The sequence below is a fragment of the Orbicella franksi genome, chromosome 4, assembly GCF_964199315.1.
Source record: "Orbicella franksi chromosome 4, jaOrbFran1.1, whole genome shotgun sequence".
NCBI classification, from domain to species: domain Eukaryota; kingdom Metazoa; phylum Cnidaria; class Anthozoa; order Scleractinia; family Merulinidae; genus Orbicella; species Orbicella franksi.
In genome coordinates, this window is record NC_138148.1 from 14,903,581 (window position 1) to 14,975,092 (window position 71,512).

General features: G+C 39.3%; 4 protein-coding genes and 3 pseudogenes across 6 annotated transcripts; 4 read left to right on the forward strand and 3 right to left on the reverse strand.

Moving 5' to 3' along the window:
• Window positions 1-2,092: 2,092 nt before the first annotated feature.
• LOC145485390 (uncharacterized) lies at window positions 2,093-3,653 on the reverse strand (annotated as a pseudogene).
• Window positions 3,654-4,684: 1,031 nt separating this feature from the next.
• LOC145485391 (uncharacterized) lies at window positions 4,685-6,795 on the reverse strand. Its single transcript, XM_081464059.1, has 2 exons — window positions 6,313-6,795; window positions 4,685-5,977 (listed from the first exon to the last, which is right to left on the reverse strand). Exons 1-2 carry the CDS (start codon window positions 6,367-6,369, stop codon window positions 5,279-5,281), a joined length of 756 nt encoding a protein of 251 aa, XP_081320185.1. The 5' UTR covers window positions 6,370-6,795; the 3' UTR covers window positions 4,685-5,278.
• A 4,690-nt stretch (window positions 6,796-11,485) lies between these two features.
• LOC145485325 (histidine N-acetyltransferase-like) lies at window positions 11,486-14,194 on the forward strand. The gene has a single exon (XM_081464007.1). The coding sequence runs from the start codon at window positions 11,496-11,498 to the stop codon at window positions 12,411-12,413; it is 918 nt and encodes a 305-aa protein (XP_081320133.1). The 5' UTR covers window positions 11,486-11,495; the 3' UTR covers window positions 12,414-14,194.
• Window positions 14,195-16,593: 2,399 nt separating this feature from the next.
• On the forward strand, window positions 16,594-19,872 carry LOC145483507 (uncharacterized). 2 transcript variants are annotated; one of them, XM_081462029.1, is made up of 4 exons: window positions 16,594-17,470; window positions 18,339-18,497; window positions 18,664-18,730; window positions 19,168-19,872. In XM_081462029.1, exons 2-4 carry the CDS (start codon window positions 18,415-18,417, stop codon window positions 19,861-19,863), a joined length of 846 nt encoding a protein of 281 aa, XP_081318155.1. In that variant the 5' UTR covers window positions 16,594-17,470; window positions 18,339-18,414; the 3' UTR covers window positions 19,864-19,872. The 2 variants fall into 2 exon arrangements, with proteins under 2 accessions (XP_081318155.1, XP_081318154.1); XM_081462028.1 differs by lacking the exon at window positions 16,594-17,470 and having other exon boundaries at window positions 17,540-18,497.
• Window positions 19,873-22,409: 2,537 nt separating this feature from the next.
• Window positions 22,410-23,156, forward strand: LOC145483508 (uncharacterized; annotated as a pseudogene).
• A 133-nt stretch (window positions 23,157-23,289) lies between these two features.
• On the forward strand, window positions 23,290-24,774 carry LOC145485546 (uncharacterized; annotated as a pseudogene).
• Window positions 24,775-25,783: 1,009 nt separating this feature from the next.
• Window positions 25,784-58,031, reverse strand: LOC145483505 (WD repeat-containing protein 64-like). Of its 2 annotated transcripts, XM_081462027.1 has the most exons (35): window positions 57,770-58,031; window positions 57,453-57,574; window positions 55,041-55,149; window positions 53,837-53,943; window positions 50,008-50,037; window positions 48,847-48,900; window positions 47,145-47,201; window positions 46,566-46,674; window positions 45,773-45,884; window positions 45,402-45,444; window positions 44,545-44,642; window positions 44,366-44,445; window positions 43,417-43,470; window positions 42,142-42,227; window positions 41,604-41,645; window positions 41,315-41,399; window positions 40,757-40,845; window positions 40,592-40,651; window positions 39,765-39,888; window positions 38,655-38,824; window positions 38,233-38,317; window positions 37,837-37,913; window positions 37,437-37,558; window positions 36,649-36,777; window positions 35,239-35,617; window positions 34,534-34,639; window positions 34,038-34,162; window positions 33,233-33,345; window positions 32,470-32,587; window positions 31,965-32,059; window positions 28,034-28,121; window positions 27,578-27,658; window positions 27,179-27,259; window positions 26,767-26,817; window positions 25,784-25,923 (listed from the first exon to the last, which is right to left on the reverse strand). In XM_081462027.1, the coding sequence occupies exons 1-35, from the start codon at window positions 57,921-57,923 to the stop codon at window positions 25,873-25,875; spliced, it is 3,486 nt and encodes a 1,161-aa protein (XP_081318153.1). In that variant the 5' UTR covers window positions 57,924-58,031; the 3' UTR covers window positions 25,784-25,872. The 2 variants fall into 2 exon arrangements, with proteins under 2 accessions (XP_081318153.1, XP_081318152.1); XM_081462026.1 differs by lacking the exon at window positions 25,784-25,923 and having other exon boundaries at window positions 26,403-26,817.
• Between the last annotated feature and the right edge of the window lie 13,481 nt (window positions 58,032-71,512).

Below are 71,512 nucleotides of genomic sequence, written 5' to 3' on the forward strand. Positions count from 1 at the left end.
TCTATATTATGCCAGATCTGCGTCTGTAACGAACCCAATCTACTATTATTGTAGTAAATGTGGAACTTCAATAGCAATCACGAAAGATGATCTGTCGCAATCATCATGATAATTCGTTTCACCTACCTGCCTTGAAGATTCAGTAGTTTGGTGTTAGTTAAGAACCTTATATTTACCAAAACTATATACGAAGCAGTATTTTAATCTCGAAGCACAACTACAGGCTTCCTATTATAAACATTTCACACAGCAAGACCTCACAATCTGATCAGTTTTGTCCTCTGGTTAAACAAGCTATTCAGCTAAGAGCGCCAGTCTGCAAATATTCAAGACAAAAAGTTATTAAAAATATTACGACACAGACAAATATCTCGTCTCGTGGAGCTTCTGCAAGCTTACACAGGCTTTGCCAAAATGACACAGGCTGTCAGTAAATGAAGTGGGTTAGGGAAGCCTTTCGATTGAAAGTCACTTTGATGAAAGTCGTCTACCTTTCGTTAAATGAGATCATATTATTACATAGTAAGCCTTACTTACTTTCCGGGAAAGTTAAAGATGCAAAGATGTTAGCCGGCATAGAGGCCCCAAATGGGTACGAGTCATTTGTACATGTCAATGACAGCCACGCTCTTTTCGGCTGGCTGTTGCTCATTTTATGCTCTTAGATTCCAGAGTTTCATGGGCAAGAAAGATCTGTAAGCCTGGTTTTGACAAGGTTTTCACTCATAAGAACAACTTTAAGCTTTATATTGGCACTAAGAAACGCTAGGGTAAATACAAAAGGCTAGGATCAAAATTTGAATCCTTACACTTTTATGTGCATTACTTACTGTTTTCTTATGGTTTATATTGATGGTTATCTTTGGGGTTATGTTCACTTATGCTAGTGGAAGGCAGGCTTTACTCTTTTCCCCGAATTTTAGACTAAATTTTGTAGCGTTTACGGTTTTCTGGTTAGTTCGATTAGCAAAACGCTTCATAGAGGGACATCTCTTAGCGGCTGTTACTACAAACAGAGAAACCAAATAACATTGAGACCGGCATCTTTACAAATAACTATATTCTCGATACATTTCAATTTTCCCTCGTCCTACGATAAATGGGCCTGGCATATTAGTGTAACTAAAAAAACCAAAGAACATAATTAATGATAACCCCGTCGTAGATATTGCATCTAGAGGCTGCGTGAGGTCAGTTGAACGCCACTATCAAACCGCACCTGATTTGAAACATTGGCTTTTCTGTTTCATGAGTCAAATCCGATAAAATAGAAACACAGAATTAGCACTCTTCTGGCGGCTGTTTACGACCTTTCTTTAAGTATGTTTTAGTTCCAGATTTAAACACATGCCTGAGAGGATATTGAAACCATGAGGCTTTCACGTGATCATTAAGTGATAAACGTAACTTGTTTTCCTCTATCCTTATATCGTTTATAGTTTTTTTGCGTCATTTTTGCCGCGCGACTAAAATGAAGCCAGGTAAATGGTTTTAGCACTATTGCGTTTAAGAGCCATCGAGTCTAGCCAAAACTGTATTAAGCCACCTGAAAAAAGTTTGCAATTCATGTTCATATTAAAACTGTGGTCACGTTTAGAGCTTGGTTTCGTATACCAGATTTATTATATCAGTCTAACTTGTCGTACTAGCTACCTCTAACAAATTGTTTACAGGATGGTCCAGTCTGATTATAGTCCTATAGACCCATTCAAGAATTGTCGTCGTTAATTGTGTCTTCAAAGAGCAAAAATTCACATCAGAATTAAATTAGTTTAACGTAAAGACCAAGTCGGTTTGATCCACTCTTGTCACTCTATGGAGTATTTAGACGGTATTTCTATTTATTGAGAAACTACAGGAATATAACAACGGAGCAGAAGTGGCCACATGTGGGATTTTCCAATTTAAACACATGACGAACTTGCCGCCTTTATATCAAAATCATCAGAAATTCTCAAAATACCATATTTGTTTATATATTTCCAAGTACCATCCATTGTATTCTATAAAGCTCTAGTAGCTAAAACAATTGTAGCTCTTTTTGAATGGGTCTATGGTGATATAATTTAGCTTGGCTTCATATCACTGCTTACAGAGTCTATATACAGACGACTTCATAGTTCATCCAAGTATCCACCGAACCACCATTGGGTTGTCGAATCATCTGCCATGGTGCAGCGGAAATTCTTGTTGATGACTTCGTAGAAACCAAAGTTATCTTCACTTTTAACAGCACCAGTGTTAGGTTTGAAGGCACAGTCACCGGTGTGAAAACTGTCGGTGTGAAGGATGTAAGTGTTGAGAACCTGCCAGAACCTTGCTGTAGTACCACTCCCTGCCACATGTCCACGGATATTGCGAAATCTACCGGGAAACATTTACCCTCACCAACATACGTCATGATGTCAAAGTCGCTGAACTTGCCTCTGAGGTAATCTCTGTAATCAATCTTTTGTTGCATTTGGTCAAAGCTGCAGGTTGCTCGCCAGTATGTTGATTGGCTGCGGAGAGTTTTCATTCGAGCCAGAGTCTGGCGATAAGAGTTCCAGTTTGGGGTCTTGTGGTTGATTGGCGCGTCTTGCAGAAATGTCTTGCTTTGAAAATGAGGAAGATCTTTCGATGCTCGGCTCCAAGACATGACAAGTGTCTAAGCTGCGCCCTGCTCAGACGAGAAATCGCAGTAAGCCACGTAACGCTTATCATGGCTATCAAAAAGCCAGTAGAAGTCACTTTCAAAGACGCCATGTTGCAGGTAATCCAAACAGGATCGCGCGATAAAACCTTTCATTTCCAGGTGGATAGCTTTAGGGAACTGAAATAAAGCAAAACAACAATCAGAGTTCCACTGTTTTAGCGAGACATCATGAGCTGGGAAGTATTTATGATGGTAAAGGGCCCTTAACAGGTATACGCGTTTGATAGCATGACTACACATAAAAACCAAATTTGGTTGGAAAATAATCCCCAAAACATATAGCTTATCAACGGGAGAGGAGGAGCGGACTGATTAAAAATAAATTTCAAGAAAGGGAAAGAATCGTTTCATCTTGGAAATTAACTAAACTAAAAAGCTTTCTACGTTACTAAATGTATCTTAAATGTTAACTGAAATACTTTACCAATTTTTCTTGACTCACTATGCCCAAAAATAGCAGAGCAAACAGGCTCAGTTTCATTTCCGTCAGAATTGAGCAGCACAGCCTTTGGAGACGAAAACTGATTGGTAACTATAAAGGAACATGTCTTGACCTGAAAGTTTGAGCAAACTACTGAAGAGGAAAAAGTCAAAGGCTGTAGGACAAATGAGAAACACTCGGTATATGTCGGTAGAGATTCGATGCTACTACTCAAATGCGGGAGTGATATTTGCATTCATCTATATTATGCGAGATCTGCTTGTGTAAGGAACCCAATCTACTACTATTTTACTAAATGTAGAGGTTCAATAGCGATCACGAAAGATGATCTGTCGCAACCATCATGATAATTCGTTTCACCTACCTACCTTGAAGATTCAGTAGTTTGATGTTAGTTAAGAACCTTATATTTACCATAACTATATACGAAGCAATATTGTAATCTCGTAGTACAATTACGGGCTTCCTATTATAAACATTTCACACAGCAAGACCTCACAATCTGATCAGTTTTGTCCTCTGGTTAAGCAAGCTATTCAGCTAAGAGTGCCAGTCTGCAAATATTCAAGGCAAAAAGTTATTAAAAATATTACGACACAGACAAATATCTCGTCTCGTGGAGCTTCTGCAAGCTTACACAGGCTTTGCCAAAATGACACAGGCTGTCAGTAAATGAAGTGGGTTAGGGAAGCCTTTCGATTGAAAGTCACTTTGATGAAAGTCGTCTACCTTTCGTTAAATGAGAACATATTATTACATAGTAAGGAAAGTAAGCCTTACTTACTTTCCGGGAAAGTTAAAGATGCAAAGATGTTAGCCGGCATAGAGGCCCCAAATGAGTACGAGCCATTTGTACATGTCAATGACAGCCACGCACTTTTCGGCTGGCTGTTGCTCATTTTATGCTCTTAGATTCCAGAGTTCCATTTGCAAGAAAGAACTGTAAGACTGGTTTTCACAAGGTTTTCCCTCATAAGAACAACGTTCAGCTTTATTTTGGCACTAAGAAATGCCAGGGTAAATACGAGGATCAAAATTTGAATCCTTATACTTTTGTGTGCAGTACTTAGTTTTTTCTTGTGGTTTATATTGATGATTATCTTTGGGGTTATGCTCACTTATGCTAGTGGAAGGCAGGCTTTACTCTTTTCCCCGAATTTTAGGCTAAATTTTGTAGCGTTTACGGTTTTCTGGTTAGTTCGATTAGCAAAACGCTTTATAGAAGGAAATCTCCTAGCGGTTGTTACTACAAACACAGAAACCAAATAAAATTGAGATCGGCAAATATAGAAAGACAGACTTAGTACTCTTCTGGCCGCTGTTTATGACCTTTCTTTAAGTATGTTTTAGTTCCAGATTTAAACACATGCCTGAGAGGATATTGAAACCATGAGGCTTTCACGTGATCACTAAGTGATAAACGTAACTTGCTTTCCTCTATCCTTATATCGTTTATAGTTTTTTTGCGTCATTTTTGCCGCGCGACTAAAATGAAGCCAGGTAAAAGGTTTTAGCACTATTGCGTTTAAGAGCCTTTGAGTCTAGCCAAAACTGTATTAAGCCACCAGAAAAAAGTTTGCAATTCACGTTCATATTAAAACTGTGGTCACTTTTAGAGAGCCTGGTTTCGTATACCAGATTTATTATATCAGTCTAACTTGTCCTCCATGCACTAACTACCTCTAACAAATTGTTTACAGGATGGTCCAGTCTGATTATAGTCCTATAGATCCATTCAAGAATTGTCGTCGTTAATTGTGTCTTCAAAGAGCAAAAATTCACAACAGAATTAAATTAGTTTAACGTAAAGATCAAGTCGGATTGATCCGCTCTTGTCACTCTATGGGATATTTAGACGGTATTCCTATTTAATGAGAAACAGCAGGAACATAACAACAGAGCAGAAGTGGCCACGTGTGGGATTTTCCGATTTAAATAGATAACAAACTTGCCGCACTTATGGCAAAATCATCAGAAATTCTCAAAATACCATAATTGTTTATATATTTCCAAGTGCCATCCATTGTATTCTATAAAGCTCTAGTAGCTAAAACAATTGTAGCTCTTTTTGAATGGGTCTATGGTGATATAATTTAGCTTGGCTTCATATCACTGCTTACAGAGTCTATATACAGACGACTTCATAGTTCATCCAAGTATCCACCGAACCACCATTGGGTTGTCGAATCATCTGCCATGGTGCAGCGGAAATTCTTGTTGATGACTTCGTAGAAACCAAAGTTATCTTCACTTTTAACAGCACCAGTGTTAGGTTTGAAGGCACAGTCACCGGTGTGAAAACTGTCGGTGTGAAGGGTGTAAGTGTTGAGAACCTGCCAGAATCTCGCTGTGGTACCACTCCCTGCCGCATATCCACGGATATTCACATAGTCCACTGGGAAACACTGGGCGTGACCATTATATGTCATAATGTCAAAGTCGCTGAACTTGCCTCTGAGGTAGTCTCTGTAATCAATCTTTTGTTGGATTTGGTCAAAGCTGCAGGTTGCTCGCCAGTACTTTGATTGGCTGCGGAGAGTCTTCATTCGAGCCAGAGTCTGGCGGTAAGAGTTCCAGTTCGGAGTCTTGTGGTTGATTGGTGCGTCCTGCAGAAATGTCTTGCTTCGAAAATGAGGAAGATCTTTCGATGCTCGGTTCCAGGACATGACAAGCGTCCAGGCTGCGCCCTGCTCAGACGAGAAATCGCGGTAAGTCACGTATCGCTTATCGTGGCTGTCAAAGAGCCAGTAGAAGTCGCTTCCAAAGATGCCATGTCGTAGGTAATCCAAACAAGATCGCGGGATGAAGCCTTTCATTTCCAAGTGGATAGCTTTAGAGGACTGAAATAAAGCAAAACAACAATCAGGATCAGTGCCACTGAATTAGAGAGACTTTTCCATGAGCCGGGACGTATTCATGTTGGTAAATCAGCTGTAAAAGACCATTTGATATTTATTTGTATTCACATGTCTCCAAAAATAGGAAGAATAAAAGCTAATTTAGTGGGAAAGTAACTCCAAAGATATATAGCTTATTATGAACTTGAGAAGAGGCGCGGACTGATGAAAAATTAATTTCAAGAAAGGAGAAGGATCATTCCAACTAGGAAATTAATTTTTCAAAATAGCATTCTACATTACTTAATGTTTAATAAATGTCGAATGAAATACTTTACCAATTTTTCTTGACTCACGGCGGTCAAAAACAGCACATAAAACAGGATCAGTTTCATTTCGGTCACAATTGAGCAGCGCAGCTTTTGGAGAGAAAAACGGCGAGTAGTTATGAAGGTGCACGTCTCAATCTGAGGGCTTAAGTACAAATGCTAAAGTGAGGTGAAAGGCTGTGGGGTGAATGAGAAACACTTAGTGTATAGAGATATTCAATTCTGTTCAAATGATGCTCGCATTCATCTTTTTCTGTGAAATGTAATACGCGAGATCCACTTTTGCGATGAACCGAATCTACCATTGTTAGAAATGTTGCAGTTCATTAGAAGGAAACCTCTCTTTGAAAGTTGAAACTACGAACATCTACCTACCTTGAAGACTCAGTGGTTTGGTGTGGGTGAAGAAAAGTATATTTACTGAAAATGTCTGCGAGGCAATCTTTTAATCGTGTCGCACAGTAACAGGCTTTCTATTATAAACATTTCAAATATCAATATACCTCACAAACTGATTGTTTTTTCCCTCTGGTCAAATAAGTTATTCAGTATAGAACGCCCGTCTGTATATAAAAAAAAGACTAAACAAAAAGTGTTTCAAAGAGAAGACACGTACATAGCTACTCAAAGCAGCAAACAATAACAAGGTTTTCCAGTTTTAAGTTACGTTACGTGTAGAGGTAAAATAAGCTAACAATTCAAACATCAGTAATTCTAATAATCCTTAAACTTGGTATTTAGTCAATATATCACTAGTCAGACTAAGTCTTAGTGTAAAGCAGCTGAGAGCTGCTTTTCAGTATAAACATTTGCCATGTCAAAATGACATAGGCTGTATGGTAATAGATGAGGTAGGTTAGAAATATAGAATTAGACACTACAGAATAAAAACCAATTTTTGGGAGGTCATCTTCTTTTCGTTAGAGTGGGTAAAAGTGTACTACATGAGAGAGATGAGTTATCAGTACGAAGCCTAAAACCTGGACGTCCCTAATGTTTGTAAGGCGTTTTGTAGTTGGCAATGACAGCCAAGCACTGCTCAGCTGCTGACTCTTTCATACCTTATACACTAAGATTCCAGAGTACCACAAACGAGAAAGTAATTGAGTTAAGCCCTGTTTTTACCAGCTGCATATTCATAGGACTCATGGGAACAACTGCAGGGTTGATACAAGAAGTCCGAAACATTAGGGCAAACACGAGCATCGCATTTTTTTTTATCGTTATGCTCTTACATGGGTTACTCCGTGTTCTGATGGTTCTTGTTTGTGCTTATGCTCGCCTTTTCAGTAAAAGCCAGGCTTTACTCTTATTTCGACACCTGACGATAATTTTTGTGCTTACCTTACTTTGGGGATTAACTCAATTCAGGCAACGCCACGCTGAGGAAGTTCTCCTGGCAGCTGTTACTACAAAAAAGGGCACTTGACAAACTTTTAACTGGCAGAGCTGTTCCACAAAAAAATTCATTCTCAATGAATTTCAGTTCTCTCTGCGTGAAACGAGTAGACATGATAATCCAAATTAAAATTAATCGTCATGGGGAGAAGCAGTAAGCGGAACATCATTTTAATCATCGGCAAACAAATTACATTTTCCAAATAATATATGGATTTAAACAAGCCTAAATGCGGAGCTTTTTTACAAAAACTTGACGATCCAATCGAAAACCAGTACATGGTCAGCAGTCACCTTCAAAAACAAACACGTGACCTCGATGATTTCTAAACCTGAGCCTGCTATATGGTCACGTGATACTGGTCAGTGGATACCTTGTTTTGACGGGTGTCAATTGACCATGACTTGGATGTCCAATATCAAAGATGGACGCTGTAAACTAAGGTTGCATGCCTCGGTCAACCTATTAGCTAGAGTATATGGCCGCCATGTTGCACGACGTCGTCGCTTTTCGTCGTAAGGCGTAAGCGCGCGCGATCCACTCCGCTAACCATGTTGACCATCAAGAAAGGGAAGCATGGTTTCCTATTTCTATGCATGCATGTGGTTTTGTTCGTATAGTTATGGGGCTCCACTATAAATGTGTTGAAACTCGGCAGCTTGTTAGTCACTGAGGCTCACTTTAAGGTACACACGTTATGGAAAGAAATAGGACATCAGCCGGTCTCAGTAATGCTCATCTAAGAGATTACAATGCATCGCTTAGTGTTTGATATGACGAGTAAATATTCTTACGATCATGTCTTCATTTCAAGGATCTTCTGGAATTCGTAAATCCCAGGGGCAAAGACGGGAAGGAGATGTGGATGAACTTTACCAAACCGCTGACAGAATAAAGATATGTCCAAATAATAGTTACGTAGCTCACTGCACGTTTCAGTTTTAAATCAGAAATCTTTGCAGGGAGAATTTTCAGCTTATTTGTAATGACACGAATCAGCGAAGGGTCGTGAAATGCCATTGAAATCAACTAAGTTCAATTTTTCTTTGTGTCCCTTTTCATGATTTCATTGGGCAACTTCGCCGATTTTAGTTTTATAGGGTCTGTGTTTAAGTCCACTATTTTACTTATTACGGGACGAATACAATGATGTTCAATGTATACTGAAGTTTAAAATCTGGAACAATTATTTCAGAGCCACATTACGGCTAGCTGTAGGAGAAGTTTCCACTCACGAAAGCTGTTCAGAATTAAGATAAACTAAATGCATTTTTTACGCCGGTTCAGGCGTACATGACCATACATAAAGAACGGGTCATCAGCCCTTATGTTTATTTTGCTTATTGTTGTTGAGTTAAAATTTCAACTAAAGTTTCAGTTTCTGTACCGACTGCTTCCTAATCTCACTTTCATTTTCTATAACCTCTCTGGGAAAATCTTCTGGGAATATATTTTAAATCTTGAAATGTCACTTTGATCGCTCTGGTTCCCGCCACCATATTTACCATTTTTTAATTTCGTGGGAAATTTAATGGCCTGTAGTCTGCTGGCAGCCGGTTTTTTTCTCTAAGGGTCATTTAGACGAGTCTTTAGTCATCGCGAACGCGAAGGGAAGGTATGGCGGTGGCCGAGTAGGGAAGAAGGCGGGACAAGGGTGGTATGGCCGAGCAGGGAAGAAGGCGAGACGAGAGAAAACGTCTGCAGAATCTTCTCTTCTCATGTTTTTGAGGACACTCACATTTGTCAAATATAATCGAATTAACCAATTAACTAATTAAAATCAAGTAGTTTTTTTGTTTTTCTTCTCTTGCGTATCGCGCCCATGTCTCGTCCCATTTCCCTTTAGCCAGAACATCTCCCCTCATAACCCCTACTGAATTTCGAGAGACAAACAAACTACCAGCAGTCTAATGGCCTGTAGCGTAGCTCACAACGGTTTCCAACATTTTTTCCGCACTTCTTTTTGACGAATCAATATAACCACTCTTTTTCAGTTGATGCTTATAATAATGAAAGAAATGAAACAAATTTGCAACCATACGTCAACAAAATATACAAATAATTTTCGCGGCGCTAAAAGGTTAGCATTACAACCGGGCATTACAACAACTAACCGGTTAAAAGCATGTTGCTACTTGTGTATATGTAGCTTATAGAGTGTGTGCGTTGTCACGCAATAAAAAATAAAATCAAAAACCATTCAGTTGATAAAGTCAAGAAATTGTGATATTATAGACGATAAATAAGGTGTGTGCGTTGTCCCAAAGTTGAGAAATTCGTAAGCTCGATTTCCGCCGCTTTCTCGAGTCCGGTCTACGTTCCTCCCCGAGAAGAGTTCGGGGGAAGAGCGCGGGCTCCTTTCCCGAACAGCGGCTGACAATCGAGCCTAAGAAATTCGTCGAAATGTCTTATAGAGCCTAGTATGGAGCCGCCATACGCCATGTGGCGGCCGGAAAATAGTGCAAACATCTGAAACTTACGTTGGGTATCTAGACAACTGATTATCTGCACCGAACCAAGAAACATTTACACAAGCACTTTTCCAAATACTTTAACTCCTAAAAGGCCTAAAGATCACGAGATAAGTGTATGTTATTCGACAAACGCGATCTTAGTTTCATGTCACGCACTGCCATAACCCCGAAATTCAAAATGTGCTGGTTTCAAACGAAGGATCCTACTGAGCTGGAAAGTTGTAAACGGAAATAAATTTAGTACCTCTTATGCCTGATGAGGATAAAACCTTAAGTTTTGGATTTGAGAATTTGATGACGTCACGTGAACACACTCTATTCTCAGGCGCTGGCGAAAACCTAGTCTCCTCCGCAGCCGTTTTTTGGGATGTCACGCAACGCTCCCCCCAAAGAAACGGCTGCTCACATCCGAACCACATTCTTTTCCTTTTGTGTTTGTGGTTTGTTTGTGGTTTGTTTGCGCTCCGTTGAACAGACCAATCACATAATAGCAAAGTGTGAATGACGTAAGCTTTCGCGCGGAAAGGTCTGCGGTGCGAACACGCGAGGGATTTCTGGCTTTTGTTTCACGCCGCACGTCGCCAAAAATAGGCGGTGTTCGCAGGTTACGATCATGACGGACGAAAAAAATTGTAAATGAAAGTCCTAAGTACGAGTGCTTCATGTGCTCATCGCTATGTTTAGCTATATATGAGACAATATATATTTTCTCGAAATGTCAAATTGTAAGCGTCAATCAAGGGCCAAACGTTTGCTACAGATTGTAATCAAGCCGGAAAGAGCGGCATTCAGAACTCGATGTCAACAAATCGAGCGAAGCTACTTGATTTCCTGGTTCCTTTATTAAGTTAAAATAGATATCTTCCTTCTCGACAGTAATTTTTTGAGTTGAAAGCTTCTAATAATTAACTTGAACTTTGAAGAGTCTTCAGCTACATAGAAAGCTCGTTCAAGCGTCGCCGGTATTTTTCGGCGTCCCTAAACAAAAGCCGGAAATCTGTATGTTTATTTGTGACATCTCCCACGACGGGATACAAAGATAAAAAACATTCCCTGATTGGACAAGTTTCAAAGGGCGAATTTGGCGCGAATACGTTCTTGAAAATGGAACGGAAGCGGTGATTGGCTAATTTCGTGAAAGGAATGTTGTTCGGATGTGAGCAGCCGTTTCTTTGGGGGGAGCGTTGCGTGACATCCCAAAAAACGGCTGCGGAGGAGACTAGCGAAAACCAGGCTTTGTAGTTTCGCTTTCATGTTCCTTGTAAGTGTATAGTGTACTGTGTCGATGAGTATTTGATGAGTTCGGATGGGAGTCGACGATGAATCAAGAACTGACTTTTCGTATCGCCAGGTCGAGTGACTTCGGCGAAATTCTGAAATTGTCAGAGGGAATCTATGATGGACACGACTATCTGCCATTAAGATACCAAGCATGGATGAATATGGACAAGCTGGACATTATGCTCGCTTATATTGGTGAGAAGCTTGCAGGTTTGGTTGCGTGTTCCGTCGTTGATGAAGGAAGAACAGCGATTCGTCGAGCAGGCCGTACTTTCGCGGAATTTCGCGGACAGGGTGTTTATACCCAGCTATCAAAAGCAATGAATGAGTTCATACAAAGACGCTATCCGAGCGTTTATCGAGAACGATTCACAACTGGGAAAAGCTATTCCTCGCAAACAAAACTTCTTCAGTTGGATATTTTGAGCTCGTATTGTAACAAGAACGCTTTGCACTTACATCCCTTTTCCACAACCATCCAGATTGAGGCTTGTACTAAAGAGTACCTTTGCGATGTTATCTTTTCCGGCCCTGTAGCACATAAATTGTTTCCAAACAATTTACTAGTAATCGAGCATTTCCCTATAGAGCCTCTAAGATCAAATATCGATTACCTGCAGCAAGAGATCGATTTGTATTTCGCCGTCGAGAAATGCAGCGATAATGATTTTCCAAGATCAGTCAGCTTCGGAGTATTGTCGCCAAGAGTAAAATTTGTGCACTGGTCGGTGAATGTTTACACCAGTGATCCAGTTCTGTACGAAGCACATCTTCTGCATCAATTTCAGCGAGCCCAGGAAGTCATAAAAGGAGATTTCAGTTTCGACACGTTTCAAGACAGAAGTTTGACAAACCGGGGAAAAAGAGTGTTACAAGAACAATTACAACAACAGTTAGATGAAGAGACGTCGAAAACGTCAGCGAAGCTATATGAAAAGAAGTTTTCACGGCCTTAGCTTTACTATACAAACTGCGCCCAGGATGGAGAACCCACCTGAGTTTCGTTGGATTGCTGGCAGTCTGTTTTTCTCTCGAAATTCAGTAGGGATTAGAGGAGAGATGTTCTGGCTAAAAGGAAATGGGACGAGACATGAGCGCGGCACGCACGAGAAGAAAAGCAGACCACAGACCCTTCTCATGTTTTTGAGGACACTCACGAATAATCTCAAAAATAATCTCATTTACCAATTAACTAATTAAATGTGTTTTCACTAGGACAATTTTGGCTAGATAAAGTCGGAAAAGTCCGGAAATTCAGTGAAAACAGTTCGTCATGAGTTTAGCGAGTTAAAAATGCACGCTGTTTTCACCAGAAAAAAGAAGCGATTATCTCGCCAATATGACCGGAAATTCACGCCAAGTTATATTACATCGCGAGATGGTATAACTTGTCCCGATAAATGCCGCAGCCAATCACATTGTGCGTAGTGACAGACGCCTGCAAAGAATTTAACAATAGTATTTACCAGACGCTCGTATCGCGGTTCATTTGCGAAACAGAACTTTAAGCGGCAGACGAGTTCAATAGTCCTTCTCAATTATTTCGGTTTACCATTCCTACGGTCCCGCTAGATTCTCCAGTTCCCTGGCCAGGACACGGCGTCGCTCGACGTGCAGAACAAGTTCCTGCATTACAGCATTTCGTCGCATCTTCCTCATTTCTGGGGACATTACCCGTATCCTCTGGAAAAAAAATGCCTTCTCGATCTCCTAAATCAATACAAGAGAAGTCATTAAAAGCGCTTCCTCTCTCAGCTATCTTTGAAAGTTGCGCGGTTTTGTAATTTGAATCTTCTGAGTCAGCGGGTTAAATTCTTGGTTTTAATTTCCAGTGAAAACAGATGACACGTTTAACTAGCAAATGATGGTCTGTAAACAAACACCTAGAAAGAATGTTCAGCTAGTTAATCGGCCTAGTGAAAACGCAAACTAGTTTGAGTACAGCAGTAACATGAACCGATTGCTCAAACTCTTATGTTATGTTTACGAAATACCAAATTCTTTTGTCGGGCGAATTTCGCAAGCAAAGCTAAGGTCATTCTTCGATGTTGTCGTCAAGAGAAACACCTGACAAGCTTGCTTCCGTACTTAAACCGAAAAACGCGTCGTGCTCTGGGGATTGCTGTCGACTTTGTGGGTGTAAAGTACAAAAAACCAAATTCTGCCAGGATTTTTGCCTGAACTCAGCCGAACAATGGCATATACAACACGCAATACAGTCAACAGACTTGCGCGTAAACAACTACATTTTGAATCGTGTGGTACCAGAACGACCAAAAGGAGGAATAAACCTATACATCGAAACATAATCTCGATCAGATAGCTGCAAGAAACACAAGAATGTCCCTAGAGAAACGTGATAGCTTTCTCTAAATAAAGCTACGGCGTCTCCGAAAATAAAAAGCACGAGGACAAACATTCTTGATAAGAAATTACCTACTCACCCTGACCTACTGCACCGTGCAAACAGCTCTAATCACAGCCGGGCCCGGCGTCACAATATAGAATGCAAGTAAGCAGTATTTTCACGATAAATCTCTATTTTGTCCCTCCAGAGCAAATACTTGGAGACTTAAAAACTATCTTGCAAAAGAAACGAGCCTAAAAAATGCATAAACACATAGCAAATTACAGAGGTGTCAAACTCGACGAAGCGACATGCAGATAACAGCGGAAATCATGCAGACCTTGACCTTTTGCTATAGCACGATCTTTATACGGCTCAACTCTGCTTAAAATTCCTCCTTATAGCAGAACATGAAGTGCCCTTTATTAACACGAGGGAAGCAACAAAAAGGTCGAGTGACCGAAGAGAGGGCGGCAAATTGAGTGTACAAATGTCACGAACCGTAGGAGTTGTATAGGCTTGGTTAACCCCATTTTACATTGATAATCGGGATGATCCGCCATTGCATCGCTCGAGACTCTTTGTTGTGCTTCGCGCGAAACTTATGACGCTTTATTTATCCTTCTGTCAACTATCTGTCGTCGGGCACATATTGACCAATCAGGTACTCCGTTGTTGGGCTGACGAAGGGTTTGAAAAGTTTAAAAGATTCTGCAGACGGTTTTTTCTCGTCTCGCCTTCTTCCCTACTCGGCCATACCACCCTTGTCCCGCCTTCTTCCCTGCTCGGCCACCGCCATACCTTCCCTTTGCGTTCGTGATGACTAAAGACTCGTCTAAGTGACTCTTAGAGAAAAACCCGGCTGCCAGCAGACGATAGTTTCGTGTACGCAGCCCCCGCAAAGTTGCATGTATACTTTTTGCCGCCAAATTGTTTGTGCCCTCCTGTTTCCTTTTGTATCAGATCATTTACAGGAAATTGAATATGGCACCGAGAAAAAATATTGTATGCAACTCTGCAGCTGTTTATACAAATCTTGATGAGAGTTGATGGTATCTATATTTCTCGGAAAGTTCTTTTGTAAGCGCCGAGCACTGTCGGCTAGTGTGGAATTAGGCTCACATTTTTCATTTTTTTTCATTTTATTTATTTATTCCATTCTAAAATTACAAAGATAAATATAAAGTAAACAAGTAAGAGGAGAAATGGAAAAGGGCAAAAATATAGCAAGCTAATTAGATGCCCTTGTTTAATTGACAATAATAATTAGGGTAAAAAAGTTAACTTAACATAGGAGAGGAAGAGGTATGTATTAATTAATACTGAGCAAAATAATACTGGAAGAGTGCTTTTTTAAAACGTTTTCTGGTCGCTAAGTTACGTATAGATAAAGGAAGGTCATTCCAATAGTAACACCCAATAACAGTGGGGCAAAATTTCCTTATATTTATTCTGGAGAAACCGGGATTTAAGTGTTGCAGGGATGCACTTCGAGTAACGTAGTTATGTTGCTCAGACACCAGAGATAAGGAGTAATTAGACGGTTTTTCATCGATTAAGTGGTCATGTAATAGGGTCCGGACGCACTGGACTGACAAAATTTGTTTGGCCTTCCAAAAATCTCGACAAAATTTGTCTCTACCAAATTTTCAATTTGTCAAGCGTGGGCGCACTGAGAGACAGCAAAATATTTGTTAACCACAATAACTTGTACATGTACTCGGCTGACTCGGGTGGTTTGCATACAGATGTATTTGGTCGGTTTGCATAGGGATGTACAAATGCTGACAAATCGAACAGTACTTGGCCGCTGGAACGTAAACTTGGGAACAGTAATAGTTATATTCTAGGTAAGGATCGTCATGCAGCATACCGAGGAACGAATCTTCCCTCTTCACCGTTTGATTGCCGCACAAATATGAAATAATTTTGGCAGGCTTTGGACTGAAATACTCCGACTAAAAATAGAGATCAAATTTTCTTGATTGACATTTTCCTTCAAGTCATGGCGTGTAAATTGACAAATCTGTCAGATTTCACGCCTGACAAAAATTTATCCTGCTCCTAGGCAGGACGACGGCGTCTTTGAAGTTTGGTAAGCCTTGACAAAATTTGGTAGATCTAAAAATTACCGGGCGCACTTGTCTCAGGGAATTGGTGACAGATTTTTTTGCAAAATAAACAAAAATTTGCTCAGTGCGTCCGGGCCCATAGCTGGCATTACGCTCACAATTCTCTTCGGCAGACCAATAGTAGATAAAATGGAACCATGCTCTGTTATTGACAAATGAAGAGCTCTCATGAAAGTGGCGTTAAATTTCACGGCAACTGATAGATACGCTAAACTCGCTTCCCATACCGTAATCACAGACAACGTAAAAATCAAAGCCGGACAATGACTGATTCGTACTGTCAAATGTATGTATGACGCGCATCGTACTCGCGAAAGCAGCGATCGCCCAAAAGTAGCGATAAATACAAAAGTATATATATTTACCCACTGTTTTCCTGCCTACTTTACGGCATTTTGAGTTTTTTGGGCCAAGTACAAAATTACTTTTAAATTAAAGGAAACCTGAAAATAGTATCATTGTTTTACTAAGATAGAAGAACACCAAAGAGATATTAATAAATCATAAATGATGAAGGATGGATAAGGATAAAGAAGATAGACACGGATTACAAATAGCGAACTCGAAAAATCTAGGCTGAACTTTTCAAGATGGGTATACCGTGACGTAGCTCCTTTAAGGCTGGTTTCCCTATGCTCGCTTCGATCGATCGCTGGAGAGATAGTTGTCTATGCTCATTGTCTAAACGCACATGTGGGTTAGAAGTACCGATCGGCGTGTCTCAGACATACTGTAGCTGATGGTAGAGGATCCACGTAGCGGACGGCTCATTTTATAAAAACGCCCAATTTTTTCAAGTTTGTCATTCGCAATCTGTATTAATATTCCTCAATCATAACCTTTAGTTTGGTGTTTTTGTTTAATTTACTTTTTCCTTCTTGTCTGAAAGTAATTTGTTTCCGTAAAAAAGACTTTTAAAAAAATGACTTAAAATATCGTGACACCGCTTCCTCAGGAAAGAGTAGATTACAGCTTAAACTCACGTGAGCCAGAAGCTATAGACATAGGTGAGTTAGTGCGACACTTTTTCAGCTGAAAGTAAACTCTATCTGAATCACACGAGGTCCCTTTCTCCACGAGGCGCATGCGTAAGAAGGAATCGATGATGATGCTGATGATGATGATCCACATGTGGATAAGAAGTTACACACAGACCAGCAGGTTACAACAAATAGTCAGGGCTGATCCTCACGCGGGTAGAAAGTTGCAGAAAAGCGGGCATCTACAAAATATTACCCAAATACTACGTGACTTAAATTTGCAGAGAAATAGGAAAGGGTACAAAAATCGCCAATAGCTGCTGATCTGCACGTGGGCGAGAACTACACACTAGTTCAGGCGGCTGATCCACACGTGGGTCAGAGGGCGCAGACATAGCGGATGTTGAGTTTCAAAATGGTCCATAGCTGATGCTCACGTTGGTTAGAATTTTCGGTTAAGGCGTTTATTTGAACAAAACAGCCCACAGTTTATAAGGGGTTACGGATGTTAACTAGCCTGTAGCTGACTGATCCACACGATCATATGTTATCTGGTAAGATAATGAATGAATTCGTGCATTCATTTTCACTGCACATTTGGGACAAAATAGCACTAGCCGAGGGAAAGCCTGTACTTTTGGCGAATAGTACATTCAGCGTTGCAATATTTCGATAATTTAAACACCATTTGGACCGTATATAGCCTTGATTCTCAATTTTTGTTAAGCGACGTTTTCGCATAACATTATACAACTTCAAATTAAAACCGAGCAATGATAATGTGAGCAGATTACGAAACAAAATGTCAGTCAAATTAATATTTTGCAACTCGAAAGTGTCTCATCATCATCTAATTGTTGTGAATTTATAAACAGCGTTCAAGTCTGTTCTGCACACGTGACAGAGAATTTCTAGTTCGAGGATGGTGTTCCGCATTCTTGTTCAACTCCACGTATAATCAATCGAAGTTGAGAAATATGTGCTCTAGACAGCGCGCAGCGGATGTCTGCAAAATCGGTAACCATAATCTCTACCTGAGATTTGCACGTGCTGTAGACAAACCGGATGTTTACAAAGATAGCTTTAATAACAATTAATCAACCGAGGTGGAGGTGAATGGTGGTGGATATTTACTGATTCGCAAAGCGGCTAGGTAAATATCTACCACTTTCACTGACACTAAGGTGAATAATTGTTTTAATATATACCACACAAGCTGAAAAGCTAGCTTCTCGTTTATCGAAACAATTTCCTCTTCGGTAACCGAAGCTAAACGGGAAGGCATTTTGTTTTCCTTCACTTGTTAGGACGTGCAAAGTTCTTTGCTAATTACCACCGAGTTGACCAATCAGACCGCGCGAAAAGGACTTTTCAGTTGTGTGGTATGGTACCAACAAGAAATATCTGATCCCTGACCCTCAGAAGCACCAGAAGTCCTCACGTACGTGTTGCAGAAATAGCGGATGTTTACAGAATGTAGCCAAGATCTGATCCACCGATGAAATACTGCCGGGTATATATTGAACAAGTTCGCGGCCTTAGTCATACTGTAGAAGTGATTCAACCTACCAAGGTGAGCAGGTAAGTGGAAACGTTAACGACTTGTAGGAAGAATCAAACCTTCTAATTCAGTACAATTCAGTGGTGATATACAACTAGAAAACTTTCATATTTACGTATTACTATTTGCGATACATAACATACATCTCCATAGATTCTGTGGCTTCGTTGTTGACTTTCCTTTCAGAGGCGTGATGAAACTCAGACTGTTTTGTCTGCTGGTGTTGGCTGCCGCGAGTCAAGTAAGATCATCCGTAAGTAAATTGTATGGCAGTATTGATCTATTCAACTCTAGTTAATATTTACATGCCAGTCCCCTGTTGCCTAAAGACAAAAAGTCAGACCGAAAGCAAATCTATGTTGAACGAAATGGCTTTTCGTAAAGCTTCAGTTTTAAGAAAAATGTTTAGAAGTCTCGTCAATACTGAAGACTGAAGACGAGATGTCAAAGCCCACATGTACAATTTGCTTGGAATACGCTTCATTTAACTTTCTTAATCCGCTCCTTTTTCTCGTTTTGTTATAATTACCCTTCTTGGCCAAACAGTGTCTTTTTTTTTAGCTGGAGATGCAATTTCTTATTTGGATTTTTTTTGTTTGTATTAAGCTCAGTTGATCATTTTCGTTTTCATTTCACTTAGCATTTCCTTAGTGACTGAACTAGAAAAATTGTTCAATTTCTCTATTTCAGTCTCGCGAAAATATCCACTTGCAAACAAACCATGTCAAGGCCAGATCCTGTTTGGACTACCTGAGACGTGGCAAGTTTGAAAACGGCTTCTACTGGCTTTTTGATGCCGACCATGACAAGCGATACGTGGCTTACTGTGACCTCTCATCCGAGCCGGGAGCAGCCTGGACGCTTGTCATGTCATGGAGCTTGGCAAACAAAGACTTGCCTCAATTTAGAAAACAAGCTTTTATGCAAGACGCATCCGTTAACCACAACACTCCAAACTGGTACATCTACCGCCAGACTCTGGCCCGAATGAAAAACATCCGCAGCCAATCCACACACTGGCGAGCAACCTGCAGCTTTGACCAAATGCAACAAAAAATTGATTACAGAGACTACCTCAGAGGCAAGTTCAGCGACTTGGACATCATGACATATGATGCGAACGGACAATGCTTTCTAGTTGATTATGTGAATCTTCGTGGACATACAGCGATTGGTACCACAGCACAGTTCTGGCAGCGCAAAAACATGTACCCCATCCACATCGACAGTCATAAATCCAACGGCTGTACCTTTAAACCTCTCGCTGGAGCTGTTCCAAGTGAGGATAACTTTGGTTGCTACGAAAGCTTTAACAAGAATTTCCGCTGCACTATGGGAGACGATCAGACAACCCAATGGTGGTTTGGTGGCTACATGGCGGACTAGCACGATTGATTTAGTCGGTATATGCGGCAGACGTGTTGTCGGGTCCACATTGGTTCTGGACACTAAAAATGGAAATGTAAAACTTAAGCCTGATAGAAAACTGCCTCATCTAGTAAGATATTGAGAATCGCAATCCTTGAGGAAGTAAAAACACTAAGTAAGGAAAACTGAAATGCAAGTTAGAAGCTGACTCGTTGAGCATTGCTCTTTGACCAATAAAGATATGCCAGCAACGTTGATTTAAAGGTAGTGATGCATTATTAGTATACGGCCCTCCTGCCAACCACGTTTCGCTACTTAATTTCTAATAATTTCTAATAATGTTTTGGTTTAATTTTATTTATCTTCTCAAATTTCCTTTTTTTCTCTTTATTCTCTTTTCTAACCAAACATATAATACGGTTAAAATAATCTTGAGTCCCAACGATGGAAGTTTTTCCTTCGTTTAATTAACAGATTTAAACAAATAGCAACTAAAGCTTGTAATTGAATTATGTAAAAATGAAGTTACAGTTACTGTTACTACTACTGTACGGTTTAAATGACAATAATTAATATGTCTTTCCAGAAAGAAAAACTTTGAAGTGATTTATTCATTTTTTTAATTAGGTGATCACATGGAGCTGAGTAAAATTAACGATTAATGTCACTTGTGTCCAGTCTGAAGTTGTAGACTTTTCTCGAGTAGCATGTCGCGGATCACTTTGGTGGGTACAGCTACATCAAGACAATAGGCGATTTGCATGATGGCGCCATTTGACTACGACCACCAGAATCCTTCACTTTTTCTGTTTCTTATGCTAATCAGGGCAATTGGTATTTAAACCCCACTGGTAATTTAAAATTTAAATAATAAAGAAAAAACGAAAGGAATTCTGGTAGTTGTAGTCAAATGACGACAACGTGCAAATCTGCTATTGTTGAATGCGGAACTTTGCAGTCATTGTTCTTGAATGTGCTTTTCTCGTTCTTCTCCTGAGTCGCGGTCATGGAGTTCTTCAGTGTGCTAATTTGCGGTACGTGAAGTTCTTTATTTTGCATTGCGGTCGACCGGCTTCCTATGACTGTGATTGCTAATCTAAGTAGTGAGTGCTCCTTCAGTTTCCTCATTTTAATGGTGTTGATGGTATTTTTGTTCAAAGGGAATTTTATTTTGTACGCCTGGTATCAATCGATCGATTACGGAAAGACAAAAGCGGGCCATTCGTTTTGTGTTCTTTTGGTCGCTTTTCCAAATTTCTTCTTCACTCTTCCAGTGCATTTTCGCTTAGGCATTTCCCTTAGTTCTTCAATAAACCTTGAAAAATAATGGCAAAGCAAGGTTCTTCTCCCTTGCCAAGCGACTAGAAAACGAATCATTTTTAAGTAAATTTGCCCTCACTAGAAGACAAAATTAAGAAAATATGCTCTCTGTCTCGGCCGATGAGAATTCAGCAATTTGCTCTCTATCTTACAACGTTTATAAATTACCTGTCTTCCATACTGAAAATGACATTGAATCCACTTAATTTACAGCAAGCTGTGAGAAACAATTGTCACGGCTGCGGTCTGGATAAAGCGCGTAGACGTGTGTCAGTAATCGTATATACCTGTTTTGAGAAAGGATGTCGGATGAAAGCGTCAAGCCAATGCGTCAAGATCGAATGGTGGTCTGGGCACTCATTACCGGGAATTTTGCATGTCCATGGAGAGGAAAACTACAAATTTGTATATTTGCACGTGAAGTACTAGCGAGGATAAATTCGATTTTCCACTGATAAGACCATTTTTCTGTAGCTTTTCTTTCACCTTTACATGACTTATAGTTGAAAATTCATCTAAAATTCAGGTGGCGAAAAGAGTCACAAGTCTGAAGGAAAAAAAAAAAAAAAACGTACGAACTGATGTTTGCCATATTGAGGAAATACGTGAATTTCTCCATATCGCAGAAGTTATCACCAAGGTAGATGTATAATGTACTCCACAACAGACTCCTCCTAAGATATTGTGATTGCTGCACACACCATTAGTGGACGCTGATTATTTACAACCTAGCAGGGATGAGAGTCCAAACTTATAAATCCAGGATGTAACTTGACCAGGCTGGGTCTCGAAACAGTTGTCCACGGTTCCGTCTTGGCTTTGCACCATATCAGCCTTTCTTGGTTATATTTCTATTTTTAGCCTATCAGGTCTATCACAGATCCTTCGTACTATAAACAGCATTTTCGTTTGCAGTCCCTTGCCGTGTTTGTATTCTGTTAAATCTGACATGACAAAGTCTCGCGAACTCTGATTCCTAGACAGGAAATACTTCGCTCACAAATTCTCTGAGCTCTCTTGTTATACAAAGCTCCTTCGTTTTGAGTTCACCCAGAAACCCAGAGATACCTTGTGTAGGACCAAACTACCCCGACACAATTTATTCAGCAACTTACCTTTCTCAAATCTCACGAGAAATTGAACTTGTTTTCTCTGCTGATTTTAATCACCCTGGGCAAAATAAAATCGGTAATATTTTTTATCTGTATCCACATGCATCTAAATCACAACTCCACTAAAACATAATGGTAATGAAGAGCAATGCTGATTTGGTTCGTTACATGTTTCTTTTTCTGTTTCAGTCCCCCGATAATATCCACTTGCAAATAAACAGTTTCATCGTCCGATCCTGTTTGGACTACTTAGGGCATGGCGAGTTCAAAAACGGCTTCTACTGGCTTTTTGATGAGCAGTTCAAACGATACGTCGTTTACTGCGATTTTTCATCGGAGCCCGGAGCAACCTCGACCTTAGTCATGTCATGGAGCCGGAAAAATAAAGATTTGCCTGAGATTAAAAACAAGGCTTTCATGCAAGACGCGCCAGTTAATCACGACACTCCAAACTGGTACGGTTACCACCAGACTCTAGCTCGCATGAAGAGCATCCGCAGTCGATCAACATACTGGCGAGCAACCTGCAGCTTTAACCAAATGCAATAAAAGATTGATTACAGAGATTACCTCAGAGGCAAGTTCAGCGACTTTGACATCATGACATTTCTTGGTGACGGTCAATGTTTCCCTGTGGATTATGTGAATATACGTGGACATGCAGCGAGGGTTACCACTGCACAGTTCAGGCAGGTTCAGGACGGTTACCTCGTTCACATCGACAGCCAGTCTACTGGCTGTACCTTTAAACCTAACGCAGGAGCTGCCCCAAGTAGAGATAACTTTGGTTACTACGCTCACTTTAACAAGAATTTCCGCTGTGCCATGGGAGATGATCAGACAACTCAATGGTGGTTTGGTGGCTACATGGCTAACTAGGCGATTCAGTTAGTTGGTAAATGCGGAAGATGCATTGTCGAGTCTACTTTGGTTCTAGACACTGGAAATTTGCCCTATTTAGTAAGATATAGAGAATCGCGATCCCTGAGGAAGTAACATTAAGTAAGGAAAAATGCAAGTTAGAAGCGGGCACTTAAGCAGTGTTCTTTGTAAGTTAAAAAAGTAGCAACGTTGATTTAAAAGTAGCGGTGCACGATTTAAATAATAATAAACACGTCTTTCAAAAATGAAAAACTTTGAAGTCTTTTATCTATTTACTTGAAGACCCTCTGTAACTAACGAGTTTCTTGTTTGTAATAACATATAAAAATTACCTCCAATACTGGATACAAATGATATTAAATCCACTTGATTTGCTGCAAGCTGTGCGAGGCAAATGTCACGTTTGAGTGGCTTTCAAGTGAAACGCCAAATGCCACATGAAAGTATCGATAACCGTTCATTTTTAAAGTAGATGTACAGTGGTCCAAAAGATCGCTTTAACTTTCAACGTTTTCCAAAATTAAGGGTATTTTGACCGAACAGCCGTGTTACTCGAGACAGCACAACAGCCCCTTGATTCTCAATTTCCATACTGTCGTTTTCATGTGACATTTTGATTAAGCTCCGTGTTTAGCATTTCTCCAGAACGTCACGGACAATCAGCAGAAGTTGAGAAGTACGTACTGCAGACAGTGGATGCTTTCAAGCTAAACCTCAGGCGCTGTTGCATTTCGTCGGTAACTATCAAGGTAACTAGCAAGGCGGTTCTTGTCCGACAACTCCACACGCTCCGCGCCCAGACCAAGGAGGGACGCCTGGGCACGAGGCAGATTTTAACATAGATTAATTATTTAGTTTTGTCAATTTCTAAATTGCAGTTTCGTCATGGTATCTATTTGCAAGAGAGAAACCTCAAAGCCCGATCCTGTTTGGACTACCTACAACAAGGCAATTTCGAAAACGGCTTCTACTGGCTTTTTGATGCATCAGATCAGCGGTATGTAGCTTACTGCGATCTCGCATCTGAGCCGGGAGCAGCCTGGACCCTAGTCATGTCTTGGGACATAACATCCAAAGATATACCGCAGTTTAAATGCAAGGCTTTTAGGCAAGACGCAGCTATCAACTACAACACTCCAAACTGGTACAGTTACCGCCAGACTCTGGCTCGCATGAAGAGTATCCGCAGTCTATCCACATACTGGCGAGCAAGCTGCAGCTTTGACGAAATGCAGTGGAGTATGTCCAAAATGGGAACAGTTAGTTACAGAGATTACCTCAGAGGCAAGTTCAGCAACTTCGATATCATGGCATATCATGGTGACGGTCAGTGTTTACCAGTGGACTATGTAAATATCCGTGGAAATGCAGCGAGTGCTACCACAGCACCGTTCTGGCAGGTGCGTGACCGTTACGCTCTTCACATCGACATTAATCACACTGACTGCGCGTTCAGACCATAAGCTGGAGCTGTTCCAAGTGAGGACAACTTCGGCTTCAATCAAGTTGTAAGCGAGATTTTAGCTGCACCCTTCATAATGATGGGACAACTCAATGGTGGTTCTGTGGCTACATGACTGACGGTAAAGTCGTTCTTATGATAGAAACACGGTAAACACATTTTTGTTTTAACTTGTTTGCGATTATTAGCCAACAGGAAACTCGGAACTTGTTTAGTAAAGTATGGATTAGGATTCGTAATTTTGTAAAAGATAAAGTACGGAAACCTGTTTTAAAACAGTACGTCTAAGTTCGCAAATGATTGGGCCAATGGGAGGCTTTGAGAAAAAAAAAACCTTTAATCAGTGAGAAACAGTGAGTTGATCTACCTGTTTACTGTTAAAACCTGTGACAAACTGTAATGAACTATCTCTCTCCATAAATATAAAATACATTTCTGTACAATATTTACAAACTATTTACATGTCGATTTACAACTTTAGAATTTACATCACCTCAAAACTCATGTATTCCTCAGTAAAGGTTACACACTTTTTTTAGGATATTTGGGTGCCTCCTTTCTAGCTTGCCAAGACATGAGAGATCAATGTAGTTACTTACAGATATTCGGCAAACGGAATCGAACCCACGACCTCTGTGGTACAGGTGTCGCGCTAGCCAATGAATCCAGTGAAGCTATCAAGCCAACTTTAAAAATAAATTTTGAAAAATGTACTCGTTAGAGCAAAGCTTTGAAGGTCAAAGTTCTCCTATCTTGATCAACAGGAGTCGTGTTTGGCCTGTCAAACATCTGTATCATCAATGCCATAAGAACTTTTTGAGTTTTCCAAGGAGCATTATGGGTCAATGTCCGTCTTTTAGTCTTCTCAGAATTGAATTATCCAGTACGTTCTTCTAAATCGTCCACCAAAACTTTGCAGAAACGAGAAAACATCATTGTTATGTGGACGACCTCGAGCCACTTCAAACCAATGACTGATAGTGTACCGTAGCTCGGCCCATCAGATTGCAGCGTTTGCATAAACGTACAAGTAGAATTCTACTAAATATCTTTAGCCGATACGGAGGAGGGATAAATAACAGAGATTCCTTCTAAAACATCACTTATCATGATTCATCCCAAGCGAAGACGTTACGATAAACAAACGACTGTGAAACGGACCATCTTAGCAGACTGGGGATGACATGTCTCTTATCCGGGTGAGGCAATGGCGCTGGGGGGCGGGGGAGGGGGAGCCCCCCTGCTCTTGTGTTATCTCTTATGACCTTGCACAATGTGTGGAAATCTTGACACCACAGGCTCCTGATGGGAATAAAACATGGATACCTGATTGTCAATGTTATCTTAGGGACTACTATTTTGGATCCATCTTTTAATCTCATTTACAGAATATCAAGAGGAGTAGTGGGGAGGATGTTAGAGTTTAGAGAATGGGCGTGTAAATGAGAAGGCTACTCGTTTCTAGGAGTAAAATCAAATTCAATTTTGTCTATCCCTTTGTCTATCCCTCGTGGCGGATGTGTGAAAGCGTGAAAGGGTACCTTACAAGGAGTCCATTCCCAAGATTATCTAATGTTTCAGTCCCGAGCTCGATGTTGAAATTCTCGTTACTGATTGTTACACATCATTTTTAGGTTAGTTGTAAGATTTTGGCGTTACATCAAGAAAATATGCCCTACTTGATCGTTGTCGTTCTCTTCATTAACTTATCCTTTGCTGAACACAATAAGGCCATTTATACGAGGAAAATAAGCCGCGGCTTACACAAGCCGCGAAGACTTACACAAGACGCGAACTCGCACTGCGCAAGCTCAATTTTTCCCGCGCTCGCGCGAGAGCTCGCCCAAATCCGCAATTGCTATGACAACCAACACAAAAGCGAGACATTAATCAGTCACCAATAAGCCGTGAACCATTTCTACGATCACTTCGCGTCTTATCATAAGCCGCGCTCGTATAAATGGTCCAGCTTGAGTCCTATGTAAGTCGCGGCTTATTTTTCTCGTATAAGTGGCATTAACATAAATGAAGCGCTCGTGACTGACTTGGGATCGAATTCACCTTAGAGAATTGCATACATTTATCATAGGACAAGTTGTGCGAATTTTGTGCCGGCGTCTTTCTGAGTACATTACATGAACTTACCCGAGTTGACGACGATGATCTATAAGCAAATGTGGACTTGTTACCATGCCCCTGTTAGAATGAGGTAACGAGAGAACAGTGAGAGAGAGGCAACAAATCAAATGCAGCAACTGTTTTAAAACAATGACTTACTCAGTACACATGAAAAAGTACAAGCTGATTCTGTTGACAAGTCCAAAATTGGGATCTATTTAACATACTTCTTTTTTTCTCTTTAGTTCTTATTTCCCTTCCCTTTGTTTTCATTATTGTTGATGTTGCTCTGACCTTACCCTTCACAGAACCAGAGCCAGAGCCAGACCTGAGTCACAGACTTTGGTCTGTAAATTCACATTATATATAACAGACTGTACCGCAAACAGTGCTACTGTACTCAACGTAATGAAAAGTCAGACAAAAGCAGAAGAGTTACCTTTTGGTTCTGTGCCTGATTTGTGAGCCATGATGACTGCATGTTGATGGCTGGTGTCTTAAGTCTTTCTGGAGTTTCAATCTACAAAACATTCTAAAATAATTAACAAAGTTGACAGTCTTCTTAATGATTGGCTAACTGACCATCTACTTGCAGACAGTCAAACAAAAGAGGCTAACAACCTACTGACCGCCTGCTCACCCAACCGCGCAACTGACAGATTAACAGATTCTCTTTGTCAGTTATGGCATAACTGACAAACAGACTGACTGGCTAGCCTGAACGATAGACCAACTGGCCACTCAAAAAATTGTGATCTGTTATGTTGCAGTTGATAAGAAGAAATAAAACCTCTGGCTGAGCACAAAAATGCCTATAATTCAACTGATCACTACCTACCTTGTACACCGGAAGTGCTCTGTACACCGCCCCAGTCTCTGGGGATCCTGAACTCGTACTCTCCAGGTGAGAGTTGTAATGCTGCAAAAAAATAGCACGTGAACCGTGAATTGTTTTTAATAAGGAGGTCACTCCAAAAAAACTTAAACTTAAAGGCGACACTGCAGGATAAAGGAAAGTACGCCATAAGCACTGGTTAGACAGTTCCTACATTGCGATCCCTTCCTACTGGGCCTTATAACGCAATGCTGTTTTTCAAAATTTGGAACATGATGAGTAAAAGTCTGACCTGAGGCAAACTTTCATCTAACACGTTCTTTCAGGGTAATTAGACAGCTCCAAAATGTCCACCCTAAAATGTGTTAGATGACGTGGGATCAAAACGCTGAGACAGTTGTAATGAGGGCTGTACAGAAATGAAGGGAACAACTGGGAAGATCGAAATGTTATATCTACCTTTGGTTTTGATAGAGAATCAAAGAATTTCTTGTTGTCGCCTTTAGGTTTTGTTTCTTTTTGGGCGGAATGTCTGAACGGCAGCCATCTGCAGAGTAATCGGATATTGAACAAGCTATTAAGAGTCCCTGTCCATAAAAATGGAAAATAACTCGGCAAGGGTCGAAAATTCGATTTCGCTCATATTTTCATGATAGATAGGCTAGGGCATGACAAAAACTACTGGATAGTTTTTTTGGCAAAACATCCTTTCATTTCAAAGAAATATGCAAATTACCAAATTCCGTTAAAATCGTCATTTGACGCACCATTTTATTAAACAAGTTTGAGAGCCTCGCATGCAAAACCGCATCATTCTTCCGTCTTTAAAACACTCAAATATTTTTGTGCAATGTTTAAATGTGTACTGGGTTGGTTTTAGGGAATGTTGCGTTGTCTTTTTGGGTGCAAAATAATTAAATTTCGAAGACATGTATTTCATTCACTTAAAAGTACTTCGTGTATATAATTAATTTTCACCATGTGCGAAACCTTTAAATGGATTAAGCTTCTGGTGGTTGAATCGCAGAAGGATGATCTAAAGATTCCTGTAAAAATTTCTCTGGGCAAATGATTGTGAGCGACGCGAGAGCTTTTCGAAGTACGTCAAAAATGCAAATATTTGACCATTCCCTCATCAAATTTCAATTTACGGGTTAGACGTATATTTTAGCATGCGCCACATGACTTGACCAATGTTAAGTTGAAATAGACACAGAGCTGATAATTTCGAAATGCTCTTACCTCATGTGCTGTAAAAGGCAGGTCCAAAGCCGATTTGACGTGTTTCTCTCACCATTCGTCGCACATAAAGCAGAAGTTTGCTTTTGTTTACACAACGTCCGATGTACATCGCCAACTGTCAACTTATTTAATGGTCGAATACCATGAATCTGTGACCCTCTTTCGACACATATGATCACCACTGCAACTACGTCAAAAACGGCTAAGTCATTTGTAGATAGTTGCTTGCTTTGCACTACACCAAAATATTACGTTTTGATCGTCATGGTTAAATGGCTTGAATCCTTGCTTGCAGCGGTTCCTTGTTCGTCACGCAATGCTGTCATCCCATTTGAGGGGGTAGGGGTAGGACAATTTCTATCCTAATACATAAGGCTCCGTAAGGCTAGGAACCACTGGGAGCACACAATCGTGTTGAGTAGGAAGAGATTAAATTAAGAAATGAGAAGAATGAATAGTTTACCATTGCCCCTGTTGTTATCTTTCACTCGACCACCGCTACCTACATGCCCTGCGTAATACTGTAACGCTAAACTCATACCTAGGTCTTTTCGCGCTGTGCAATTATTTTTAGTTTACATGTAATACAGTGGGCTACCCCCGGGGAAATGGGTGATGACCGCTCAATGGGGCTAGCCGCTTAAATAGAGGTTGGTGTACCTTGAATATTTAATTTTTCACTATCGGGTTATAAATTTCTTGGTGAACATGGAGTCAATTCAAGACAATCATGATCGACGTGCATTTGAATTATCACTGGTCATGCACCTTCAATTTCAGACTTTTATCTGCCATCGCCCTTTCCAAAACAAAGTTTTTAAATTTTGGGTGGCCGCTTAATAGGGGTAAAGACAATAATGAAACCCTTATCGGAACGGCCAAATGGTGGCCGCGGAGGTAACCGGTCAATAGGTGTTTTATTTACAATATTTTACTGACAATAATTTTGGACTTTATTGACAACAGTCCTCTATTTCCTGTTACAAACATACCAATGCCTCGCCACAAGGCAAACAAAATACGCCAAATAAAATGGCATGGCCAGGGCTATTTACTCACGTAATTACTAATTAAATTTAGTCTGTTTTTCTCACGAATTAGACACGTTGCGATTTTCTATTTTTATTTCAGCTATTTCTTGCTTCATTGATCTATAATTTGTTTCATAGCGTTTTTTTTAAATTCTAGTGAGTACAGGCACTAGCTTTATCAGCAGTTGTCTGAAACATCAAAACGTACAACAAACGTGATTTGGACCTAGGCCACGTACAGTATAGAATACGATTATATAAATATACACATGTTATTATACATATGAATAAACAGATGAACAATGATTAAATTGTTTCATTTATCCTGAGAGTGCTCTATACAAAATAGATCAAAATGTGCAGCATATGCCGTGACAGCATTGCGTGACGAATAAATAACGGTTGTAAGATTGCGGCTGCGCCGACACGCTTACCAGCAATGGTCAGCAATCGATCAAACGTATTATTTCGGCGCAGTGCAAAGCAAGCAACTATCTACAAATGACTCAACCGTTTTTGACTTAGATGCAGTGATGTTCATATGCGCAGAAAGATGGTCACAGATTCATGATATTCGACCAATAATAGGTTGCAAGTTGGCGATGTATATCGGACGTTAACCTTGTGTAAACAAAAGCAAACTTCTGCTTTATGTGCGACGAATGGTGAGAGATCGACTAGAAACACGTCAAATCGGCTTTGGACCTGCCTTTTGCAACAAATAAGGTTAGAACATTTCGAAATTATCAGCTCTGTGTCTATTTCAACTTATTATAGGTCAAGACATGTGGCGCATGCTAAAATATACCTCTAACCCGTAAATTGAAATTTGACGACGGATGGTCAAATATGTGCATTTTTGACGTACTTTGAAAAGCTCTCGCGTCGCTCACAATCATTTGCCCAAAGAAATTTTTACAGGAATCTGTAGATCATCCTTCTGCGATTCAACCACCAGAAGCTTAATCCATTTAAAGGTTTCGCACATGGTGAAAATTAATTATATACACGAAGTACTTTTCAGTGAATGAGATACATGTCTTCGAAATTTAATTATTTTGCACCCAAAAAGACAACGCAACATTCCCTAAAACCAACCCAGTACACATTTAAACACTGCATAAAAATATTTGAGTGTTTTAAAGACGGAAGAATGATGCGGTTTTGCATGCGAGGCTCTCAAACTTGCTTAATAAAATGGTGCGTCAAATGACGATTTTAACGGAATTTGGTAATTTGCATATTTCTTTGAAATAAAAGGATATTTTGCCAAGAAAACTATCCAGTAGTTTTTGTCATGCTCTAGCCTATCTACCATAAGAATATGAGCGAAATCGAATTTTCGACCCTTGCCGCGAAATTAAGAGTTTGTCTGATTTTTACAGGCAGGCACTCTTAAACATTTTAATGTACCAGTATCAGCAGACATACAATGACTAAGTAGGTCAATAATTAATATAAATTTAATCAATCACTTACTCTTAAAAGAAAAATTCATCAGTGAATAGTACGATAAAAGCATGAATTAGTCGGTCGTTCGGTCAGTCGGTTAGTTCGTCGGCCTCTCGGTCAGTGAATCGGTTGATCGGTCAGTCGGTTAATCGGTCGGACAGTCAATTACACTACGAGCAGCCAGTCTTTGTCCGTAGTCAGTCAAGTATGACGAGTAAGAACGCCAAAAAAAAAAAAGAAAAAAAAAATTTACCGTTGTACCAAGCCCACTAAAGTTACTTAAACCACCAAAATAGGCTTTAAAGAACTCCAGTAAGTTGCAACACGCTCACTCATGATCCAAGCATGACTACAAAGAAACAAAATCACAAAAAGCCAAAGGGCTGCTGCCAATGTGGTTCCTTTATCTCAGCTGTTTCCTAGGTGCTCTATTTTGTCGTTAGTTAGGCAGGTGAAAACAATCTTTACCTTTGAAAGCAGTTCCCTTAGCATAAATCACGAATTGCATAAAACGTATTTACTGTGTGGCAAATAAAAGATGTTGCTGATGATAATGATTGCTACTTAGACACTACCCTAATGAAAAAGGCAGTCCGCAGCCTCACTCTGTTCTTAGAGAGGTCACACGCGGAAATGGGTAACGGTTCACAACATAACTGTGCTACCTTGTGTCATCGAACATGAGCGGGCAATCCACACCGCTGTCAGTTGTCTTCTGGACTGCCTTGGTGGCTACGTTTTTTAACGTTTTAATAGGGCCCTGAAAATTAAACCAGTTAGTCAAACTTAGAATGAAACAAAACTAATTGTTACAATCAAATTGCAGGCGACTGTTTCTGCTACGAAAGAAACGCCCTGACTTCTTATAAAAGCTTAACTTTTCGCATTGCTTTTTTACTCTTTGTTTTGATTTGAGTTCAAAGTGCATCACACAATGATACAACAACTAACTACCGTATTTTGCAACTAAATTAGCTTAAACTGTTTTCTATTGTTTTTAATTTATTCTGTAAAAATGATTAACAAAATTACACCGCTCATAACAGTACACCTTTTTTGTAGTAACATGAACACACTGGCGTAATTGAAAACTTGACACTATCCTTCCCCTTCCTGTGAGGAGTATGCATGCCTGAGACATTCAATACAGTTGTGAGATGAACAGCTAACCTCTGAGATGTCGTAGGGTTTGACTGGTGTGGAGGGAACAGACTTGGAAGATGGCATATGCCACAGACGAGGCTGACTAAAAAAGCCAATAAAATGACCTGTATTACGATACCACACCCTGAGGAGAAAAACAAAGAAACGACGATTGATTATTAAAAGCCACGGCTGTCAAGCTAACCGCTTATTTACGTTCTCAGGGATTTTCCTAGCTCGGTAAACTCAATGCTTCGCTACATGATTCATCACTATCAACCACCAAAACAAGACGCGCTAGTCCATACTGAGCGTAGAAAAGCGTTGCCAATTGGAATGAAAAAGAAGAAAAACAAAACAAACAAAAAAAAAAGTAAAAACAAAAAACAAAAACAAAAAAAAACGAGAACAGGAATAAACGAACGAAAGAACGGACGACCGAATGAACGAAACAACGGACGAACGAACGAAACCAATGAACTTAGTCCGTTGGTCTATTGCCAAACGTAGCATCTGGTCAGCTACAGTTGCGACAGTTTTTGTAGCATGAAAACATGAACACGTTTCGCACCTCCTCCTTCTTTACTCCTGGATGGAGAGTGGCACTGTCAGAGTAAGAGAGTACAACCCAAGGACAATAGCCGAGGACAATGGCCACGGCATGAGAGGTAACTTTTACAGTATATGAATAGCTACCGATAACTGATACAGATAGTACGCTGGTCAGTGGGGGAAGCCTTTAAAGCTCTCAACTGTGCAGAGTGCTTGACCTCAATGAACGTACATGTACCTTACAGAACAGTCAGTTGACGCAGACACGATGACGTCAGCACTTTGCACGTGCTCCAGTCCAACAACACGAGTGAGGTGCCCTCGCCAGCAAACGATCTGCTTGATTACATTCTAGAAACACAAGGTTAAGTATTAGGTTAACAGTAATGAATGAGTGAAATAGCTCAATAGGGAAAGTACTACATAGAAAGCGGTCAGAACTGTAAGAGGAGCGTGGCCAAGCGGTTAGGGCGCCGGACTTGAAATCCGGAGGTCGCGGGTTCAGCAATGTTACTCTGTAAATTCGAGGGTAACTAAAGCTTCTGATGATGACAGGTTGCTATTCGGCCACTCTTGTAAAATCTGATCCGCCTCCCGCCAATTGGGATTTTTAACCACGTTGTGTTTATTCATATTATTTGTTTCCCTGTTTGTTTCTGTTGGCCCTCAAAAGCCCTATTGGAGGACTGGTCAATTCAGATATCTATTAATTTTGTATAACTGTACTTTACGTGCTGCTTAAGTGAGCTGCTGTTACATTGAGCAATTGTTCTTGCGACGTATCTTACAATTTGTTGCACTGTTCCGACAAAAGTTGCACGAGACGTTGCCTCGTTTAACATCTTCTACAATTAACATGCCTCGCAACGTTTTCGTGGCAATAATCGAAGCGGAGAGAAGAACTCGAGTCTACTTTATGTAATCCTTTCTGCAGGCAATATTTCGTAAAGCTTGTGTTGCAAAAAATTTGTGGTTTCCTTACCAACCTTTTGCCACTGTGACTGGGGGAAAAAAGTAACGGAGAGATGTGATAAACAATTTACCTTGGGTTCTTTTTTGCTTTCCTCCTTGTTACTTTCCTGTTCATCTTCGCGGTGGTCTCCATCACTTTTCTCGGATGGAGGATCGAGAAGAAAGTTGCCAACATCCCACACAGTGATGTAGCCCCCTGGACAGAAAATACGATAAGCGACCTCAACAGTTTTAAAAAGGGATTAGCTATGGCATGTTATAACAGTTTTAGAACGGATGATAGAGGGTTGAAAACTTATAGATAAACAAACTGAGCACGTAGAGTTCAACCACCTCAAAAAGGAGACAAGTCAGAGCGCACGTCTTGACAAAACATGGTCAATTTTTCGTTTTCTTTCACGCCCACTGTTACCAAAATAGTCTACTATTTTTGGTCGTAAAAAAATGTTCATGCCCCTAAACACACGAAAACCTAATGTACTATCTACTGAACGTCACAGTCAAGGTCAGAAACGCAAAGTACAAACAAAGCAGTCTTTAGAGGCCCTGACATGCTACTTGTCTTACTTGCATCTCCGCTGATAACAAAGTTGCAGTCTGGATCTGTGCACATAGCTGTCACTGCTGATGCCTGCCTTCTGGTTATCGCACGTATCTCTGATAACAGTGTTCCCTAAAGCATAGCAAACACTTCTTAGTCGTTTGGCTCGCAATGAGTCTCAACAACATCTTATTTCTCCTTACAATATCAATATCATTACCAAGCGGATAGCTAATGAGAATAAAGAAAAACATCAATTAACCATGCGTGTATCGTGTTGACGTACCTGTATACCACCAACTTCTCAGCACAAACATTGAAAATTCCGACCACTGAGGAGAATCGATACTTAGAGACCTTATTGTTGAAAGGCATAAGCACTTTGCACTTCTATTGTGATTCAGTGGTAACACCAGAGCTTTGAAGTTTCCGAGAACGAACACTCGTGGTTTGGAATGGTGGAATAGGTGGTACAAGCTTCGCAGAACGTAATTATTTTTTTTCCCTGTGTTCTTAGAACTCGTACATGTAACAATGATCGTACTAGAGTATTTCGTGTTACGTCCTGATAATTGTCTTAGTGGTGAAGAAAGTCTTGTAAAATTACACAAGCTATCAAAGATGAGCTCAGCGCTAAACCGGTTAGGATGTGAAGGTATCTTTAGAGTCTAGCAAAAAGAAAAACGCTATCGGTCGGTTGATGACGGCATTTTACTTCGCTACAAACTCACCGATAAATTCCAGAAGCGTAGAAACCCGTCATGATGAGAAGACACTAACGCTGGCTCACTAACTTGTAAAAACGCGCCAAACACAGCTTCTTCATTGACTCCATCTTCCTTTTCGTCGTCGTGCGCATCCTCGTTATCATTTTTGTTGACATGGTCCTCGGTCTCTTCCTCTCTGTGCTCCCCCTCGTCTTCGCCATTTTCTTTGTTTTCTTTATCCTCGCGCTCTTCTTCCATCTGCTCCTGGTTTGTATGATCAGTCTTTACTCTTCCGTCTTCGACTGAAACTCCATTCTGCTCTTCAGTACGAGTGTCACTCGCCTCTCCTTCATTAGCAATGATTTGATCTCTTTGATTATCTAACACTTGGTAGTTGGTATTGCTGTGTGAAAGAGAAGGGTCATATAAAAATAAAGTCTCTCAACGATCAATGTTAAAGTAGTTATGGAGGACCGACTTAAGCCCCGTTTATGTCTAGGTAAAGTATATGTATAGATAGGTTCTTAAAAGGTTATAAATGATTTACCTATACCCCATACCTATACTTTACCTATACATAAACCGGGCTTAAGTCGGTCTTTTTTTTAAATTCAAAGCGACAATAGGCCCCTCTCTTGGCATGTTCAATTTTTCTCTGGTACAACAGAAATATTTACCTGTTTGGCGAAGCTCTAAAGCACAAACATTATTACAGTGTGTAAAATCTATAATGTACATATGGTCTACAGTGATTAATTATACCCGATAAATTCATGCTGGCGCTTTTTCATTTATTTGTGTTTAGGGTGGTTTTATTTTAAGCGTCGACTTTCGTTTACATATCAAGAATGAGTACCCAATTAGGTCTACTAGTTTTCTTCTTACAGCCAACTACAGAAGATTTTATAACAATTTATATACCCAAATTCTAATGTTAGTTACACCGGTAGCTTTAACATTACCGCAAAAATTCTCCAATTTCAATCAAACCAATTTATTAAGATTCGAATATGACAACCCCGTTTTATTCCGATGCCTTCTTAGCGATTTTGATAAACAAAATCAAAATTGGGAAACATAAACCTAAGTCACAAATTAATATGCGAGAAAGCCTCCTATTGTAGCTAACGCCCTACATGAAAGTAATGTAAGACATTAATATATTGTAAATACTGTTAGTATAGCAAAGATATCAGTGACGTCACCTATTGTTATTAATATGCCAACCAGAGAACTATTGGTTGGTGAAACAAAGAATTCTTTTGTTTAATGTTTTGAACAAGTAAATGACAAAAACAATGTTTGTAAACAAATATCTTCCCTCTTGTAAGTTCTGTTAGTATCGTTAAACTGTAAGTTACGTTAACATTGTAAGAAGAGCAGGTAATTTTTGTATTTAATGTAATGTTATTGCAATAAAAAAAAAAATTATACCCTTTGCCATATATGATTGGTTTCCTGACACGATGAACAAGGTAGAGGCATCGGTACACCAGCTGATCATCTCGGTGATTGCGCCTGTGCTTGCTATTGTTTGCACTTCTAGATCTTGGCGGTTCACACCTGCAGACAAAGTGGACAGGAAGACTCTTGAAGAGTTGATAAACCGATACTAAGGAAGTACTACAGAAAGCAGCGACCTCATCGAAAAAAACTAGAAAGAGTCTAAATAAAATGAAAATGTAAAGACCTATAAGTGAGCAAGGATGCTTTGTTTGTATTCATGTTCACTCAAAATCGAAAGTGCTGCACGGAACTGACTGCATATACCTGAGGCTCAAACATGGAACAATGCATATGCTTTGTAATTGGGTGGATATCACCGTTAAAGACTTCCACCAAACGGAACAGTACTATTCTTCCACAAACATGGAAATGTTTGAAAATGGAACAGGACGCCCCATTTGTCAGAGTTGAGTTTCTCCCGCAAGACGACGCAAATGATACAGCGTTATTCCAATCAAAGAGAGAAGAAAATACATCTGAAGGTACTCCTTTTAACCTAAAAAAATTGTCCAATGGGAATTTCCTACTGATGTTGATTATTCTGTACAATTGGAAAGCGGTCACTTTCTAGGTAAGGCTATTAGTTGGTCGTTTTGCTGTTTCGGACAATATTTAACACATAACATCACTGAGGCTATGGAGCGTATTTGAGGCTTTAGGCAGAAGGGACTTTCAGTTTGCAATAGTTGTCAAAGTCAACTGAAGAACTGGCTAACCTTAAGACGATTTTCTCTGTCTCCAAATTCCACATGATCACTGCTCCACTAGTTGTACCAGCGAAGAACAAAGGCGACACGTGTTCCAGACAAGTCACTTCACAGAGCGAAAGGACATGTTCCTGAAATTAGTACCAGAAAACAGTTGAGACTTTGAAACGAAGCACAAAGACAACTAAATCTACGATGACAGCCAAATGTTTAGCTAAGTGACCGGTAAATCCATGTTTTGAATTGTTAATATGCCACTGCCGCCGGCCTACTTCTTAAAACGTGTCACCTTCAATGAGTCAAAACCAGTCTCAACATATGCACTGCAAGGTTTAATGTTACACTGAGCGAGAGGAACAATTGTTATTGGCAAAAGAAAGCTACATTATTAACGAATTGTAAGGCTTACTTCATTGCTTGATTTGACCTCCTGGGTTTCTCCAATGGTGGGTAGCGGAGCTCTTGAAATAAAAGGTCCTTGTTCATCTGCAAACATCAAACAGAAGCAATATTTCACGTAAACATGCGGGCTGCTCCTTTTAGGCCACTAAATGCGGCCAGAGAGTTCTCCAGGGGCCAAAGAGTTCAGCCCACTTACACTAAGAGTTCAAGATTATGATCAATGCTCTCGTTAACAACAAAACAATGGCAGGACAAAGTGTATGATTTCGGTTCGCTCATTTTGGGCTTCCTCATGGCGAGAAAGACTTGTCTAAATGAATAATAGAGGAAATAGGAGGTAAATGTAGATGACCAAAAGACATGAAGCGAAAAGTGTCTCCTACGCGCGTGTATAGAGTATTACCTTTGTCATTATGCGAGGGTTCTGGTGGGATAAAGAGATCGCTCAAAACCTTCAGTTCAATAAGAGTTGCTACTTCAGCCGGGTCCTGTGGAAAAAGCAGGTGAAAATCAAATTTTTAACTTTAACTCAGAAGCAAAAACAAGAGTAACTGTAGCAGCAGCAAAGGATATCCACTCCGTTAGTTATGAGAAATGCAAGGTGTTACTCAACGGATATTTAAATGTTGCTTAAAACAACATGTTCATTGACACATTCCAGTTACATTGTATGTACACTTCTCAAACATATCTTTCATCCTTCCCCTACTGAAATATCGGGGGTACCCTCAAAAAAGCCTTTTAAGCAAAATACGACCCAGTGCTTGTCAATTTATGGATTTTATTACAACGGGTCCATTGTTCTTGTCTAAAACGTTCTCTAACCTCCATGATTCGTATCTTGTTCCCCCATGAGGAGACCAGCAAGCACCTCTTGTTGTAGATTGTGTGATAAGCCAGCCCGGTTACAGTGTCTTCATGACGCTTCTTGGTCTGTTCATCTGGATACTTCTTATACAGCTGCCCACTGCCGAAATCCCACACTTTTATAGAACCTAATTCCAAAAAAAGGTGTTGCTTGTATGAAAATCTACAGGTCTAGTTATACTCATTGAAAAACAAACAATACACAGTCATTGACCACGTTTCCTGGCCAATGATTATTCAAAAATCAAGCTTACTTCAGGCCTGTCTACTTTCATGCACTTGAGCAGTGACTCATTGAGCTTGAAAACGCCAAGAAGCTTCTTGCTAACAGTTAGTAAGTAAGTAAGTAAGTAACAACTTTATTTATAGAGGGTAACACATAACAGTAAAAAACTGACGAACCAGTGGCCTTCTATCCTAAGTTAAAAATTAAAAACTATTTACACTTATAAGATAATAAAAATTACAAAACAGAATACAGCTAAAATTTAAAGATATGATAAAAGTTAAAAATTTAAAAAATCTAAAACTAGATATGCGCAACTAAAAACTAAGCTAAGAGTTTTTGGACAAAAAATATTTCCTAACAGAAGATTTAAAGGAGCCAATGGAGTCTTTCTTGCGAATGTCTAAAGGGATGTTGACTGTTTGTACATGATCTAATAATTATGTATTATTCATGTATCTAATCTCAGTTAGTAATGCAATATACATAATGTAAGGTAAATCTGTACAGTAACAGTATAATTACATGTATGTAACAATGTCGTGTTTTCTAATGAGAGAGGGGTCTCTTGTCAACACCTGCCACAAATAAATAAAAAACGCCCAGTGGTTTGGCGAAAATCATACTTGTTAATCCATTGCAATTCGTAACTACCATGTTGCCTTTAAACTAAGCTGTAACCATGTAATGAGATTTTACAAACGTAGGGACGAGCACTGGTAGTGTGTGCCAATGTAAAATTTGTAGGTTTTCTTTCATAAAAAATAAAAATAAAAAGTAAAACTGATCAAATTTGAAGAAATCCTTGACTGTAGTACTTTGTTCGGAGTAATGTTACTAACCATTGTATGCTCCAGTGGCGAGCCTGTAGCCAGAGCTGTCAACTGTCATGGCTGTGATCTCAGTGGATGGGCCATGGGCATCAGTTACCTGGTATACAAACTGACCTGTCTCCATTTCCCAAACCTACACAATAATGAAAAGACAAAATAAAAAAGACTTTTTATAGTTGTATCACAAAAATTTGTTAAGATGTTGTTAAATAACGAGGACTACAAAACGGATTGTGCAGCCCTGGTGCTTAGTGTTTTTTTTTTTTCTCTTTTTTTTCTTCTCCTGTCTCAGTTTAGCCAGACAAACAGTTACAAACATGGCAATGCTTTTGTGTTGTACAACTGTGTGCCTAGGGAACCACAAGACCAACTCTGTAAGACCTACAGCTGTAGTGGCGGAAGACCTGCTAGGTCTTCTACTTTTTACTAGCCCCATACATAGACATTTTTTGGGCTTGTCAGGCAAACCCTCCTCGCCTAAAAACGTGCGTGATGAGGTCAAAGAGGGTCTGTGTAGGAGGGTACCCTTTCACATTGCGAAAAAACAAAACAAAAGAGAATTTCAGTTTGTATGTGAGTTCTCAAGTGGATGAGGCACGTTTTGGTAATTTTTGGTGCATACCAAAGTGCTTACAAACTCATTGAAAAATCTGAAAGAATTCCAAGAGTTTGCAAGTGAAGATAAGTTGTGCCACTTCAACAAAACCATTGGCACAGCTCTGTCTGAATGTACAAACATGCTATTTTCCTACACTGCTTGTGCAGTTCATCATGTTAATTGACCTTAGCAGTGACAAGTGAATTTTGTTAATAATGATAATGATCATATACTCTACCTTGAGAATTCCTTCAGTACAACCACTTATGACCTGGTTCATCTGGGGATTATACAGCAGCTGAAAAAAAAAAGGATTAAGACTTCATTAGAATCTGCCTCTTGCAAAATGTTCAAGCATGGGTGTAGTGTGAGAGAAAAGAAAAACACAGAATTTAAATCGTACCTGGCAGATGGGCCTGTCATGAGTGTGTGGCACCTGAAGGGAGTCCTGGATGGCTCTTGTGAGTGGCCAGGTGTCAATCACACTACAACCTACAAATGCATAATTTTAAAGAAATGAGATTCAATAATGACACCAAAACACTTGTGTGAACACCATTCTGCAGAATGGGAGGAAGGAACAATGATTTATTATACCACCATTTTGGGAGATGGGCAGACCTTCTAATCATGCACTAGGATCATCAGGTGCAGAAAAGAACCCATTTCAAGTAAAGACAAGCACGTATCAATCCTTCTAGGAGTGAATATTCAACCACTGTACCACTGCTGATCAGCTACTGTAGAGCACTTGACCTTCAGATAAATAGTACTGATTGAATGATTGTCTGACTGATCAAATGACTGACTGAACGACTGTCTGTAACTTAACTCCCAGCCTTGCAGAGCTTGAGATAAGTAACTTTATGTTATTTTACCAGGGTAGACCATTCAGCAGCAAGTCTGGTGGTATCCATTGTGGGTAGGGGGGGAGGGGAGGGTAGGGTGAGTGTTTTCATACCTGTAATGAGTCTGTCATGCTTAGCATCAAAAAGCATGCAAGAGATGCGTTTTTCCCCTGGCCTCACTTCATTGTCTGTAAATACCTAAAAATAAAATTTACAGCAATACCCTATCAAATTACCGTACATGTCAACCACAAATCATTCATTTTCTTTTGCCAAATATATTTCGTGTATCTCAGAGTGACATTTCCTGCTTTGATGCATTAAACTTGATAAAAACATATACATACAAGTAAAATAATTTAAAATCAAAAAATATTGTAACGATTTTTCACACCAGCATACCTGTAGACATGACAAAGTCTGGATGTCCCACACCCTAAACACCTGAGTTAAAGGGAAGAAATGACACCAATCAGTGAAGTAATACTGTCATTGATGTACATGTATGTGTGGCTAGTGAAAAGAAACTAAAGACGCCTTGTACATTAGTGGGAGGGGAATGATTTTCATGCAAGTCTGAGGGCTTTAAAAAAATGGAAAAATGGAACAGGACAACTGGATAGTATACACTGAAGAAAGCAAAGCAAGTTCAAGTCATGGAACCCCAGAAAAAGTGCACCATTTACAGGGATTTCAAATTGAAATAACATAGTAGGAGGAAATCTCTCTTCACCTGTTCATTTATTTCCTCAGAAAGGTCAGATCATGATTAAGTTGGTGAAACAAACTGGTGCATTAATAAACTTTGTGACAAAAAGTAACGGACCAAAATGCTTGAAATAACCAGTGACTTGCACTGGGCACTGGCTTATTTTGAAAACCTTGCATTAACTGCATTTTACAACTGGCATTTGTGATGAATACTAATAGCATTCCTCACTCGTGCTGTTGATAAGCTGATGAGTTGCTGATCCTTTTCATTAACTGCGACATCAACAATGGTGAACAGATGGCCAAGAAGCTTTCCTGCAAGTGAACATCCATTCAATGGCCTTATTAGAAATACGTTGAGGAAGAAGACATCCATAGATCAAGTAGGCTGTAGCTATTAGTTCCTAAGAGTGTTCCATCAACTATTCTACATTCTCCATCCTGAACATGAGGCTGACAAAAGGCCAGAGGGGGGGTTGAGGGGGATGTGAACAGAGAAATCATCAGATTGAGGGTACAGCGCAGGGTGCAAAGAAAACCAATTTGCACACGGCAGCGTCAAATGATACACCACAATATTCTCAGAACAAAACATTGTTTTGTTCCAGAAAATATCTATGACCTGCCCACAAAAGGTTTTTGAATTGCATCTCCCAGTTTAGCTTCATACATGTACTTTGCCTTAAAACCTTGGCTTTTGAAACCTCCTTCACCTTGGAATATTTCATGACCTACATTAGATTGGGGTGGGAATTAATATTTTGGAAATGCACATTATGATCATTACATTCTGGGCAAAAGAAATTATAGCGGAGCTCTGGCGGCTCGAAGGGTCGCCAAGCGGAGCCCCATACTCATATAGGAAAGAAAAGGAAACCAATGAGTTGATTTTCTCATGGTTATCATGGCTAGCGGTATTGCTCGTGGGCGCGTACGCACGATGGCGACGGCGACGGCGACGACGTGGCGGCCATACTCCAAATAATAGATTGACAGAGACATGCAGCCTTGGTTTACCGTGAACTTCTTTGACATCGGACATCCATGTTATGATCAATTGACACCTGTCAAAACAAGGTATCTGTTGACCAGTATCACGTGACCATATCGTGGGCTCAAGTTTACAGGTCACGTATTTTCTTAAGTTGACCGCTGACCAAGTGCTGGTTTTTGATTGGATCGTGGGCTCATGTCAGGTTAACTTGTTGAAAACAGGGCAGGATTGTTTGGAAGCCAGTTAACACTAACCCAGGATTAAAAGTTAACCGAATTACAACTTTTTCTTCTATACAAATGTTTTTTGCTGCTTTGTTTTGTGTATATGGTGATTATTAAACTCAAAACAGAAGGCCAAACAATATGTATAGAGAGAAAACCTCACCCCAAAGTTACATGAAATCAAAATTCTACCTTTTCTGGGGTTAGCTTAATTGAGCTCTGAACAACCCGGCCCAGGAGCTACGCTTTTAGACTGGCCTAAATCTATACATTATTTTCAGTTTACCTGTTGGCCTTGTGAATATGAGTGGATGCCACACTCTGATAACCTTGTCTGCCCCTGGTACATGCAAACAACAATCCTTGAGTCTGAGCATTTCAATCCAAGTTGGATCTTACATCCATCCACTGGTCAAAGCAACTATATGTAACCTGTCCTATAGAGTACATGTATGTGACACCTACATGTAAAAGTAAATGTATGTGTGGTGCTTTTTTCTGTAATTTCGGTAAGGTCATGGCTTGTAGCTGTGCCAGCATCACTTACAGCGTATCACCATCAATCTTCTCTATTATCTCTTAGGCATAAAGATGAACTTCAGTTATGAATTTCTGTTACATTTTAGAATGTTTGGTTTTTTTTCAAAATTCTGTTGCAACATCTCTGTCTCTTGTGTGGGAATCCCCCTCCCCAAAACTCAGGACACAGTTGTTCAAACATGTAAAATACTATACAGTGGATAACTCACTATCTAATGGATAATACAAATCACCCTTTAGACAACTACAAGTAGGGCCAGAACAACATAACACCAGATATGATGTCTGTATGTAGCAGCAGAAAAAAGTTGAAATGGACACCTTAAACAGTACCAAAAGATACAACAAGTCTAGAATGTAACACAAAGATCTCCATCAGAGCTAGAAGGTGTGCATGTGTGATGATGTCCTTATAGACCATAAATGTATGTAAAGTTTGCTTAAACTGATCTTTAAGACCTCAAAAGTTTCAAACTTGAAGAAAGCCTTGATAAATTCAGAGTATTGAAAGGGCTAACCTGCGGGTCTGAAACAACAGACAACTGTTACAGATGCGGCACAAAATGGCGAGTAGATAGAAATGTATGATTGTAATGGACCTACAAAATGGCTCTCATTGAATATGCCCTGCCTCCCATAGCCTGGGATTAAAAACAGGTATTTTAAAATCAATGAATATAAAACTGTATATTCACCAGCTGTGATTATGACATTAGCTTTTGTACAGTAATCAAAGCAGTTGACTCCCTTTGGAACAGCAAGCTCTCTGACAGGGCTGAAAATCAAGAGAAGTACAGAAATCTCATGTGGACTTTACTTATACTGGCAAGCCAATAACACACACAGACAACACTGGTAGTGCAAAGTATTTCACCTGTTATCCAAAACTCTTTCAATGCTTCCCAAGATAAAAGAACAACTGCTGCTTGGCGAACAAGATCCAAACATCTCCAGTTGAGGAAAATACTTTAGCTAAAATAAAGTAATGAGAAGGATTATTTTAAGCTCTCATTTTTTTTTTGTAATTTGGGAACTCTCACACATATACATGTACTGCTACACACAGGTGACAGCAATAAGAACAAATGTAGGTAAGTATCATGCTGGGTCTCCCAGAGGAGAGCTAGGACTGATGATGATGATGACCATGCTGGGTCATAACTGACAATATATTTAGAGCCCAGCAAGCTTTGTTCATTAATTCTTTGAGGAAAACAATTCAAGGCCACAAGCCATCTAAGGGATGTCAGAGCAACCAAAGTGGAGAGGGGTCTCTACACTTTGCACAAAAAAGTGTACATTTTCAGCTATATGTACAAGGTTCATGAGTATGTGACTTTTCCATTCCTACGTGTCATTTTGTTCTTGTCACCAAACATGATACAGGCCTGTCATAATTACATGTACATACTCCTGATGCATCATTTGTCACTTTGGGACAAGATTCTGCATGGTTTTCAATAGTTGGGTAGGTAAACCTACAGTTCAGATGACACATTCATAAATATATGCATATCACTAATACACCTTTTACAAGACCTGATGGTGAAACTTACAATAATTAGGCCCTGCTCCCAATGTGTGGCTTTTCACACACAAATATGCACCACTTGTCCACAAAATATACAGGTTTGATTTTACGATGATTAGTCTCCTCAGAGGTGTTATTAATATTGTACTTAAGGTTTCCTACAGTTGAATTTCATTACACACAGAAGACATATCCCAAACCTTGATCACCCAGTCATCGTGGAATTTTCGTCCTTGTATTGCACTATGAAGAAAGAGAGAAGTATATAAGTCAGTTAATGAAGCCACAGCTAACCCTCTAACACCAAATAAGTAACCTACACTGTACACATGCTGACAATGTAGCAATCAAGTGTGCTTAACAGCATATTGCAGATTGCATACTTTCTTTCCACACTGATTACTGATCAATAATTATTACATTATTAATATAACATGTGTATTTAATTTTCTTCTTTCCACTCCGGGGTGTTGAACTGCTTTGCAAATACATGTATGATAGTGATAAAAATTACTGTAAGGCTTTACAAAGATAAAATGAAACCATTATTTATACAGGTGTTTATACTTACTAGGTTAGTTTGCTTGGATCAATAGTCACAAGCTGAGAATCTGTTTTCCCAGGTGCAGTTGCGTTCTTCATATGAAGGTCCTTAGAAGACACTGTCATCATGTTTACGTACCCTTGTTTAGAAAGAATACAAGTACATAGTAAAGTAAGGTATCAAAGAATAATTCACAAAACAAATACATGTACCAGACAAAGCTAAACTAAAAGAACTTTTCTCATTTAACAAAGTTGAATCTTAAACTTGTAGAATTAAAAGCTCTAACTTATATTAATAAAATTACATTTATTGCTGAGAATTTTCTGTTATTTCCATGCCATTATATTATTACCTATTTTATTATACGAAGTAATACCATCTGTAAATGAAAATACCAAAAAACTTGATGTTGTTGTCAAGTACACATGCATCACACAACAGCCAATAGACAAATTTTTTGACCAGTTTGGATAGCACAAAAAAACAAATATGGCTGTTATTTCAGTTCTCAGCGGTTGACAAAAAAAAAAAAAAAACAAACTGACAGGGTCATTCTGTACTGTGTTCACCTTGGTTGCAAGTCTTCTCAAAAAGAAGAATATGTTAAATATGATTTATTGAAGGCTTTACTGAAATACAATGGCTATTGCTAAACTTCAAAAAGGTACAGTGGCAGTAAAGCTAGATTTTTGGGGAAGAAAATTCAGGACAAAATTAAATAAAGGACAAAAATATATACATGTATGTCAAAATAACTTCTTGTCTCTTCATGAAGGTCACACGGTTTTTTGTAAAAACAGCTTAAAACCTACAGTACCTTGGTCATCTCCAAAAAGAATTGTGTCTTCATTCATTGATTCAGTCTTCCATGGAATATAGATCATACACTGAGGGGAGTTTTCCATTGGCTTGATTTGATAAATGGTCTTTATAGGTAAAAAAAAAAATAGTAAGCTTTGTTTAGTTAAAAAAAAAAATTATTTCAGTATCAATATAGAAAGAAAAAAAAACATCAGTTTTAGGTTCTGGTTTGTTGTTTTGCCTAAGTAGCCACCTTAGCAATCAGTGGTGTTTCTAAAGAAGTGGTTAAGCCTAGACAACACTGCACAAGCATAGTGATAGTGTATAGTTTGTTTTTGCAAAGAAAGACAGGATACAAAAAACACATTTTTCCTTGAGGTTGTCCCAAGTCATTGTGTAGTGGCACCAGCCTTACTTCACCTGCACGTCCAAATTTTCTACTTGGCTGTCAGTTTAGTGAAAGATAAAATCTGTTAGCCCCCACAAGCTAGGGGAAAGGGGAAGTATTGTTTAGGGAATCCTGAAGGTAATTCAGTCAGAAGTGCACACATTTATTTTAGAATCAAAATTTCATTAAATTGCTTCAAACACTAACCAATTGCTTTCTCTTTGCTCTGTAGTCCCATAAAGACAATGCTCTTTCAGATGTAACCTGATGTCACCAAACAAAACAAAAATATATTATTTATACCAGTAAATCTATTTTACAACATTAAGCTACATTTTGTACATCAACATGTTATGTTTTCTTGAAACATTATCTTCAGTCTTACCACGGTTGTCGTAGTTCAAGAAAGTTATAAAATTAATGTCAATGATATCAAGAGGCATGTATGGCGTTTCATTGCGGACAAAAATAAACCTAAAAAAAAGAAGTGACTTACTTGGTACTTGGAGAAATAAACAGTGAAATTAAAAATATGTGGCCAAATAAATAAAATTTTACTTAAAAAAAAAAAGAAATGGTCCACGATAATAAAAAATGTGGTTTTAGGTTTAAACATTGATGAAAAAATATGGTCAAAGCAAAAGTGCTGTGGAGCGGAAAAGTTAACATCGAGAAAATAAAAAAAACTAGTCAAGAGGAAGCAGAAACTGATTAGCACCTCAACTGGATGTAAGAGGGTATCTCCTTACATGGCATCAGAGGAAGTGGTACTTAGGCTACTTTGCGACAACGACAACAACATTGACAGTGTTCATTGGTATTCTTCTGATTGACGGACCAAAAAGACTGAGGTATCACAAGACGCTGAATTGAACTGTTCTTCAGAACTTTCTATCAGCCTTCCTAAGGAGAGCTTCCTCTTGACTAGTTTTTTTTTTCTGTGTTAATCTGTCCGCTTCACTGCACTTTTGCGTTGTCCATATTTTTTCGTCAATTCTTAAACCTAAAACCACATTTTTTATTCTCGTGGACCATTATTTTTTTTAAAGTAAAATTTTATTTATTCGACCACATATTTTTAATCTCACTGTTTATTTCTCCAAGTAAGTTACTTCTTTTTTTTTTAGGTTTGTTTTTGCCTGCAACGAAACGCCATAAGCATGTAACGTAAATTTTAGAGTATTCATTACAAAAAGCAACAAAACTTTATTTAACCATGGTTACAGTGCCTCTCCCCACCCAAGTGTACAAATAGGTACCGGCAAATTCAATGCTGGAGGTAACCTTGCAATGGACTAGCTTGCCATCTAAGGGGAGTAGAAATACTCTTAGTCACTTCATACTATACAGAAACTGGACACAAGTGCCGGCCTGATGGGCCTCTTGGCTTGTATGCAGACTTTAACTTTACCATACAGCACTACACACCCTACTGTTGCCACCCAGGAAAGTTTTGTAATGATTAGTTTTTGACAACTTTTTGACATATTTTTGACAACTTCTAATGGCTTCCGTTTCAAATGGCCAATCAAACTGCAAAAACTCATCACTGGTTTTGAGCATCCACAGGTTGAAACTTTTAAAATTTCCATGAGAGTGAATGATGAATTTCAAAATTTAACATCTCGTCCCATGACAGTTTCCAAGTTTTGGTTGGCTGCTGCAAATACATGTAGAGGCCAGTAAGACGTTGTCAAAAAGATGTCAAAATTAAATCAAAAGTGGCAATGGTATGGTGCATAACAATGTAATTCATGGTTAACACATCAGTTGGAAATCAATAAGAGAATTAACAACTATGCAAACAAGTCTTTATCCTAGAGTTCAATTTTCATGTAATGCACATGTAGCATGTGCAGTTACAATAAATGACCACAAAGTTCTTTGACAGCTTCTGGAAGTGACCTACCGCTATCCTCCTAAGACTTGGCAAAAAGCCACAGCCTGTAACCCATGATGACTCCTGACAGAAGGGAAAAAAGAGAACATTAAAATAATTCACTGCACAAGGAAACAATTCTATTCAGCATTCACAATGCAAATTGTATACCACACAGGTGAGGATAGAAGTTAGAAGGCTGGATTATGTGGGTTTTATATTCTAATAAACCTAGGTAACTAATGCCAAATGAAGTTAAAATGGAGCAAGAATTTTGTAAAGCACAGTTTATGACATGCAAAACTGGTCCAGAATGAAAAGAAGTATTCTGACTGGTTCCCTGAGCAGTCTGAACCTCGCAGTACAGACTGCAAATTGCTTTTTCCATGCAAACATTGCACAAAAGAGAAAGAGTTCGCCTTTTTTCCTTTGAGTTTGGTGGATACCTTGAGCAACATGTACATTTTTATTGAAGTGACCTTGAAAAATGAATGCGAATTCTTAATTTAGCACAAGTGTTTACCAAAAACTGACCAAGCTATGCATAAATTTATCGGTCAATTTTTCACCGAGCCATTATTAGAATTTTTTTGACTAGCTTGTTTAGTCCATATTGAGGAAGATTGGCCTTGTTATTTATTTTTTGCAAGTACACTGTAAATGAGCCCTGCTTGTGACTCGGTCCATAAACTTGTAAAAAATAAAATACAAAACAGCTCAAACAATAATTCCCCATATTGGACCTCTCTCACTACAGTAGTTCAAAAACACTATGTATGTTGCATCAAGCTGCATGGTTAAAAAACATTTTTACCTCACAGTTAGTAAACACTTGATTTGACCAGAGCCGTTTACCTTTCAGTTGTAATTTGATTTTTTTCTACAACAAAAAACTATCAGCTATTGCACATACACTGACATGCTAGCTTCAATGCTGGTGGCATGAATTGTGATATCATTTTTGAATTTACTCTACAAAATAATATATCAAAGGTCTTGGGTTGTAAGTGGATGAGAAATAAGACAGTTGCTATCAGATTAGCAACATCCTACAGTATATAATTATGCAAGTGTCTCCATCTCATCTGTGATTGTTTTGCATTAAAATACTGCCATGTAAAATAAGCTATAGATGTATATGTAGGTAGTTATGAGTCAGTTAGTAAAAGAATTACTTAGTGATTAACTCACATTCAAGTCAATGCAGGACTGGAGTCGAAACTGTAAAATAGAACATCAACAATTAACCAACTACCAAATATGCAAAGATCAACATACATGTACAGTAGCCAAATACACATGTAGCAAAAGTCACGATTACATATATTGTACATATATGTACTTTGGATTGGTTATACCAGGATTTGAAATCTTTTTGTTGCACAATGAAAGTACCAGTACCAGTGCATCAGAGGCATTGATCAGAAGGAGATTCCTACTGACATGGCACTTACTGGAATGTCTGTCATACCCTAGCCTGTACATGTAGAGGTTTACAGTAAGGCATTTTATCTTGAACTTCTAAAGCTGTCCATGTACTTATTTTGGTATTTTCTGAAAATTTTTTTCCAGTGAGCATCCCTCTCACTTTCATGTTATGTAAAATGTTGGTCCCCCCATCCTGGATCAAAGGTACAGTACATGTACCTTTATCACTCAGTGTTTCAGCCAGAAAATTTAAGTTGAGGGTCAAAGTGGCCCCTGAAGACCGTTTTTAGGGGCCATTATTTTAAGAAAGGGGGCAATAAATAACAATTGGTAAAAAAAAAGTCGCCAAATGCAAATTTTTGGTTGCCACATACTAGTATGAAGGATCTGTGCATTACAAGAGAACAATCCATATGCATACATGACCTAGTCAAAGATCAAGGGTTTGCAATACACTATATAGGGCGATTTCAAGCACAATCAGCTATTTAGAAGTTTTCAGGTGTGAGAGAATCAATACAGCAAAGCAAAAGGATGCATTGACTTCTTTTCTCATGTTGAATGTTTTAGAAGCAAAGATCTTTCAATATGGTTTTCTAGAAGGACATAATATGTGTTTACTGCAAAACAGTCATATTTTTTGCGACCGTGGGTGATGGTCAATATTCGAAAGGTCTGGAGCGAGTGTCATAATGCTGAGGAAGAATGGGGAGAGGCGCTAAAAAATACGACTGTCTGCCATGCATATGTTAAATTTGTTCAAAGTTACCCATTCTTCCAGCAACAGAAAATTCCCATTGGTTTAATACTGACACAACCTGTCATCAAATGTCACTCACACCTCATCAAAAAGATATAGACGCCATATCAGTTTCACAGTAAAGTCAGTAATTCTCGTGGGAAAATAGATGATGTTGACTTGGATGCGCTTCCGAGCGATTTAGCAGGGGTCCACTGGTAAAAATTATCATTTTACTTTCAGTGTGAATGGCTAGCTCACCAAACACATTGGCAATATTCCTTGAAATTCATAACTGAAGACGGGAACGTTGGGTTTCTCAACAGCCATTCGCATGCATGAATGACCCCAAAAGCAAGCAAATAAACATGCAAACAAATTATTTCTACACGTATTTGTCTTGGGGCAATGGACTGAACAAGACTTAAACGTCCAATAAACCTTATAATTTTGTAAGGTAATAAGTTATAAGTTTTATAGGATTAAGCATTGTTCAGTCCGTAGCCCCAAGAAAAACAGGAAAAATTCACGCAGAAATAATTTGTTTGTGTGTAGATTTCAATAGCAATTTCAATAGCCTGTTCCAGGCTCTCGGTCAGTGGGGACAATCGAAAAAGCAGGCGCAGGATGAGTCGGGTCTGGTAAAAAAAAGGAGAGGTTGTGAGAAGGAAAGCCTTTTAGCATTGTTTTAAAAACTTCCAGTATACCAGCTACAGTATACCCTCTGATTGGTTAATTTTGACACTTTATATCAACACCTTGTCTTTTTGTCTAACGCCAAGTGACGTTGAGCATGGCGAGTGCATTATGCATGTGTGATTTTGAGGACTCTCAATTTACTCAGATTGTGGAGAGTTGTGTTAAGGATTACCCAAACGTAAAAGTGCTCAGAATGGAGCAAAGTTGCAAAATTGCAAAATTGCCTGAACTAAGCTGAACAATGGCATATACAACACGCAAAACAGTCAACAGACTTGCGCGTAAACAGCTACATTTGAATCATGTGGTACCAGAACGACCAAAGGAGGAATGAACCTATACATTGAGCAAGAGAAACATAAGCCCCATCAGATCGCTGCAAGAAACATAAGAATGTCTCTAGACAAACGTATAGCTTTCTCAAAGTAAAGCTACGGCATCTCCAAAGAAAAATGTATGAAGGCAAATACATGTATGTTATCCGTGATAAGAATCAACCTACTGTACTTGCAAACAGTTCTAATCATAGCTGGGCCCGCCATCGCAATACAGAATTCGAATGCAAGTAAACAAACATGTTCACAGTAAATTTCACATTATTTTTGTCCCTCGAAAGCAAATACGTGGAGACTTAAAAGCATATCTTGCAACAGAAATGAGCCTAAACAATACATAAACACATGGCAAATTACAGCGGTGAAAAACTCTACGAAGCGACATGGAGATAACAGAGGAATTCATGTAGACCTATGCCCTCTAAAAATTTGCCATAGCACGGTCTAACGGCTCAACTCTACTGTAAGTTCCTCCTTATAACACAAGATGAAATGCCCCTCATAAACACAAGTGAAGCAACAAAAAGGTCCAGTGACCAAACAGAGAACGGCAAATGTACAAATGTCAGGAACCATAGAAGTCGTGTAGGCTAGTTAACCCCATTTTACATTTTCCCTGTTGACATCACTTAAGGCTAACGAGCGTTGAGGACTTCTCGAAGACACTGAACTGGTAGACAAATGTTCTCAAGCTCTTTTTGCTGCTGGTGAAATTCCAGTTGGGGAGTTGGGTGAAATTTGCTTCGCTCTAGCGGTGTCCACGTTTGCTAGTGCGGTAACTTTCTTGAAAGTACTGTAAATTCTGGCCAAAGTCCTCACACAAGTCAGACAGCTAACATCAGAAAGCTTTTCGTTTTGCACAAGCTTGTACCCCAGGGAATCCACAACATCGGCTGTCACAAAAATACTCATTGCCACTGTAAGCCAGCAATTCCTTGTTTCGAATGATGTTAAAAAGCGAAACTCTAGGAACTTTCGTTCCTTGGCAAGTCACATTTTTCTTGCAAAATCTACAGCATTTCAAGGGATGAGCTTCAACATTCGAAAAGATTTTAGTCGACAAGGAAGACATAAATAACGATCGCAAGAAGATTAAAACATACTGTGAAGTGGTGATACATGCGCGAGTAACTCAACACCGAAGACACTGACATTTTGACATTTGACATCCTTGAAGTGGTATCTTCTTAAAAGTGGGCGGAATGAGGTTTTTAAAACAATGCTTTCAGGCTCTCCTTCCTACACCCTCTCTCTCTTTTTTTAAAGCAGACCCCGCTTGTCCTGTGCCCACTTTTTTGATTGTCCCCACTGACCGAGAGCCTGGAACAGGCTATAATTTCAAGCCCTGGGATGGCTTTTAAAATGCTATGCCTGTGTTACGCCTGCAGCCTTGTAAAAGGAAAGGGCTAAATTGGACCTTTTTTGTTTTTCTGGGGGCCATCTTTGATTGCAATGCGGGATTCCCGCAATGGCGCGGTCTGGCAGAAACACTGGTCACTGTCAAATTATGTCCATATTCCATCATAACAGCACCTTTGTGCAAGTAGTCCTTTGTTCAGCTTTTTTCTAACTTTCTCTAGAATGATACATGTATTAAACTACCTTTTTGCCCTGCAAAATTAGTCTTAAGTTTTTCAGGAGCAGCATTTAACTACCAGAGACAGTGGGAGAACGTCAGTAGGAGACAACTGTTGTTGCTCTGTTGGATGTTGAAAACTAGCTCAAGCATAGTTTTGGCACTCATATATTAAAACAGCTGCAGCAATTAAATGAATAAGGGTCAAAGAATAAGAGTGCTGTGATCTGCACAAAGTTGTACCTTGCTACTCCACTGACAAATGATGCCCTTCTGTGAGGCAATGATGTAGAAGTCATACTTTGGAACATGAACAATACACTGCACAACATCACGTCTTTTCTTGTCCCCTATCATGTATGAAGGAAAATAAAGGAAAGGAAGTTCTTGGTACACATTTTTTATAAGGTACTTACTGGTCTGTAATTCGTGTTTTTTATGCATAAATTCACTTTAGCTATGCTTCAGCAAAGTGTCTGAAATTTGTCCGAAGTGATGTAGTTACAAACAAATGTTTTGAATACAGTGGTTTAATCTTGTTACCATAAAGAACAAATTATGATAACGAAGAAATTTAACAGCATAATTTCAAAGTATTCAGAGTAAAAGTAAATAGAGTGCTCAGCCAATAGAAGCTAGTGATTTTGCCACTCAGCTAATCATAAGTGAGAAATTTTGCTCTTGATCAGAGAACTTACATGTACATCCTCCATCTCAACAAATCAAAATTCAGTAAATTTCCCCCTGTTGTAATTAAGATTTAGTCCATTGGACAAGTGAAAAGAACTCACAATACAGAACATCATCAAGTACATCTATTTGCCTAGGCGATTGTCTTTGGGAACCATCATATGGTATGTACCACATTATGGTAAAGTCTCCATGCAAGCCAAGTGGCTTTCAGACTAATGTTTACAGTGACTGTATATCTGGTTGCAATAACCAGATTCAAGAAATTAACACTACATGTATTTCTGCTCCCTCCTGGATGCGAATGGGATGCTAGACTATCACCAGGTTACTATCGGTATCAAATTCAGCTTTACCCATTAGTTTATAGGCTTGAAGAGAGAGATTCAACTTGAGAGTCACATATCTTGACAAAGAGCACAATGAATGAGCTGTAGCCAGGGTTTGAACCTAGACATCTCAATCCAATGCATCAGATCAGGGGCCTGTTTCTTGAAAGCCCTGGAAACTTTTTGGGCCCACAAAGCCACTTTTAGTTAATATGCATGTAAAAAGAGAGGGGTGCATAAGCCTGAAACTTCTTGAAACAAGGGAACCTCTGTTCATATTAAGAATATGTGCACTGAATAAAATAGCTCCGTAACCATAAGACTTGAGATTTTGCTATGCCTTTCCAGGTGTGAAAACTTTCCGAGACCTTCAAGAAAATGGACCCCAGGACACCCTCTCCATTATATGTAATCTTCCAAGTCCTCACCTCCTGCCTCTCCTACAGATCTTCTTTTGCTTGTGGTTATAACTGACGATGTGTCTTCGTTTAACAGTAAGTCAGGGACTTCATCAGTGGAACCACCAATACCAAACAGCTAGAAGATTTGACAACAATAATAAAAGGTGTGATGAAAAAGATACAGCACAACTATAATTAACCAGGCATGTGTAATGTTTTTTTGGTGACAAAGTTACCGTGTGAGTCAAAAAACTGTGAACACTTTGATCTGATTTTGACAGGTGAATTATGTACTGACCAACCATGATAAAATTTAGCTCTTATGAGCAAACTGCAAACCAAATTACTGCTGCTGTTTGTGGTTTAGTTTTCTCACCCCTAATTTGCTTTTCCCTTGAGTGCAACACAATAACATTCCATAGATATTTCTGGTTTTCATGGGTTTTCTGAGTTTCGCAGTTAAGAAAAAAGATTTTCAACTTATGGGAAAGGAATCCATCCAATTTGGCTTTAATCATATGACTGCAGCGATTAAGAAAATTAGATTTCTGTAGAGTAGGAGCCTGATTTGCTGATCACAAGTTTGATTACAGACAGAGTTATATGTACATGATGCAAAGTCTGTAATCTTTTGGTAGCTTGATGTGAAGCAAGCCGTATCCAGTTGTTTAGCCCCCAAGTCAATAAGCCCCTAGCCTGTTAGCCCCCAACCTAAAGTCGATTAGCCCCTAAATAAAATGTCTCTTTTAAAATTAGTAAATTATTCTTCTGTCACTCTCCCAACCTGAAAAGTTTGATAGTTGAGCAGACCACTGTATGTAGTTTAAAAGCCCATTTCAGCAATACAACCTATTCCTCTATCAACATACATGCTCAGCAATAAACTTATTTACTGAGTTTAAAAGAAAATTTTGTTTTTTGAGGGCTGATTGACTTCTGGTTAGGGAATAACAGGCTAGGGGCCAACTGACTTGGAGGCTAAATGTCCTACATTCCAGGCAAGCCCATTTGGTCACAAATAGTGTATTTAGAGTTAATAAGTATGGTAATGTACACCACAAAAAATAAAATATATATTATCTATACTTCTCACACACCACTGGCAGCCATGTCAAGCTGACAGCTGCTGCTTGACCTTTATTACAAAATCAAAGCTAATACAAATAGAATTCCACTACATATATTTGAGACTGGAAATAATGAAAAAAAGTTTAAGGCTTACTGTACATTATACTGGCATTGTGTAAAAAGTTAAAATCTTCGGGTGGGTGGACGGGAAAGTCAGCAATTGCAGATGCAACAGAATCAACAACCTGTCCCACAGATCACATGACCTATAGCCAGCGGTGTATGAGAAAAAAAAATTTGCTCATTTATTTTGTTTCACTCAGCCAGTGAAAAACTAGTTTTGTCCCATGGAAGGTCAGTTTGAAATTCCAAGGGGGTGGGGAGTCTCAAATGCCTGAATCACCACTTTAGCCAATACATTGCTGTCCTTGCTGTACTGATTACAGATAAATCGCCTTAAATCCAACCAACACGGGTAATCATATTTAGGCCTATTCCAAACGTTGTGCTACTGTTGTGCCGAACTTAAATGAATTTGGCCCGGCAGTGGCATGACAATAGAACAGCAGTGGTTTCAATGTCAAATTTAATTCAGTTGCACCAAAGATCAGAAGAAGTTTGCTTTGCTGAAGACCATTTTAAATAATGAAAGAAATGGCAGCCAATGCAGCAGGCTATGAATTTTTCAAAGTTAGGCATGCAAGAGTACACTGTTTGAAGCCAAGTTGCACTACTGCTGTGCGGCACGGCAAGGCTTGCCGTGTGAAGTAGTCGTGCCGAAGTTAATTCAGCCTACCAAACTGAGTGGTTTCAAACATCGTGCTACTTGCATTTCGTTCGGCACAGCAGTAGCACAACATTTGGAATAAGCCTTACTTTGTTGTACTGTATTACGTTGAAGTCACATATATACATCTAGGAAAATGAAGTCCCACGATGCAACATTTTCTCTTTGTTGCTGAAACTTCTGACAATATTTTAATAAATTCTTGTAGTGAGGACTTGCTTTTAGCCTACATAATTCATACAGTGTAACTAAGTGAGACATAAACAGTATTGTAATTTGTGAAGGGGTCAGACAATACTGGATTTACAGTTGCCAAGTCTTTAAACAATAATATTTGGCTGTAAAAATCAGCTAGTTAATAAATTCGCATGGAACTGAAGAGAAGTTTACTCTCAGACTACAGTTGTATGTTAACGACGACAAAATAGATCAACATCAAGTCAATAGCCATTGTTTCAAGGTGTTATGGGTCTGTCAAGCAACTCAAGAGATCCGACTGTAAATGGCGCCCTGGTATGTACAGTAACACATGTAGCAATGATAAGCTTATAAGCCATCTAAGCTCATCTAAGTCACAGTCTCACCTCACTCCAGTCCACTTCAGCATCAGGATTCAAGGCTATCTTCCTAAACAAGGCCTTGAGGTCTTGAGTGCTAACGTCGTTGCCAAACAGTTTACGAATCGCTTCGCAAAAAGGCTCATAACCTACAAATTAAAACCATTGATAAGATTAGTTACGTTAGAAGCCTGATTTTAAAAACAACATAGATCTTCGAAAACTCTCGTTCGCAGCTTCCACGTGCGTTCGACGTTCCGATTCCGCTAGCTATATTAACTCACGCTAAAAAATTAATCAGTGATATATACGATAGTACATGCTGATAATCTCAATACTCTTACCGTTTGTCAAACGAGCTTGTAAAATCTGTTGTCTCTCCTCAGGATTGAGTTCTTCGTCGACGTAAGTAAACTCTTGGATAAACTGCTCGAACAAGGCAAGTTTCATGCGAAAGCTTCCCACGGTGTAAGGCCGTGAACTCTGCCTCGAAAGCATCTCGTCGAGGTGAAATGTTCAGCTGTCCTTCCCGTTTGGTATTATTGCGGAACAAAACAACATGGTTTCGTTCCTTTTGTGTTCAATATTTTAGCACCAAGGCACAAACCGCAGTTCAAAGGATTGATTACCACAGCAACACGGTAAATGACAAACAACCAATTAAAATTATTCTTTTGTTAGGAACGCACCAGAATAGCCAATCAGAGAGCCGTTTATTAAAAGTGTTTTTCGGCGGGAAAGAAAAGACGTCTGACAACAAAGGTGTGAAATGATTTCGGCAAGTGAGAACTGTGAATATTCTCTATTGTTTTGGTTGCTTTTTCGTCACAAAGTGCGTCAAAAAGGCTTCTCGAGACGTTGTAGGAGCCAAAGAGTCTTTCTGGTAATTATTATTATCTACTGTATTTTTTGTGTGATATTACCCGGGTATTTACACTTTACTGTTGTGGAAACCTTCCTTCAACAACGGCAATGGGGCCGTTGGCAACTGTTCAAGGTTAAATTATAACTTGAAAATAGCAGGGGATAACAATACAACATAGCTCATACGAACGTTTACTTGGTTTTCCTGTCTCACTTTATATTGATGAAAGGGTAAACGGGAACTGTCTTGATTGTTGGAGTAGGGGCCAGAATGAATTTAGGGACCGTTCATTTTTTATAAGGTAGGGGGGCTGGTGGGATTTGGGGGGGGGGGGCCATGCGAAAAAAATGGCTTTCGAGGGGGGGCCATCCCAAAAAAATAAGGGAAAAAGGGGGGGTCACGTGAAATATTTTAGTAAAACTTTAAAATGGCATGATGTTTGAATATCAAAAAAATTGCTATAGAATAAACATAGAAGGCAGGATACAAATTTATTATAAACTTTCCATTTGCTTTAAAAAAACGTTTGGCGACAAAAAGCATTTGTAGCTACTGAAAAGAAGTATTTAACACTGTTATTTTCGAATGCAACTTTCACTGGCAGTCATCTTCATGCTGCAAGAAGCAGCAATGCTTTCCGTCAGAGTGTACTCTTCAGGGTACATGAAGGTGTAAACATAATCTCTGACTTCCTGCTCAAGGTTGGTGGTGATTCTGCTTCTTGCAGCATTGGTGAAATAATTCCCTTCCAAGAGCTGTGCGATGTATGGCCCATCTCTTCTAAATAACGACGTGGCAACATGCTCAACTTCAATACACTCTTCCGGGACGGCCGTTCTAGGAGGGTACATAAGGCATTGTGGAAGATCATTTCCTAGTGGGTTTCCAACACAGATTCCATAAACTCGTTGGACGTTGTTTTCAGTCCGCTTCCTCTTTCTTTCATTTGACTTTATGCGGTTTTCTTTTTTCCTTCTCCTTTTGTTGATGTGCTGTTTGAGTATGCCCTTGAATATGCTGTTATAATTGCTCTTCTTATTTTCTAGTGCTTCCATGTCCTGCGTGACCTTCGTCAACTTAGCTTCTATAAATTTGATCTGTTTTACATTAAAACTGTGGGCAAATTCTTCGCCCTGCTTTAAAGCAAGCCCATTGGACTGAAAGAGTGTGGAATCGTGGCATTCAACTTTTCCACCATTGCTCTGTGTTCTTTGATGGAGAAGTTCAGTTTTCTTCCATCACTGGGCTTCAACTGGTACCCTGGCATGGAAAACTCACTCGCCCTTTCTGAACAGCCATCCGCACTTAGAAAGATTGCTTCTTTTGCTTGTAAGATGTCGAACTGCCTGGATCGTTCAGCTGTAAACCTTTTCTTAAACGACTCGTCGCTTTCGCCATTATTGCGCATTTTGGAATGAGCCTATTTCATGATTATTATGGACGTGCCCCGTTCTACATCGTGCAAGACATAGCAGCACTCAACTAACTCAAGGAGCTTAAAGCAAAAATACGCACTCAACGTATAGCATCAACCCCATTTTAAAGACGGGGTTTGCAAAAGAGGAGGAAATAAAAAGGAGGAATAAACCTATACATCGAGCAAGAGAAACACAAGCTCGATCAGATAGCTGCAAGAAACATAGGAATGTCTCTAGACAAACGTATAGCTTTCTCAAAGTAAAGCTACGGCGTCTCCGAAGGAAATCGTAGGAGAACAAATATGATATCCATGATAACGATCTACCTACTGTGCTTGCAAACAGTTCTAATCACAGCCGGGCCCGGCGTCACGATATAGAATGCAAGTAAGCAACATGTTCACGGTAAATTTCATATTTTGTCCCTCAAAAGCAAATTCATGGAGATTTAAAAGCATATCTTGCAATAGAAATGAGTCTAAACAATGCATAAACACATGGCAAATTACAGAGGTGTCAAACTCAACGAGTCGACATGCAGATAACAGCGGAAACCATGCAGACCTATGACCTGTAAAAATTTGCCATAGCACGATCTAACGGCTCAACTCCACTAAAATTCCTCCTTATTACACAACATGAAGTGCCCTTCATGAACACGAGTGAAGCGACAAGAAAGGTCGAGTGACTGAACAGAGAACAGTAAATGTACAAATGTCACGAACCGTAAAAGTCGTGTAGGCTAGTCAACCCCATTTTACCTTGAAAATTAAGAAATTTTAAACCATAGATAAATTTAAACCACAACAAGTATGCTAAAATTTATAAAAAGTAATCCACTATTTGCAAGATTTGAGAACACTCGTAGCTTTTTGTTTTACCTGGACAGGGCAACATTTATACATGCCTATCACTAGAGTAGAGGTAAAAACCTTCCAAATAAAGACATCTGTAAATTAAATGTAACAATGTGTTTCACACAACACATCAACAGATTTCCAGTTTTTTCACAACACTTCGTACTTGGTTCAGTATCACAATGCAGGAGCAAGGAAAGACTCTGTTCCAGGCCACTGTTACTTCCGTAAGATTGAGAAGTTTATGAATGAGCACTATGAGGAGGGGGAGAACTACAGAGAGTTTCTAAAGTTGTCCTGTCAAGAAAAGGTAGGAGAAATTTGTTCTTTTTGTTGTGAATGGACTGGATCACCCATAGAAAGATATCCTAAACCAGTTCCTGACCATTCCTGCCTACCGGAATACCACTACCTCTCCTACCAGAAGACCCCAAAAGAAGGGCGTGATCCAGATGACTGGCAGCCAAGGGTCCAAGCGAAGAAAGAGCATGGAGGTGGCAGGCTGGTTTTATCTGACCCAGAGAGCGTTGCTCTATTTGCAGATAAGTTTATTGTCAAATCAAAGTTTGTGGTGGATTATCTTCAGCATCTTGAAGTGCTGGAATTTAAAAGGAAAAGGAGGGCAGAAGAAAAGGCAAAGTTAAGTAGGGACGCAAAAGATAAATCATATGAGGATTATCCTTGGACTGAGTTGTGCAAAGATCTAACCAAGCTTAAAAAGCAACGTGTTCCAGAACAAAACAAGTACTTGAACCACCACGGGCTGAAGCAGCATTTGAAAAGCAGCAAGAGAGAGAAAGTAAAGGCAATTGTAAGACATTTATGCTTGCGGCAGAAGAGTCCTCTCAGAGCTGGCCAACCAACACTGAGAAATGTCAGGACATTGACACAAAATGACAACAGGGTAAGTGCTGACAGCAGTGAAACGGATGAAAGTGACAATGATGAGTATGACAGTGATGCCATTGACTCTAGGGGAGAAGATGACTCAAGTGATGTCATTCTTGCATTCATCAATTCAGATGAGGAAGATACCAATGAGAGGCCAAATGCCACACGCTCAGGGCGAGCCATAACTAGGAGATCCGAAATTGACTTCTCTTTCTTTTGATTTGTTTTTTAAACAACAGCTCTCTGTAGTATAGGGATTGTAAATATTGTCTTCATAGTGAGCACAATAACGTGAAGTAGGGGGATAATAGAGAAATATTAAAAAAGTTGAAATCTAAATATTGTTTGTTCAATTTTTTTTGGGGGGGGGGTCATCCCAAAAAATGACCGCTATAAGGGGGGGCCATGTGAAAAAATTGGTAAGCTGAGGGGGGGTCATGCGATTTTTAAATGGTGCTTCCCAAATCCCACCAGCCCCCCCTCCCTCATAAAAAATGAACGGTCCCTTACAGAATGACAACCGACTACAAGTAGTTGTTATACACCCAGGATTGTACAAATTACACTAGCTACAGACAAAGAGGGTTCAATACTTAGCTATTTATCAACTTGGAGATGAAAAAGTAAAGGTAACTAAACTGTAGTAGTCTGTTTGTGAAGCTCAGCAAATGCTTCATGGCATTAAGTATACATTTTTTGTAGTATACATGGCGGTTAAATTTCCTCTTAGGGGGGAACTCCCTTGAGAAGGTAGGTGGGGAGAATAAGGCACAGGCCCGGGAGAATAAGGGACGGCTAAGCTACGTGAGGTGGGAAGGGAAAGGGTGGGGAGCAGGAGTTCTAAGAGGGCAGGAAAAGGGAGAGAAATGCAAAACACTAATGTTTGTCATTTTTATTAGCGTATTAGCATACTTTCAAATCAAGAACCCAAATATGTTGTTTGACTTGCGTTTAGTGTCTTCTGAGACATCTGAGACAATAAGCAAACGAAGATTCGCACTTGGGCTGAAAACAGGCTTACTTCCAGAGCAATTGTAAACTCTTTTGTGGTGGTTACGTCATAGGTCACAAAATATCAAGCGGCATGAGTCACATGTGCCTAAAGAGGTGAGCAAGACAAGCAAGAATGAATACAAATTATCTAAAAACAAAGGAAATACCTTAGAATTGCACAGCTAAATGACAAGGATGTGTTTTGGGTCTCTTAATTTGAAGGGAATGGGAGCAGGACATAAAAGGGCCGGAGTTGGGAGATGAAGGTACAGGAAGTGGGAGATCAAAAAAGGCAAGCAGGCGACACATGAAGTCTGATCCTAGACCCCGCTCATTGCCCGCCTCCTTCTTTGATTGTTCCCACTGACCGAGAGCATGGAAGAAGCTATCCCCCTCAGGTGAAAGGGTCAGGGATGCCTGTTGGAAAATTTGAATTAAATCCCTGAAGGAGACCAATCTAGGGGTGGCTAGTGTTTTATTTGACCGAGAAAAGATACACTTTAAAACAGCCAGGCTACAATAGACTACAATGATTTCAAAGATTGTATACACAGTGTCATTGAATACTTTCTCCTATACTAGTAGATAGGTTTTTTTAATTATGGCAGTAGTTTTCATATTATTTATTTCTTCAAACAAGGAAAACCAAGTAAACAGGCCTGTGGGCTATTTTGAATTGTTATCCTCTGCTATTTTCAATTCTAAAAGATACCTTGATTGCAAAAATAGTGACATTTCATCATGAACACCCTAAGTGAGACTGAAATCTGTGATTTACACCCCTAAGTGATTGATTAAAAGTATCCCCAACCCTTCTCAAAAGAGACCCTCACAGAGTTAAATTACCTTTCTGAATGCCAAGTTGATAAATAGCTAAGTGATTAACTTGCCCACTGACACAGCCCAAAAGAATTTAAAAAGGGTTAAAATTTGAGTATTGGCGCACTAGGCCGTTCACATTGCAACCAGGAACACTTTCCGTTATCCAAGTCAAACAGAACATTTTTATCAACTTCTTCAAATGTCTGATATTTTTAGCCCAGGAGTGCCAAGATCTTCGAAGAGAATGTACCCATATCTGAGCACATCTTAGGATTTCCAAAGAGGTTCTGAACTTTTGTAAGCCCTAATGTCAGGATGCATCTGGTCGCACACACAGGGTAGTTATTGCGACACTTTTTCTTCTAGAAAATGTAGTTGGCAGGTATATATAGTAATGGTAGTGGATCTATTCTTGAACACACGCTGTGGGGCATGAATTGAAAAAGTACTTGAATCCTTCTGGGCATGATATTCTTGGGTTTCACGTGATGTCATCATTTTCTAAAATCTAAAACTAAAGAGCCACCAAAGTAATTATCCTCATCAGGCATAACAGGGGGTAAATTTATATCTGTTAACAACTTTTCAGCTCAATAGCTTGCTTCGTCTGAAAACAGGCACATTTTGAATTTCAGAGTTATGGTGGTGCCTGACGTAAAGCTATGAACGCGTTTGTCGAAAAATGTGTACTTATCTCGTGTTTAAGTATTAGGAAAAGTGCTAATTTAAATGTTTACTTGATCAATTCAGATAGTCAGTCGCCTAGATAGGCAAAGAAAGTTCCAGATGTTTACACTATTGTCCGGCCGCCTGGAGCATACCAATCTGGGCGGGGCTCCAGCTTTACTTCACTCCTCTTTAAAACAAACACGACAGTATTTATTTTATTAGTTTTTGAGTGCAACCCTTATGATTCTTTAACGGCTAAAAATAGTGGCATTTCGCAGGAGTTTTGTTCATGTTTTTTGTTTGGGTTTTTGTTTGGGTTTCACAGGTGGGTGTAACTTTTTGAACTGAACTTCTTTACAAGAAAAACTTTCCTCTGGATGGTCAAACCAGACAGGCAAAATCGGCCTCAAAACCCGTCAGTTAGTTCAATGCCTTGCCCGTAATCAAACTCCTGATTTCGTCCTGAACACCCTAAGTGAGATAAAAATCCGTGATCTTCACCCTAAGCGAGATAACGAGCATCTCCGACCTTTCCATATGGTAGTGCCCCCTCCTGCCGCTTGGGACACTTGGTGGTAATTTTAGAGGAAGATGAATATATAAGTACTGTGGTAATTTCAGTGGAACCCCTAAAATTTCAGGGATTGGAGTTTCATGCGCTCAGATAATGAGGTTATAGAGTCAATACATGGACGGAAGGACGTATTGTTTGAAGCATTCATGTAAGTGTGTTTGGATACAAGTAGTGTTATGCAGTAAGCTAAGTTTTGTAGTTTTGAAATGTCTTGTTTGAACTATATTGCACTCCTCACAATAAGCCTGAGAAATTGTTTGTAAATATTAGAATTTTTTTAGTAAATACAAATGTGTCACAAAATTTAGGAACTGCCGCCAAGTCTAAGGCAGCATGCATGGTAGGGGAGGTTTTGGTATTAGTGTGAAGAGTTGAGAAACTCCAACTAAGGAGCAGACTAAAGTTGGTCTCATTGCTTGTTTTAAACGATCTAAGGTGGATCAGAATTGATTAAAAAACAAATGCTTGGAAAATGCACCAGAAAGACAAAAAGCTGATGGACTTGGTCTCTTTACTTTGTTCATAGATGTTTCCGTGGGCCTGGAAGTAAAATAATTGGCCTAGTCTCCCCATAACCCTGTGCAGTCATAAGATGCTCAAGGGAATGACTCTGAGGGTCAAGAATTATTTCCTTTGCTTGTTCACCATCATAGGCGATACCACGACTGCATCTAATGATGAGACCGCATCAGATTTCCTTAGACCTGGAAGAAAACTAATTGGCCTAGCCGCCTCATAAAACCTCTGTAGTGATAGGAGATGTAAATTACTAACTCTTTGAGGATCGAGAATTGTTTCCTTTGCTTGTTCACCATCACTGGTTATACTACGACTCAGACTGGATGTAATGGTGGCACTGCATAAGAGTTCCTTTGGCCTGGACGAAAAATAATTGTCCTAGTCGCCTCGTAACATCTCTGTAGTCATAGGAGTCTTAAAATACTGGCTCTTTGAGGGTCAAGAGTTGCTCCCTTTGTTTGTTCACCATCGCTGGTGATGCCACGATTGCATCTAATGCTGACACGACATCAGATTAACTAGGGCCTGGAAGAAAACTAATTGGCCTTGCCGCCTCATAAAATCTCTTTCATCATAGGAGACATAAGTTAGTGACTCTTTGAGGGTCGAGAATTCTTTCCTTTGCTTATTCACCATCACTGGTGATATTCGATTCCATCTAATGATGAGACCATTTGGGAGTTCCTTGGGCCTGGAAGAAAAATAATTGGCCTGGTCTCGTACAGTAATCGTTGTGAACGAATTTTGCGAGAGTTTTTTGCAACTTTAAATACTACCTTCATTTTTTTTATCAAAATGCGTAGTAACATTCAGGCGTCACCCTCTGCAGCAGGATTACATAACCTCTAAAGGATCTATACTTTAAAGAGCCAAGAGAATGTTTACAACAGAAGCTCGTCACATGTTATGGTGGTCCAAACGTCTGGCTGGTTAGTAGTGTAAGAATGGTTTTTACCTGCCTCTGGACAATGCCCACATTTTCTCTTTCCACTAAAGCAAACGACTGGACAATTTATCTACATCCAGCGATATTTCACAGGTTCCAAGTCTCCACTGCTTAATGTCCAGCCATGGGAAAACATTGCAGTACGCAACATCATGAAGTTGTCGCTTTCTTGATCTAGGATACTCGGCATACTTCTATATTTGAACCAGTCCTGGTAAAAAACCGTGTAGGATCTAGATATCCATAAGGATGAAGAAGTAAAGCTTCCATAAAAGATCTTTGGAAGATCCTTAATGGACGATCTTGTAAAGATTGTTGCAAGGATCTTCCAAGATCTTTGAGCAAACTTTGCGCGTGCATGCGCCATTTTGGGTTGGAAACTGCTACTGTTAATGCGGTTATAACATTAGAATCGAAACTTTGCTAATACACATATTATTTACAAAACAATAGAGCCTTTGGTGCGCTATTTACACGTAAAAATCTGTAGTCAATCTGGGCATGTGTTTAACATTTGTACGTTCCTACGTTCTGGTGATGGACTCGGGAGGTTTCATAGAGATAGCTCTTTTCGGTCATTCGTTATGGTGGCCAAACCTCATTCCACGGAGAACTACGATTGACCGCCTTTGTCACTAGAGCATGCTTCATTATTGTTTGATTTTCCGTTTGTCGGTCAGTCCATTGGGGGTTCTTTAAAGGATTCCAGCGTACGTCAAGGGAATACTAAACAACTTATATAGTCAATCGTATTGCAGCCATGAAAACAGTGTTCACACAAACGAGACTCCCCACCGTTGAACTGTGCAACATTAAGGAAAACCTACACGCCATGCGCTATATGTTGTTGTCAGTTAATTTCCCTAATAAAGGCAAACAGCTCTACACGTCTATTACAGCCATTGTAAGGCTCTATTGGAATCTTTAACACTAGTTTCTATGAATGTCTCAACACTATCAATGTTCTTTCCCTTGGTATGTAAAAATGAGTTAGCGTAATTTGGCGGAACGACAGACACATTAAAATCTCTGCATTTTTGTTTCGCTAATGCTGTAAACGTTCATTACATTTTATGTCAAAAATGTAAGAATAGTGTACATCATTCCTCCCATACTCCGTTTAGACTTTCCGTACTAGAACATAAAAATTATTTCCCTTATATGTTGCTTTTTTCATGGCATAATTACTGTTTAAACACACGGGTTTTCACAGTCAAAAGCACTGGACAAGGCACTTGGGATGTTTACTTTATATAATTTTTTAATTAAAATATATTTGGCAAAGCAGCAGCATGCGAAATGCACTCATTAAGACTTAACACGTGTCTTCAAGTTAATGAGCCTTTTCGCAGTATATTGAATATCGGTCGCTGATAGTGTTTTTTTATATATAGCTTATAAACCACAATAGTTTCTAGTTCGTTTTGTCGATCTGGTACATGCCTGTGACCTTGGTGAAATTAGTGATACGCCCACTTTGTCGTCGCTACTAAAAATATCCTCTGCAATGAACGATGGGTTTCAGAAAGCTCATAAAGCTGGTGTTGGTTTCTTGACGTGCAGTTTATTTTTTTGGATAGGGTGTAAATCGGATTACGTTGCTGCAATAAAGGAATCTTGATACCAGACTAGCAAGGAATCTTTGTCTTAATGTTTTCACCTTTGACAGTTTGTTTACCAACCAGAAAACAGGGAGGAGTTTTAAGTAGTATAGACCGATGAAACAAACAATACCTTTGGTGTTCGTTCGCATTGATATATTAGGAGGAAAACGATGTAGCAAGCAACAAGGAACAAAGAACACGCCCAGGAACAGAAAATCATTGAAATGCAAGTTTCCACGTCACAAAATTATCACAAGCCGATTGAGTAGAGGGGAAACCCTGTTGCCAAGTATCCTCTTGAATTAAAGTGTAAAACGTGGTAAATTAATAATTAAGGAACCTTCTTAACGCCAGGTCCTTACGGCAATGTTTTGCGGAAAACTAATTAAACAAACTTAGATGTGGGGGTTGGTTAAACCTATTGAAAACAGTTTTCTCCACTTCTTTTTTTCTCTCTCTGTCGAAGAAATACCCAGTAAAAGGTTCTAAAGTTTCTTGTCTGGAAAGCAACTTGCTTGGTAGAAGTATCTACCTCATTCTATGGAGTGGTTTAGTCAAAGCACTTGTCACTTGGCAGTGAAAACGGGGAAAACATGATGCATGAGTGAACATGATTTACAAAAATATTTGCGCCATTCTGGGAGTCCTTTCTATTTCACCGTTTTAGCTTCCTGACTATTGACTTCCTTTCTTTCTTTTTTCCATGTACCATTAATGGTTAATCTAATGAAAACTGTTGAGACTGATGCATTGTTATACTTAAGACACGCTGTACACAGGTTATAAAGGCTCTTTCTGTTTTTTATCTCGGTGGTAGCTAACAGGCAATGGCATACTACACTATAATCTTTCAAGTTCTTTTCATCTTGATTTAGGAGCAACATTTGACATTGACAGTTATTCATATTAGAAATGTGTTCTGCCTAGAAGGCAAATTCGCCCTAGTTCTGAAAAGATCAACTATAAAGAGTAAACTGGTTAAATTTGAAACTAGAACATACTCGAAAATAACAACAGTGCCACCCAGTGTAACCGTCAACCAAAAGAATGTCGAGTTTACACAACAGTTGCCTGTGTCCGTCAACCCCCAAGGTATTTATGTCGAAAAAATCTACGAAAACGCATTTGAGTGCAAGAAAGCATTTCCCTCCGAGCATTTGAGAAGTAGTGACACCGAAAAAAGAAACTGTATGAAACAGTGTTATAGCTTGGCCACTGTAATTGAACGTCCTTGTTTTGACTGGGGCAGTTGGGGAATCTGCAAGACGCGCGAAGCAAACGTTTCACGAATTTAAGACTGTAAAACAAGAACTTTAATCATGCTTGAAATCTTGCCCTTATATGACCTAAAAAGTTTAACATTCGAGCAGATTGGTGTGTTCCGTTTTTCAAGTTGTGTTTAGCTTTCCTGAGTAGAGCAGAATTCGTTTATAACAAGACCAATTACATCAAAAATGGAGAGCTATTATGTAGTGTGGTGGGACATTACTGAAGCCAAAATTATTTCAACAGTTTTGCAGTCCGAACTTCTCCCAAAACAAGGAAATAATACGAGACACAAATTTCACAAGATTTCAGTTTTCTTGGAGAAGGAAGTAGCCTAGTATATTTTCAAGAGATTTGTGGTTTGTTCGATAGTGGCAGGTATTGGCATACACTAATGTGTAAAAATCTATTCACTTCTCATTTTCTGCTGTAGCTAGTTTATGAAAGAATCACCCATAGTTATGAAACAAATTTGGATGAAAACAGCATCAGGTTTTAGTTGGGAAATCGTATGATTTTCGATGACCAAAGACCTAAGTGAAAGTAGGTTAATGAGTTAATGAAATAAGTGAAGGGCTTTGTTTTACGGTAAAGAGTGTTAAAACCACATACATTGAGATCCTCTCGGTGACTAATTCCATTGCAGCCTATTTAAGACTGGCTCAGAAATAAAGATGAAATGTAGAGAAGTGGCACAACTTGCATTCGCGCAGATAGCATTCAACTTCAATGAGAGGTTAGTACATATACAAAGAAAAACGCGAGGGCTTTCAAGTGAACAGAAGTGAGCAGTATAACTAATCTAGTGCAAAAACATTAACACACTATGTGGCCCAAAGGGATCAGGTACAAATTAATGGCATCAGACCCGTAAATCGTTATGTTTCAGTGTATTCGTAGACGCGACAATCAGTCGTTTGTCGAGAGCTTGCCGATTTCTCACTTGATACAGTCATTGTCAAACGCTAGGTGGAATGTAAATTATAATGACAAAGACCTGGGGATATAAATTAGAATTACAAAAACGTTTACAAAGAGTAAAAAGAATACAATTTAAAATTTTCGACGAGCACGAAGAGAACCAGGGTCTGTGACAAGGCATACTGTAGACCTTAAAGAAGTTGATTATTGAACAGTGTATTCGCTAAACAATGTATAAAATTGAATTTTGGATAAACGGAAGTGAAATAGCCTTTACAAAGTACTTGCCTTATCGCAAAAGAATAGACATACCTTTGCAGTCTCTTCCTTCCGGAGCAGAAGCTACCAAGAACGAATCAATCGTTCAAATAAGATTTGAGAAGTGGAAGAGGCATGTAAGAATTTTGGCGTTAGAAAATCTTCCACAATTATGATAGTATTATCCGATTTTCTTTTCCCTGTTCTTCTCGACTCTTCAACGTCGTCTAATTCTTTTGTCGACTGTTTGTTTCCACGTTTGCCTTTATCCACAACGCCACCAGTTTTCAGTTCAAAAGATGGCTTGTTAATAGCTCAGCAATACTAGCTTGCATTAAGCTGGTGAAATGTAGTCTTTCAGTACCCAAATTAAAAGTAAAAACCTTGATTTTATCTCTGCGTTAAAGGGATTCATTTGTAAATGTAGTTCCATGAAAATACTCCCTGTTTACCATAAGCGAAGGTAGCTTCGCTAACAGCAACTAAGACGTTAAAACATTTCATTAAAACCTGACTGAAAAACAGCCCTCAGTCAATTTCGCGAAGACAAGTTACATGAGTGGATTAAAGTTGGTTTCCGTACACCTGGTGGTTGTCTTGTGCTAGGTGCACAGGAACGTTTCCCGTGTGATACAGGACAAGCAAAAGGTAAAGGAAAGCTTCAGTTATTGGTAAAGCCTTGTTGGTGTTTATCAGCTGAACGCGTGAACAGAGATGATTTTTTTTTTTTACTTCTGGGAGCCTGAAGGCAAACGATTTCACCGTTAATGGCGTGTTGGATGCATTTGTTTCCCAGTACACCCACGTGCTTTGTGAAAAATCTTTACAGTACAGAACAATAAGAATTGAACTGAAAAACATATTCAAGCTATTTTTATTCATGGGAGGAGAAAGGATTTGCCAATGTAATGGCACGAAAGCAATTTCAACCCGGCACCGTGTGCCGTCAGACAAGACATGCCACCACACAAACTTTCAAGAACACTCTGAAGTTTCAAGTTTCGACAAAAAAAAAAACGTTTTTTAGCGAAATAAAAGGGCCTGCGTACACTGTTTTCACATTTAAAGTATTTCTTTCTTCAGATAAACCGACAAATCTTCAAAGAATAATATAGGGCGGAGAAAGACGCAGACAAAGAAGTTTATTTTTAAAAAGGATTCGCAAATCGGTTAAGATACACCTAACGTTTGTTTAAGCGTCGATGGGATTACCGGATGAAGAAGTGAAAAGAGAAACTTGGGCCGTTTAATTTGGAGAAAAATGGATTTGCAACTACTTTGGCGTACACAGCATTTATTTCACAGAGTCCACATGCCATCAGACTGACAAACCTTGGTGGAACAGGTGCAATATTACGCAGCTGGTTCCCTGTAGTTCTGCTCAATGAAATTTTGGTATGCTTTTCATTTTTATCGCACGCGGTACCATGTAGGAGGGGATTTATTGTCTGAACAGATGGCGACTTAGTGATGTGATATCTCAA

Coding starts and splice junctions, on each gene's coding strand:
- LOC145485391 (XM_081464059.1), bottom strand. CDS start 6,369: ATGAAACTGATCCTGTTTTATGTGCTGTTTTTGACCGCCGTGAGTCAA. Junction 5,978..6,312: donor CCGTGAGTCAAGAAAAATTG/GTAAAGTATTTC, acceptor GCTTTATTTCAG/TCCTCTAAAGCTATCCACTT.
- LOC145485325 (XM_081464007.1), top strand. CDS start 11,496: ATGAATCAAGAACTGACTTTTCGTATCGCCAGGTCGAGTGACTTCGGC.
- LOC145483507 (XM_081462029.1), top strand. CDS start 18,415: ATGAAATACTGCCGGGTATATATTGAACAAGTTCGCGGCCTTAGTCAT. Junction 18,498..18,663: donor CAACCTACCAAGGTGAGCAG/GTAAGTGGAAAC, acceptor CTTTCCTTTCAG/AGGCGTGATGAAACTCAGAC. Junction 18,731..19,167: donor CGAGTCAAGTAAGATCATCC/GTAAGTAAATTG, acceptor TCTCTATTTCAG/TCTCGCGAAAATATCCACTT.
- LOC145483505 (XM_081462026.1), bottom strand. CDS start 57,923: ATGCTTTCGAGGCAGAGTTCACGGCCTTACACCGTGGGAAGCTTTCGC. Junction 48,901..50,007: donor AGTCCTGCATTGACTTGAAT/GTGAGTTAATCA, acceptor CCCTTCTGTCAG/GAGTCATCATGGGTTACAGG. Junction 28,122..31,964: donor CTCATGTTCGATGACACAAG/GTAGCACAGTTA, acceptor ATTACTCTGCAG/ATGGCTGCCGTTCAGACATT.